Here is a 71,487-nt window from a genome sequence, read left to right as displayed (position 1 = left end):
TTTTGGGTAGTAAGATGGCTGAGTACTGTTAAGTCACATGACACCAAGCCTGATGGCTTATTCAATTCCCAGAATCCACACAGAGAAGGAGAGAATCAACTCCCACAGCTGTCCCCTGATCTCCACGTACATACTGTCGCAGGCAGGTAATACACACACAACAACATTTAAAAGTAATAAAAAAAATTAAAGAAGAAAATGATTTTTAAATTTCATAAGAAAATAGCTATCAAATATGAGAAAGAAATATTAACGTTATAAGAATGAGATTTTTTTTAGTCAAGAGGGATACAGAAAATGCTTTTAGAATTAAAAAAAGATTTTTAGATGACAATTTTGTCCTTTTTTTGAAAGATTTATTTATTTTATTTATATGAGTACATTGTAGCTGTTTTCAGACACACCAGAAGAGGGCGTCAGATCTTACTATAGATGGTTGCGAGCCACCACGTGGTTGCTGGGAATTGAACTCAGGAACTTTGGAAGAGCAGTCAGTGCTCTGAACTGCTGGGCCATCTCTAGGCAATTTTGTCCTAAAGATTGTTTCAAAATGGAAATAAAAAGGCGTGGGCACAAAACTAGAAAACACAGCCATGTTATAGACAATCTAAGGAAATTACAAAAGAAATCTATGAAAGATAAACGGTAAGAAGGACCGAACGCGCATCATTGTCCTCACTGTAATCAAAGCTTACTGCGTGGTGGAGCTTGTCTTGAAATCCTTTCCTGAAGAGAGATGTCAGCTCTGGTTTCATCTGCGTCACTGTCACCAGGGGATTAAATGAACCCCTCAGGCCACAGTGGGAGCTGTGTCTTCTTGCTAGCTGCCACTGCCCCTTGCATCAAGAAACAAAAACTGTTCTCTGGTGGCCTTCACCTCAAGGACAGTGCATGGGTGGAAGAAGGAACGATGTCACAGCTGTGTCTGGTCACATCCTGTCTCAGTTTGTTTGCCACTGCCAGAGATTTTTGGCTCCCACGAAGCTGCTGACGGGGTAACATTACTTCCTGGCTCTGAAGACCTTTCCTCAACCCACTTCTCTTCTGAAAAAGCCTTGAGAAATTTCAGATAACAATACAGAGCCAGCTGCACACGCAATCTGAGTCCTCACTCCTGCATTAAATTCTGCCGCGAGTGCTTCCCATACAGGGTGAAGGATGGAGAGAGTTAGGGGATTACTGGGAAATGAGAGTTTCAATAGAGCAGGACAAAGGCTGGGGGAGGGGGAGGGAGGGGTCAAGAGCTCCCTGTGGCCTGGGTTAGAGAGACCTCTGGTCTCCAAGGGCCAGACCAGGTAAAACACCCACCAATGCCCTGCTAAACTTGAATTTTAGATAAGCAACCATTTTGTTAGGACAAGCATGTCTTAGATATTGTATTCAAATATGTATAGTGAAAATTATTTTTTTTCTTTAACTGAACTTTAAATTTTAACTGCTAGACACCCTACTTGTTTTTTGTTTTTATTTTTATTCTTTGCTTTGTTTTTGTTTGCACTGCAGAATTCCTAGCACCCTTATACCTCAGTGAGGACCAAGCCCACATGGAGACACAGGGTATAGCGCGTGGCCGCCTGTGTTTGCAGGGTGCTGCGTGAGGCTCTCATTCTTGGAAGCTTTCCATGGTATTCTTGGGAGATCCAGTTGCTGTGTTTTGTTAAAAAAGAAAGAAAGAAAGAAAGAAAGAAAGAAAGAAAGAAAGAAAGAAAGAAAGAAAGAAAGAAAGAGAGAGAGAGAAAGAAGGAAAGAAAGAGAGAGAGAGAGAAAGGAAGGAAGGAAGGAAGGAAGGAAGGAAGGAAGGAAGGAAGAAAGGAAGAAAGAAAGACCAGGAATATGTTCGGTGGAGGCGCAGTATGTGGTGTGGGGGAAGGGGGCCTTTGCGGGGCCCACACTGGGGCATCCGGTCCCCGAGGTACCAGCTGTAGGACAGATACAGTATGGAATAGAGTTTATTTAGGGCATGGGAAGGAGAGTTGAGGAAGGAGTAGAGACAGAAAAAGTGTGTGTGTGTGTGTGTGTGTGTGAGAGAGAGAGAGAGAGAGAGAGAGAGAGAGAAGGAGGAGGAGGAGGAGGAGGAGGAGGAGGAGGAGGAGGAGGAGGAGGAGGAGGAGGAGGAGGAGGAGGAGGAGAGGCCGGCCATGAATACCTGGGGAGGAGGGGGATGGGGAGAGAAGGGACAGAGAAGAGGGTAAAAGAGTTAGAAAGTAGAAAGTAAGAGGGTAAGGAGGGGGCACACAGCCCCTTTTATAGTGAGTCAGGCATACCTGGCTGTTGCCAAGTAACTGTGGGGCGAGGCCTAGGGGGAATGCTAACACACATGCCAATTATTTCCAAGTTTTGCTTCTCAGGGGGCTCATGACCTTCAGAAGAGAGGACTCCTGGGCTTCAGGTGCTTCAGAACGCAACAGGGCAGCAGTGTGGCTGGTACAAGGCGGACTGGAGCCGGGCAGGAAGGATGGCCAGGACAGCTGTTCTGACCACTGCAGCCCCTAGAGGTGACCGGAAACTGCAGCCAGGGCTCTGGAGGAGGCGGGTTGATCTACCTTCCTCTAGCATGTAAGGAGGACAGGTTCTGGAGCGATGGAACTAATCCTCTTCTGTTCCTGGGTTTAAGAAGCGAGCAAGGCAATAAGGGATGGAAAAACTGAAAACACTGAAAAATAAAAACCAGTCTGATTTCCCCTAGATTGTTGTTGTGTCCAAGGGCTGCACGGAAAAGCATAGCTACCAATTACATGGAGGCCCAACAGGGAGGGTATTTATCATCATAGGAAATCCTTCTACTACTGTGATGCTTGGGGGGCTCAGATGGGTAGACAGGGGCCTTTCCCTTAACTTGGAATCGGCAGGCTCCACCAAGAATTGCTTTACTCCACCCAGCCCCGGGCCAAAATCCAGGCAAGCAGGCTATGTTAGTGGTGGACCCTGGTATAGCCTGCATTTAAGGGCTGTCTACCCGACTTTCCTGCAGCCTGCAACCTCCATTCTCCAGCGAGCATTTTGCGCACGGCACGACTGTGTCTTGGCCTCTGTATTTCGGTGCTTTGCTTCAAACAGGACCAAGAACCTGGATCCTAAACATGCCAGCGGATGCCAGGGTCTTGACCCATCTGACAACTGACTCCCATCCATTTGTGTCCGTGCATGTGGCTCAGAGTCATCTTGAAAGAGTGTGGCACTCAGAGATGGAGATGCTGGGTCTCCACTAATATGAAATATGTCATGGAGACATTGAGCTGTTGCATCCTATTATACAGGAGGACCAGGCCGTACAACGTCAAGACCCTCTTTAGAGTGGGCAGACAGTGCATGCCCACATCATGCTGAGCCCCTCAGCAAACTGGCTTATTGGGTGACCCTCCAAGGGGGCTGTGCTAACTTATTCGTGACAGGGCAGCGTGACCATGGAAACAGCTTGGAGTGGAGCTGTGAGCCCGTGTGGTCCAGGTTACATCCATTTCTGATGTTTGGCATCCGGGTACACAAAACTGTTTCGGTGCTTGGAGAAAATGTGCCAACGTCAGGGCTCCCACGGGCAGTCAAGCCAGACATATTCCATCCCCCGGTGGCTTTTCTGGGGGTAGCGGGCACACAGAGTGGCCGGTGTCCTGACACTTCTCCCATCTATGAGAGACACAAGTGCTGCCTCTTGAGGAACAACGTGCACAGCGTCTGCCAGGGAAATGTTTGTCTCCTCCTTTTTTGGTTTGAAACCCATTAAAATATTTTTATGTCGTTTTTCGAGATGCCAGGAGAGTTCTGGGAAGTTCTTTGTAGTGTACATTTCAAAGGGAATGCCCCCAGAATGCTCATCCTGCATGGAAGTCTAGAATTGAGAAGCACCTGCCGCCCCTCATGTAAAGCTGTTCTCAGACAGCCTCGCGGGCCATTATAGGTGCGGAGAATGCAGGTGTAATGAGGTTTGCCCCTTTCTCTTCTGAGGCATGTTGGGCGGGTCTCACGTCGTCACTAAAGAGGGAATGTTGAAGTGGTCGTGCTGCACTCTGAAGCAGTGTGTGGGACAGTGAGGAGGCTCTCTGTTAACTAACCCTTGGCTCATCCCACGCATACACAAACATACACTGACTCTCCCTCCCCCTTCTGCTCCTCTCATGCCTCCTCCCTCTCTCCCACATCATTGGGTGGTGGTGTTGCTAGGGGTTTATCCAGGCGGATGGTTAGTACTTCTGCACCCCATCCAGCCTGGTAATAGTCAGGTAGACCTGGCTTGCTATACAAGAGGCTGTTTGGCCTCTCTGTCTCTGTCTCTTTCTCTCTCTCTGTCCTTCTCTGTCCCCTCTCTTTCTCTGCCTCTACACCCCTTCCCATGCCCCCAAATAAACTCTATTTTATACTTGACTGGTTGTGTGTCTGGTCCCTCAGGAGGAGTGATAGATACCTCAACACCGGCCCACTAAAGTACCACACCATACCTGGCTGTACAAAACATACCCTTGGCTTAAAAAAAAAAACACAACGACAAAGGTCAATAACCAAGCTTTCTCCTGTCGTCCCGCTCAATCTCCACAGTGGGTCCCTGGAGGCGATAAAGCAGGAAGGAACGTCTGGAGACAGACAGCCTCCATGAATTACAACAACCACCGCTGTATCATGCTGCCCTTCTGCATACAGCAAGCCCACTGGGTGCCAGGCACACCATCCTTTTCACGAAGACCTTCCAAGAGTCTCTCACTCTTGTCGCACAGCAGTCCCCCAGAGATCCGGTCTAACCCTTTCAAGGGCAGAGCTTGTCTAGAAGTTGTGTCCAGAGGCACAAGGCTGTGGGTACAGAGTGGACATTGGGCAGGTGCCTCCACACTCGAATGCCCAGGAAGGCAGATCTGGCCTACACCTCTCTGCACCCCCTTCCTTCAGTGTCTTCATCCAGGCTTGAGTAAATTTCTCATAGTGACACATGGCGCCTGGCTGCAGTAATGCTGGCCTCCCGCCCTGAGCTTGGGCCAGCTTCGGGGTTTCCTTAGGCTCATATTTAGGCCACTTACAGCACCAAAAAACATCCCCTAGGGACCCTACTGGCAGTCAAGGACTCCAACATGCAGGCTTTTAAAATAAGATTTCTCTCTCTCTCTCTCTCTCTCTCTCTCTCTCTCTCTGTGTGTGTGTGTGTGTGTGTGTGTGTGTCTCGCATGTGTAGATTGCAAAGATCAGAAGAGCGCATCAGCATCCCCAGAGCTGAAATGACAGGCGACGGAGAGCCATCTGATGCTAGTGCTGGGACCTGAACTTAAGGTCCTCTAGGAGAAGGAAACAAACACTATGAACCGCTGGTCCATCTTTCCAGCTTCCCAACACGTAGCCTTGTGACAGTGACACTTCAAACTCCCCTTTTGTGCCTCTTTATCTTAGGTTTTGTGGAAGCATTTGTGTGATTCAGGAGGCAGCTTCTGTTCTTGGCACCAACCTCATCTATGGGAACTCTTTTATCTCCAGGCCACAGCCCCCTGAGTCCAGGAAGTACAAGATGACAGTCGTAAGCATAATGCATTTCTGATGGAGGAGCAGCATGGAGGGGTCCAGTACAAAGAAATGCTTGTAATTAGGTCAATTGGTCATGAGCGCATAGCTGGGGGCACGATGGGCCTGAGGAGAGCCTTATACTTGAAGGTCATTTGGACAACAGACCAGGCTGCTTGCCCAGTTACATCAACCTAGTTCATACCAGACTCAATAGGTCCAGAGCTTTTCTTCTATAGCCTCAAACTTAGTTTTAATCCTACTGCACTGGCTGGTTTTGTGTGTCAACTTGACACAGGCTAGAGTTATCACAGAGAAAGGAGCTTCAGTTGGGGAAGTGCCTCCATGAGATCCAGCTGTGGGGCATTTTCTCAATTATTGATCAAGCAGGGAGGGCCCCTTGTGGGTGGTGCCATCCCTGGGCTGGTGGTCTTGGGTTCTATAAGAGAGCAGGCTGAGCAAGCCAGGGGAAGCAAGCCAGTAAGAAACATCCCTCCATGGCCTCTGCATCAGCTCCTGCTTCCTGACCTGCTTGAGTTCCAGTCCTGACTTCCTTTGGTGATGAACAGCTGTGTGGAAGTGTAAGTGAATAAACCCTTTCCTCCCCAACTTGCTTCGTGGTCATGATGTTTGTGCAGGAATAAAAACCCTGACTAAGACAAATTGGCACCAGCATAGTGGGGGTATTTCTGAGACAACCTGACCATGTTTTGGGGAGGACTGTGGAAGGACTTTGGAATTTTGGGTTAGATGTCTCATTCAGTGTTGAGACCTCTGTGTGATGTTCTGTAGGAGCTTGGAAGATAATGTTGAGAACAGTGCAGAAGATGGAGGCCTGGCTTGTGAAAATTAAGAGGGAAGATTAAAGACTTTTATCACCGTCATGTTTTGATTGTGAAGTTTCTGTGGTTTTGGTTTGCTGGGGCTGAAGAATCAGCTGTGATTAACAAGATACCAGAACCACTAAAGCAAACCTTTGTGTTACTGGGACTATTGATGCTGGTTAGCTGGAGCTAAGAAATTAGTTGTGATTAAGAAGAGACCAGCATCACGGAAGTGAAATCTTCTGGGAAGTGTTTTCTGAGAGCACAGAGGCTGTGTTCCAGAGATAGCCAAGGTTGTACCTTGTGCTGTGGCTGGACTTGGTACTGTGCAAGAGTCACCCAGGTGGTATTGGTTTTGAAGGCATGAAGGGGTCATAAAGAGCAGCTGAAGCTTGGCACAGTGAGAAGTCATGGAAGGTCATTGGTGAAGGTGCAGCCTCAGTTGCAATTGATGGCCCAGAACTGAAGGGGTCATGCATAGGAGTTGAGGCTTGGCACCATGAAAAGAGCCTATGAGAGGCTGTTGATGAAGCCTAGTTACAGCAGAAGACAGCAGTGTTTTGGAGACGCCAGTACCATGTGATGACCGCCAAGAACAGCAGCAGCAGTGGAGTACAGGCAGCTGGAGCCTAGAAGACAAGGTGTGTGCTACAAAGGGCAGAGCTGAAGAAGTGATCCAAGCCCTTGGAGGAGCCCAGAAGATTGTGAGTTGGATCCCAGACATCGAACCATTGGAGTGTGAGTTTTGCTTTTGATTGTGACTGTGCCCTGATATTTTTCCCTCTTAAAGGAAGAAAGTATTTTAGTGGAGCCCACAGTTAAGAGACTTTGAATTTTTAAAAGACTTTGAATTTTAAAAGATAGTAGATAACATTATTTAGATCTTGGGGATGAATAAGAAAGCGAGGGTTGAGGCTTAATAGCGATATGTTTGTGTGCCAAGTTGACAAGGGGTCAATTGTATTGGCGGGTTTTGTTTGTCAACTTGACACAGGGTGGAGTTATCACAGAGAAAGGAGCTTCAGTTGGGGAAGTGCCTCCATAAGATCCAGCTGTGGGGCATTTTCTCAATTAGTGATCAAGGGGGGAGGGCCCCTTGTGGGTGGTGCCATCCCTGGGCTGGTGGTCTTGGGTTCTATAAGAGAGCAGGCTGAGCAAGCCAGGGGAAGCAAGCCAGTAAGAAACATCCCTCCATGGCCTCTGCATCAGCTCCTGCTTCCTGACCTGCTTGAGTTCCAGTCCTGACTTCCTTTGGTGATGAACAGCTGTGTGGAAGTGTAAACTGAATAAACCCTTTCCTCCCCAGCTTGCTTCGTGGTCATGATGTTTGTGCAGGAATAGAAACCCTGACTAAGACATCTACCCTGCCTTCAACTAAGCCATGGTAAAGAATGGGGGACACAGGTGTGTGCAAAGTCTTTAGTGTCGTGTCAGGTACTGCCCCTGGAGTACTTCCTACTTGTCAGGGTGTCTTGGAAATAAGAATTGGAGTTTCTCCCAAACATTTCCTTTCTCTGGGATCCATTAAAGGAGGGGAGGAAGATGGCCAAGACTTACGGTTAGGGCTACATACAGAGTTCTCACGTGATGATTGTTCTGGGGGCCATGTTCTCTGTATTTACCCCCCTGCTTTCCTCTGACTAGCAGCCAGGTCGCTCCTTACAGTAAACAAACCTCGGAGTCTGAATCCGAGGGTTTGGGTCAGGCTGAGGGGCTTGACAGTCAGTGGCGGTCAGAACTGGCCATGCTCAGCAGGACAGAACATGTACCTGTCAACCTGTAGCCAGCCACATCTCTAGGTAGAAGCCCCAGAACTGATGCTCAGTTGACAGTGGTGTCCGAGACCACAGGCGCCTGTGCCTGCACCCTAGGCTGGCCCACTGTTGAGAGAGTCTCTATTTCTAAACCTTTATAGCATCGCCCTTGTGAACAACTACACGCAAACATTCATTTACGTCTTCAAGGTTCTGTCAGAATCAATTTAGAGAGGTGGGACTTCTGGGAAAATTCTGCGTGTATGTCTGATTTCCATGGATGCAGACAAAGTTTCTTCCTCTGAAAAGGGTTGAAGTGCTGGAGAGAGTCACCTTGCATCTGTGCTGCACAAACTCAGCCTCTGTGGGGCCGTGCGTGGACACTAGACTTTTCGCATGTGCTGAGCATTTTTGTATTTTTTCCATGAAGTGTTGAGATCCTTTCCTTTTTGCCACTAGGTAGAAATATTTTTAACATGTGGAATAGTATTTATTATTAGTGTAGCTTCTCGTATTATATTTAGACCACTATGATTCTGGGCAACAAACACTTCCGCCATGTTCTTTCCCAGCCCACTCCGTGCTCCCTACCCCCCACCGTACCCGTAGGATTTAAACCTGTGATCTTCCTAGAATTGATTCTGATTGAGTTCAGGCAAGCTTTGTCATATTTTTAGAAAATTATCAGCTCAACACCATGGCAAGGAAAATCCTGTGGTGCTTTAAATACCTTCCTCACATAATTTGAAAATTCTTTATTTTCCAGTTACTCGTTTGCTACTAAAATAGTGTTTTAAATAGCACATCAGAGAAAGTTAATATCTGATAGGAGAAAAAAATAATAGAGGAATTAATTCTGTTTATAGGGTTGTCATATTTATTTTTGCATATTTCTTTTCAGACACTTAGATTTAATCTGGCTGCTTAAGAAAAAAAAAAAAGAAAAGAACAATAATCCCTTACCAGGGGTTGCACTAGATATGTCAAAGGATGCTGCAAAAAAAAAAAAAAAATGACTAAGTTGCCATGTGTCCTAATTCCTTGTGTCCCTTAGAAATAAGTCTGGCCTGGGAGGGGGGGGGGTCTCTGAAACTTCTTCTTATAGTCTTAGTCTTTCTCTCTCTCTCTCTCTCTCTCTCTCTCTCTCTCTCTCTCTCTCTCTCTCTCTCCTTTTTTTTTTCTTTTGGTTTTTTTCGAGACAGGGTTTCTCTGTGTAGCCCTGTCTGTCCTAGAACTCACTCTGTAGACCAGGCTGGCCTCGAACTCGGAGATCTGCCTGCCTCTGCTTCCCAAGTGCTGGGATTAAAGGCGTGAGCCACCACCGCCCAGCAGTCTTATCTTTTTAAGGTCAATGAATGTTCCATTTTGGAGCCAGAAAACTCCTGACTTTTCTAATTTTACACCTGGCTAATTCTCTCATGTTTTTTTTTTTTTTTTTAAACAGTTGCCTCCTTGGAATTATCCAGATATATAGTAAAATCATCTTCAAAGAGCTGTCACTTTTCTCAGTTTCCATCTTTGCCCTTTCTTCATTTGTGACTTGTTTTGTTCCCCTAATGAGAGCATATACCAGGATCCCATAGTACACCCTCCTCCCCCTCCCCCCCTCTTCTTCCCCCCCTTCCTCCCCCCTCCTCCTCCCCCTCCTCTTCCTCCCCTTCCTCCTCCCCCTCCTCCTCCCCCTTCTCCTCCCTCTCCTCCTCCCCCCTCCTCCTCCTCTCCTCCTCCCCTCCTCCTCCCCCCTCCCCCCTCCTCCTCCTCCCCCTCTTCCTCCCCCTCCCCCTCCTCCTCCCCTCCTCCTCCCCCCCTCCTCCCCCTCCCTCCCCCTCGTCCTTTTCCTCACCTCCTCCTCCCCCCTCCTCCTCTCCCTCCCCCTTGTCCTTTTCCTTACCTCCTCCTCCCCCCTCCTCCTCTCCCTCCTCCTCCCCCTCTTCCTCCCCCTTCTCCTTCCCCTTCTCCTCCCCCTCCTCTTCCCCCTCCTCCTCCCCATCCTCCTCCCTCTCCCTCCCCCTCCTCCTTTTCCTCTCCTCCTCCTCCCCCCCTCCTCCTTCCCCTTCCTCTTTCCCCCCTCTCCTCCTCCTCCGCTTAACAGAGTGATTGGGTAGACTCTGATTTCATCTTGTCTGTCAGTGTCTAACTCTGAATGATTGTACTGTTGTTCTTGCTTGTTCAATTAAATAGTGATTCTACCTGTAGGTTGTCTGACTCTCAACTGTGAGATGCAGTTTGCCAAGGCCTTTTGCAGGATTTTACACGGCTATTGAGACAAGGGCTTTTAGAAGGTGTTTGTTTGTTTGATTGTTTGTTTGTTTAACTAATCTCGGGTAGAATTGCCATGCTAGCTCTGTAAGGAAACTTGAGGCTTTTTGTCTATGTCAAGGAATACCAGGAGTGGATAACATAAAAACTGAGATTTCTCATTCCTTATACTGACGATCTGACAGTGAGTATTGTTTATTAGTTTGTTTGTTTGAAAATACAGGGTATCGTGTGACCCAGGCTGGCTTCAACCTTAGTATATAGTCAAGAATGATCTTTCATGTATCCTCCCCCTCTGCCTTGGAGATGGGCCTTTTGTGAGCACCTACAGAAGGTGTAAGTGGTGTGAGGCACTTTGTCTCAGTCTAGTTGTGATAATGTGTAAACTAGGAGGTGGCAGAAATTCCAAGTTTGACTTCTCACATTCATTTGGTGCCCGACACATTTGTTTCTTTCTTTCTTTTTTTTTTTTTTTTGGAAGTTATTTAAAGATCATATTTTAATTTTATTTAAATGATGCTATTTAGGTTCAACAGTTGCTATGATAAGGGACTTGACTGAATACGCACAGTCTTTGAGGAGGGTGATTGACATATTACAAAATAAGGTTCTTACAGGCTTAGCTAGGCACTGAATAGCCATCTGGCCATGGAAGGAGTACTGAGGACGTGAAGGGTGGTTTAAGGTCAGAACAGGTCCTTTGGCCTTGGAGGACTCCGGTAGGAGAGAGGGCAGGCCCCTGATAACCTGGGGACAGACAAGCTGATAATATGGTCTGTGAGGCCCAGGTCCTGAATGAGGTCTGGGCACTTTCTAATGCCGAGAAGAAGTTTTTAAAACAGATTTATCAAGATTCTGGAAGTTGTGATCAATGGATACTTAGAGATGCTGTCTCCCTGGGGATGTTTGGAAGACACTGGACAAAGAGGCTCCAGAGACCCCAAGCAGAACTGGAACCAGTCTGTGGTCCCAGTTATGTGGGAAGCTGGGTGATTAGACTGCAGCTGTCTAGCCTTTCCTTCTGATGGGGACGCCAACACGTTTTGCCCATTGAGATGAAACACCCAAGTGGTCCCCATGGTCCTAGCTCCCTTTTCAAATGGTGTCCCTTTACTTAAATGTACCCTACATGCTGGGCAGTTTGCTATCAGACTCTGCACTGGCAGAAGAAAATAGACTTGAGACTTTGTGACCCTTGATCCCCAAATTTCTAGTAAGAAAGAACAGAGCCCTTTCTGCCCCTGACCTTGCGCTAAGGTGATGGGTCCTATGTTGGGATTTCTGAGCACGAACGGGGCAGCTTGTTATTATAAGGTGTGCTTCCACTTTCCTCACCCTTGACAGAGGCCTGGAACTCCTAGGACCATAGCAGAGCCCCCTCCACCACTCAAACAAAGTAAGAGATGTTTCCCAGGACTGACTGTTGTTAATAGCAGCTTGTTTGTCCCCCTCATGCCAGATCCAACAGGGCGGGGTGGGGTGGGGGAGACAGATGTCCTATCATGAGGCAGAGCTGGGATGGAGGGCTGAGGCTCCACAGAAACAGGCCAGTGCTGGAGCCAGGCCCAGTGAGCCCTGGGAAAGAGAGGCAGACCCCTGCTTTCAGATTCATCAGCCCCACCCCCAGCTGTGCTGGAGTGGGGACGGGGACAGTGGGTGGGGTAGTGGGTGGGGTGCTAGGGAGAACAAACAGGAATGCCTAGGGAAGAAGCTCACCCTGGAACCCCCTCCCCCCCAGGCTGTTCCCCTCTGCACGGCCTCTCAGCTCACATGTCCCTCCAGTTTGTCCCCCTTCCCCTCCTCCTCCCCCAGCCCCATTCCAGAGCACAGATAAAAGTGGAACCTGAGTAGCAAATGTTTGTGGTGTTGTGCCAATCAAGGGTCCCATCACCAAGGTAACGGGCACACTTCACAGCTCTGTGAACAGATGGTCAGTGAGCAAGAGCAGCATATGTTCCCGTGAGCCCTGACACGGGCACAGATGGAGGGTGGGCAGGAGGTGGGCCTGGGACATAACCTGACATTTCCTTGTCTCCCTTCTCATTGGGGGGCATTGTCAGAGGGCACTGACTGAAATTAGCGTTCTGGGGCTGCTGTATGGCTACCAGCACCCCGGTGCAGCTTTGGCCTTGCTTAACCAGAGGCCACATCAGGAGCCACCCAGCCTCATTTAGCAGCTGTTGCTTTGCCTGTCTGTATTTTCAGTTTCCAGTTTATGTGGCTGTTTACAGCAGAAATCGCACTTTCCTTTGTGGATAGAATCAAGGGAGAGTTGAAGCTGTCCTGAGAAGTGGCAGGAACTTAAAAGTTGGAAATCGTTCTCCTGAGTGTTGAGTACCTGCTGGTAGGACTCAGAGGCCTCAGCTTCTGGTGGCTCAGGTATTTTCTGCATTCGATGGACCTTCCCAATGGCCAAATGAGATGTTAAATGTTTCCCTCCACCATCTTGAAAATGGAATTTGTTCAAGGGGTCTTGGTAAAGAATCAATACTACAGGTACCAGTGTACAGATATTTCATACTGGCTGTGCTGTCGCGCCCACAAGGAAACATTTCTAGGTTCTCACAGCCACCAGGTAGCCAGATCCAAGGCCCAGGCCTCATAGACCCTGGGCCAATGGCCTCTATGTATCCATCAGGGTTGGTGAAGGATTGGATGTGGGGCTCAGCAGTCACTAGAGGTGAACTCTTTCTTCTTCGGCTCATTACTGCAGGGTCTGCTAGTTCTTGACCTAACGAAGCTCAGTGGGCAGTGTCCCTATGACTTCACTCTGTTCCTGGTCTCTTCTCTCAGGTTTATTCTAACAGTGACTGGATTCATGAATTTCTTGCTCATTGGAAACCAATACCCACATGACTCGTTCTCTAGTGACCCTGGTATATTAGTTGGGTTACTATTGCCGTGACGAAACACCACGACCAAAAGCGGCTTGGGGACGAAAGGGTTGATTTAGCTTACTGATCCTGAGCCATACAGTCCACTGAGGGAAGTAGAATGAAAGCCACGTGGGTACCTGGAAGCAGGAGCTGCAGAGGCTGGGGAGTAGTGCTTTCTCCTGGTTGGGTCTTCTGGCTTGCTCAGTCTGCTTTCTTATAGAACCCAGGACCACCAGCCTGGCCATGGCTCTGCCCACACCAATCACTAATTACAGACTTGCCCACAGTCTTATCTTATAGAGGTATTTTCATTGGAGATTCCCTCCTCTCAGATAATTCAAACTTGTGTTAAGTTGACATAAAAAAACAAAACAACAACAACAACAACAACAAAAAAAACCAAACTGGCCAGGCCCCTAAGGGCAACATCCACCTTCTCTGTCCAGTGCAGGAATGCCAACAATAGATTGCTGCTTGAGAAGGGCCCTACAACCTGTTAATATGCCTTCAGATTTCTGCTTCTCTAACACATGGTAGGAAAAACCTGCACGGAGATGTTATCAGGAGGTAGACAGAAGAACATTCAATATAGTGCTTTCCATGCAGATCGTGTGGAAAAGGGGTCAGAAGGACAAACTTAATTTAGTTACGTGGCAGGGACAAACTTTCTGTGTCAGTTGAGATACATGAACCTCTCTTAACCTACCCTGCACCCCCCAATCCCACCCAATACTAAAATAACACAATTTAGAGCCTTCTGTAAGCCAGGCAAGCACTCTGCCACTGACCCCGCTTTCTCCTTTTTGAGAAATGGTTTCACTAAGTTCCCCAGGCTGGTCTTGAACTTCCACCAGAGCCCAGGCAGATGGTGAATCTGTAATCCTGCTTCAGTCCGCCAGGCTTCCCAATACATACAGGCTCAATTTCCGACAGCCACGTGACTGCTCGAAACTGTCTTTTAGGGCTGGAGAGACAGCTCAGCGGTGAAGAGCACCGACTGCTCTTCTGAAGGTGCTGAGTTCAAGTCCCAGCAACCGCATAGTGGCTCACAACCATCTATAATGGGAGCTGATGCTCCCTTCTGCCTGTGTCTGAAGACAGCTACAATGTACTCACATACATAAAATAAATAAATCTTAAAAAACAAAACAAAAACAAAACAACAACAAAACCTGTCCCCTCGTCTAGTCTCTGGGCATCAGGCGTGCAAGTGGTACAGGCGTACAGACAAGTAAAACACAAAAATATATTCATCCTTACCAAAAAAGGACCCACTTTACTGGACATGGCATTGCACACCTGTAATCCCATTAGGAGGCGGAGGAAAGAACACAGAGTTTGTTTGGACGCGGCCAAGGATTACAAAGATAAGCAAAAATTCATATTTTTGTATCCTCACAAAATGGCCCGTCATTCTCTTTTCACTTCCTCCAATATTTTTAGAGTGATGTTTTGATTTCTTTATCATTTCCTCTTATGTGTATTCTGCAGATCATTTACCTGGCTTCTGTAAAAATTACATTTATCATCCCGAAGTCATACCGACAAGGTCTGAACGTGCCGTAAGGTATTTCTTCAGATAGCATGTGGCCAGTTACATTTCAAAGCCAGTTTGTCTTTCAAAGTATATAGGAAAAGCAGAGTTGTAAATTTAGCTTAACTGCCCATGTAATCACCGTTACTGGGGGTCTGCTTCTTCATTTGGTTTTGTTAGGAGGGGCTTTTTTTTTTTTCTTGCATTTCTTCCTTTAAAGATTTTTAAGCTGTTTACCCTTTGTGTGTGCGTGTGTGTGTGTGTATCTGAAGACAGCTCATCCTTGCTTGAGCTGACCTCTCCTTCCGCCCATGGTGTAGGCATCTGACTTAGGTTCACAGGCTTGCACGGGCTGACTTTCCCTGCTGAGTCATGTCACTGGCTCTTTTCGCATTTCCTGCAAGGCTAGTATAATGATAAGTGAATCTCTTTAGCTTATGTTTATTGGGAATACCTTAACGTTGTGCTTATTTTAGGAAGACAGGTTTGCCTGATTTAAAAAAAAAATCTCGGTTAACAAGTTTCCTTTTGCAATGACTTAAAAAAAAAAGTTATTTATGTGAATGTGCCTGCTTGTCTGTCTGTGCGCCATGCCCATGAAAGCATCGGACCCCTTGGTACTGGAGTCACAGGCAGTTATGAAATGCCTCATGTGGGTGTCGACTACTGTGGTACCTTCCAGTTTCTCTTTTGCATTTTGAATATATAAATGTGTCGTCTATTTCCCATGCCTTCTTAAAAATAATAAAAAAAAAAAGCAGTGATAATCTTGGGAGTCCCTTGCGTCTGATAACTTACTTCTCACTTGCTATGTTTGAGTTTCTGTGTTGCTGGCCCTCTCTCTAGACGTGTCCTGTTTTCTTGGGCACACATTTTGTGGGGAGCGCTGAGAGCTCTGTGCTCCTTCTCCACGTGTGTTCTAAGTTTTACAACGACCTTACAGCACAGCGGCGGAGCCTCTGGTGGTTTGAATGAGATGTCCCCGTTTGGTGGTGGTGTCTGGGAGGCTCAGGAGGTGTGCCCTTGCTGAGGCTGGGCTTTGAGAGCTTAAAGCCTTGCCCTGCTCTGCCCGAGTTTGCTCTGCCCGAGCTCACAGTCAAGTGTGCAAACTTCTTGCTTCCATCCCAGCTACCCTGTCTCCACTCTGCTGTCAGCCTCACCCCTCTGAGCCAGAAGCCGGAATGGACTCTTCGATAAGTCTCCGTGGTTATGGTGTTTTATCACAGCAACTGAAAAGTAATGATACAGGGCTCTGTGGGCTTCTTACGTTGTTTCCTGTTACACCTTACATTCTAAGGTGTAATAACTTCCAAATTCACTCTTTGTCTACTCAAATCTACTCCAGATGCTTCTGGGGAATTTCTCATTTCTGTTACTATACTTCATTTTGATGCACACACACACATATACACACTATATATACATACATACATATATATGCATATATGTGTATATATATATACATATATATATATATGGTCTTTATTCATACTTTTAAAAAAGATTTATTTCATGTATGTGAGTATACTGTAGCTGTCTTCAGACACACTAGAAGAGGGCATTGAATCCCATTACAGATGGCTGTGAGCCACCATGTGGTTTCTGGGAATTGAACTCAGGACCTTTGGAAAAGCAGTCAGTGCTCTTAACCTCTGAGCCATCTCTCCAGCCCCCATACTTTTTTGTTTGTTTGTTTGTTTTTCAAGACAGGATTTCTCTGTGTAGCTCTGGCTGTCCTGGAACTCCCTCTGTAGACCAGGCTGGCCTCCAACTCAGAAATCCACCTGCCTCTGCCTCCCAAGTGCTGGGATTAAAGGTGTGCACCACCACTGCCTGGTCCCCATACATTTCTTAATAGATGTTATTCATGCCTCCTTTGGAGTTGTAAGCATGTTGGAGGAAGTCTTGTCCAATGACTGAGGTGTTGATTTCTTCTGGGATAGTTTATCTTTTGAATACACTACGTTTTCCTGATTCTTTGGATGTATGACTTTGTTGATGGGAATTAAAAATGTCGAGTGTTATGGAATCACACCTCTGAGAATCAGTCTTGATTCTTGGGGTTTGATTTTTGAAAGACTAAAATGTATCTTGGTGCTGCGAGTCAACATGAATGAAAAACCTGGGGTCTTTTATATCCCTTTCTTCCCCCCACAATGAGTTTCCTCCTTTTTCTGACCTTGTGTGGCTGACTTCTAAATGTGCTGTTACACTAGGCTGCTTTAGAATGTTATGATCCTTCAAAGACTGGCTCCCTGAACGGGAAAAACATATTTTTATCTTACGTGCATGGGTATTCTTCCTGTGTGCCACATGTATGCTGTGAGAAGTTCTTATTGGCTACTTTGTGGGTGCCAGCAACAAACCTGGGTCTCTGGGAGAGCAGCCAGTGCTCTTAACTATTGAGACATCTCTCCAACCCCTAATTAATCTTTATCTACTGGTTTTTTACACCTTGTGGAAATTACTCAAGTTAGGGGAGCTGACACATGATGGCCAGCCTCTGTGCCTGCTTCTCAGGAAACCAAAATAGCAGTTGCCACACAGCACCCCACTATTTGGAGGGCCAGGGTGTTCTGTTTGGCCCTGGCGGTCTGAACCAGAGAAATGGCTGAGTAACAGGTAAATAGAAATTATCCACAATGTTCCAATCAAGCAACCCCGACAGCCAGCTTCAACATTTTTGCAAGTATGACTGCTATTCAACTGGAGTTGAGGACACCCAGAGCAGCCTGGTTTACCTTCTGTGACATCACTGACACTGTGAGTTTTATTTATTAATCGTGTGCATCCGTGTTTTGCCTGCATGGCTGTTTATATGTGTGTGTGTGTATGTGTGTGTATGTGTGTATGTGTGTTTGTCAGATCCCCCAGAACTGGAGTTAGAGACAGTTGTGATCTGCCATGTGGATGTGCTGGGAATTGAACCCAGGTCCTTTGGAAGAGCAGCCAGTGCTTTTAACCACTGAGCCATCTCTCCAGCCCTGCAATGAATTTTAAATGCAATAGCTTCAATACTATAAAATAAATCTGAAAGTGATTTCCTTGATAATATTTTAGAATGTCGAGATAACTGCTATGGGCAAACGACTTGCTTTTATCTTTTTGCTGTTTGTTATGTTTTTCTAGGCAGAAAATGTGATTTTTGTAAATTAGCTTTTTATTATTTTGTCTGAGGTTTACTTTGGGGCCTAATTCATAGTTAGATCCTATGAACTATCCACATCTATTCAAAAAGAATATAAACCGAGAGGCATTTATGTTGTTTCTATTAGAACACACTTATTTATAAACCTGTTCAAATGAATGTCACTGTTTCTGTTGTACTTGGCCGGTTCATTCCTGGAATGAATGTGTTATGTTCATCTTGCATTTTACTTGTGCTTTGGAACTAATTCCAGCAGAGAATCTAAGTAGCTTTTCTTTTCACCCCTTTTCTAGTTCATATTACATTTATATATTTTTTTATTTTTTTGGTTTTTCAAAACAGGGTTTCTCTGTGTAGCCCTGGCTGTCCTGGAACTCACTCTGTAGATTAGTCTGGCCTTGAACTCAGAAATCCACCTGCCTCTGCCTCCCAAGTGCTGGGATTAAAGGCATGTGCCACCACTGCCCCGCTACATTTATATTTCTAAAAACATTGGCAGATAATAAAAAAATATTGTTTTCTAAGCAAGATAAGAGAACTCGTCTTTCTTCTCACCTCATGCAGAGGCGCCGTCGCTTCCCTTGCCACGGTCAGCTCTGCTGGTTTATCTGCTCTTACAGCTCAGAACTGCTTAGTGGTACCCGTCACTGATTTCTTCACCCGATGCCAAGTCATACAGTCCCTGCATCCCACGGGAGGATGCTCGTTCAACCTGAGCACACCCATTTCCTCTTAGAAAGGATAGATGAGTTAAATTTTTGATTCTTGAAAACGTATTGATTTTTTTATCCCTTACTTTAGGAACACTGATTATAGGATTCTGGACTCAACATCACTTTCCTGTAAAGAAAAAGAAAGATATGGTATGACTCCCGAGAAAGGCAACAGAAGGCTCGACATAAAAGGCAGATATGACGCAGGGGGCTGTTTGGGCCACAGAATAGGACCTTGTCTAAAAAAAAAAAAAAGAAAAGTGAAGCGAGTCTAAAATGTATTTTTATTTTATTTTATTTTATATGTGGAAATTCTATCACAAGACTTGACCGGAAAACGTCAGCAATGCTGTCACTGGAAAGGCTCTACATGTGATAAACACTCCATCAACACAGTGGTTTATTTAAACTTGTGACTGACGTACGCATTTTATTGACAAGTCGGGATGCAGCTTCTGTGACGGAAAACAACTTTCATAGAAATGTACTTTCAATCTAAGAGATCAGAATCTTGATTAAAAGTTACACAAGTAAACAGCCAAGGGACAGAACTTCTAAAGGCAGCAATGTTTGAAAGACGCAGAAAGGAAGAAGACAGCATTCGAGGGAAGGACCGGAAAAGCCAGTTCCAAATCTAGGCAGCAAAGTCATGGCAGCTACAGGATCTGCGATGCACTGTGCTGACGTCCTTCAGGAACTGAACACATAGCATGCTCCAAGGCGGGAAATAGATCTATACCTTTCTGGCAAACCCAAGAGCTCCACACAGCACGGTCGAGCCGGTGGTCGGGAAACTGTCAGTGTTAAGATGAAAAGGGACGTTTTAGGAGCTTATTAAAATCTTAGACAGGAGCACTGAAAGGACACGTCTTCCAGTGACCAGACTGCTTGCATCCCCCGAGGGAACTAAGTGTCCCCAGAATGCGCAGGGCCGTAAGGGGCCTGGACAGGCTCAGCTCCTCTGGATCCCCAGGGGAGTCAGGGAAGAACCTCAAGGAGGAGCTTACCTTAAGCTTACCCCACCGCTTCTTTAAAAATCTTTTTTTAAAAAAAAAACTTTTATTTCATCTCTACAGGTGTTTCGCCTGTGTGCCTGTCTGGACATCACTTGTGTGTTGGTTCTCAGAGAGGCCGGTGGAGGCTTTCGATCCCCTGGAACTGTGGTTACAGACAGTTGTGAGCCACCGTGTGTGGCGGATGTGGGTGACGGGCATCTGGAAGAGCAGCCACTGTTCTGAACTGCTGAGCCATCTTTCCTCTAAGCAGAACCAACTCTCCCACAAGAAAGCGATTTAGTTGTTTTTTTTTTTTCTATCCAAATACTTTGTGGATCAAGAAAAAAAATAGATGATACTTACTTCTGTTAGATTCTCTGATGAAGTAATTTCTGACAGACTGTATAGCTATTAGATATCATGGTTGGTGGTCTGAGAATGGCCCCAGGAGCTAAAGCTTGCTCTCCAGCTGGTGGAAAAGATTAGGAGTGGTCTTCCTGGAGAGGGCGTGGCTTTGGGGGTGTGTCGCTGGGGAGTGGGCTTTGAAGTTTCAAAACCAGGAGCCATTCCCAGTTGGCTGGCCCTCGCCTGGCCCTCACCGTTTACCCCAACATGATGGTCATAGGAGCCATTCCCAGTTGGCTGGCCCTCGCCTGGCCCTCACTGTGTACCCCAACATGATAGTCATAGGAGCCATTCCCAGTTGGCTGGCCCTCACCGTGTACCCCAACATGATGGTCATAGGCTCTATGACCCTCTGGAACTCGCAGACCCAAATTAAATGCTTTCTTTAGTAAATGCTTTGGCCATGGTACCTTTTCACGATAACTGAAAAATAAGAAGACATCATGATTTCAAAGACTGATGATTTGAGGAAATGTTTTCACTATTTAATAGTAAGAAAATGTTTGGAAGGAGCCTCCTGCTAAGGTCAGGAGAGCATTCTCAATGTCAGCATCACGTGTTCTGGGTCACGGAGCCAGGGGCAACCGCTGAGACAAAGCAATGGGCTCTTTTTATAGTATGTGTAGGAGAAACCTCTGAAAGGCAATTTCTCCTTCCTTCAAAGTGTGGTCCCAGCTGCTATCCTTGCTGATGAGACTGGGTGATGTCACTCTGATCACCTCGGAAGGAGGGCGGAGTCTGGGCACTCATGCTTTTTCTGCACTCTTCTGGAAGAAGCAAACATATCTTGGGTTAGGTTGGTGGGTCCCAGTCGGGAAGCTGGCCCGTTAAGCACTTGGCCCTCAGGTGTAAAGACAGGGCATCGGCTGGTCCCCCGAGAGGCCGGGGAGTTCTTTACCTGTACAACACCTAGTATCTTCTCCAGTGGTCATGTTCATGCTGTCTGCCCCCTGTACCAAACAGAGATGAGCACCAAAGTAAGAATGTCTCCCAACACCAACTCACAGCGGCAGCAGGGCTCTGAGCATGCATAAAGATGGATGGCTGAGCTATGCTGGAAGGCACAGCATTTTTCAGTTGTGGCCACCTGTCATCAAATTTTGCTCTATAATTATTCCATTAAAGTGGAAGCAATTAATTAGGAGGCAGCGCTATTAGTAGAAGGAAACTGTCAAAATTGTTTCTCTTGGTGCCATTTCTGACCATCTGCAGGACATCTAGATGTTTATTACCGCTAATGACTTTGGAAATGGAAATTCATATGCAGATGGCTCTAGGAGGACTTCCTGCCAAGCACAGAAAAAGCCACGTGTGGCTTTTCCAGGGCCGAGCACACAAGTGCCCCAAGCCCACAGTGTAGCTGGCCACTTCCTGCCTCTGACAGACACTGGTGTTGGGAAGGGGCTTAGAGCAGAACTAGCCTTGAAGGAAACGGTTTCCACATCTTAAAAGCAACACTGTTCAGGTGGGCATGGTGGTAGTCAGGGCTTGGAGGCAGGTGGATTTCTGAGTTCCAGCCAGAATAATGCCACAGAGTGACATCCTGTCATGACACCGCCACCAGGCGTCTCTGTAAGTCTTGCTCTTGGCTGTCTCTGGTATATGGAAGTGATGGTTTTAACATGCACTGCCTAATGACCCCTAAAGTGTGAGGGTGACAACCCAAACAGGTGTCCAGATGAATACAACCTTCAGCACCCCTGTCACCGTGGCTCCCACCCTGTGGTTTCCTAGCATGCAGGGCCCTCTTGGGTCACCATGAGAAGAGGCGGAGTGAAGAATCTCATGAAGTTTACAGCTCTTAATGGAATGTAACACATTTCCCCTTGCCAGCTGGGCTGAATAACAGCCAGGGACGGGTCAAAGCTTCAACCCTCGCACCCATTTGTTCTCAGGGGGACTGGGGTGGCCCTAGACTGGGATGTTGACTACCTGTGGGGTGCACCCCCATCCCATCTGCCAGGCCGCAGTCCCTGCAGTGACCCTGACAGCCCGCATCACACGGTTGTTATTGCATGTTGTGAACGTGTGTCAACTATGTCCACCGCCATTTCAATCATAAGTATTTCGAGCCTCTCCTTTCCTCACATGGAAAGTTTTGTCTACTTTTTCTGATCTTGAAATCGTGACACCTTTCTACTTTATATGTTGTAGAAATAAAAAAAGTATTAAAGACAGGAAAACTGCACTAGGAAAATGTGCTGGCCCAAAACGTAAGCCTGGTCATTTGGCTGAAAAAGTAGATTGCTTCATCTTTAAAACAGCAGTGAAAAAGCTGCAGTCAAGGACCACTTGCACAGAAGAGCACACAGGCGAAGCCTGCCACACGGCGGCGGCCGGCCGGTGGCCTGGGGACTCGCTTCCGCACGAGCACCGGTGAGCTCTGTCCTTGCTCACACACTGGCCCGAACTGCTGCTAGACTCGCCTCTAGCCACTGAGCCATCAGTCCAGCACAAGGCCACTCAGACTGGCCTTTTTGTCTCAGGTCACTAGACCTTTCCCTAGCCCCACCTTCACAATCGAGACTGTGATTGTGTGTCTATTGTCACCCACCCCGATAAAGTCAAGACTGTGTGTGTCTATTGTCAGCCACCCCGATAAAGTTGAGACGTCCTTCAAAGTCCCAAGTCTCAGACCAGGGCCCAGTGTCTGTGTAGTTTTTTGGCTTTGACTAATGAGGCCAGTGGCATGTTTCAAATGGGCTTCTCTGGTCCTGAAGACCAGAGAACAATGTGTTGAGTTTAGTGTGGCTGAGTAGGTGGGGGACGTCAGCCAGCTCCCGGAAATTCCCAGCCACTGAATCAGTCAGTTGTGCAATGAAGTTTGTGCTACAGTTCACTCAATCACTGGACAGGGTTAACTGTCCAGGGCCTGTGTGCCCGTCCCCCAGGGCCTGCACATCTATAACCGTGATGATGACCTCACGCTGTTCTTTTCTGGGTTAGATGAACTGCTTCTATTGGTTTGATTATCTGGCCTTTTCTTTATATGTGTAAACATAGGCTTTAAGACATGTCTGTCAGAGGTGAGATATCAAATCCTTGGTGGTTATGGGTGTGATTTAGAATTATAACACTGGGGCATCTGAGGGGAAGTGTGACATCACTCACTGAGGCAAGGAGTAAGACCGTTGTATTTACTGCCCTATGGAACGGAAGAATCATACAAGACGCATGTGTCCAACATGCGTGCAAAGTGAACCAAATGCAGAGTGCACACAATCAGTCTGTTTCACTAAGCTGGTGAGTGCCAGCGTGCCAAAAAGGCTGTGGCCCAGAGCGCAGACAAAGGGCCAGGAAGTAGCCTCACAGTCCAAGACTCAGGGACGACCAAGTCCTGAAGGTGCAAATGATCCAGGCCAGGCCACAGCTGAGACCACTGATGTGTGTGCGAGCGCTGCAGACCAGCCAGGTTGAAAACTAGGAAATCAGGAGATGCGTGGCATGCACACCAAGAACTGGAACAGCAGTGGCTACCGCCCTGCTTCTTCACTGCTCCCAACCCCCCTTGGTAGTGGCTGCTTTTACAGTCACAAATGGAGCGGGACCCTGGAAGGCACCCATAGTTTGGACAGGATTGCCTCCGAGGAGCTGGCGGTTCTGGGGACAACTGAAGACCAGCCTGGCAGCTCACCCACGGAGTTCTGACTTCTGACCTGTGGTTTCCTGCTCAGGGACAGGCCCAGCAGGAGGTTACCACTATCCTATCACCCCAGGCTTACTGTCCTAAGACCTGCCTCCACTCTCCCTGTGGTAAAGGCTGCTAGCCTCACAGCACTAGCCACAGGGACGTCATCACATAGGGACCATGCATCCTGGTGCCATGAAGACTGCAGGGGACAGACAGAGGCCATGACGTCTCTGGGCAACTGGAAATACTGAGTGATGTGGGATCCAGGGAAGACAGAGACCCAGGACTCAGAAAGCATCTCTCCTAGGGAGCAGTTGTATTATTTATCTATGGTGACATGCTCAATGCTCTCTAGAGAATGTGAAGAGATTCCTTATGACCAATAATTCAAAGGAGGATTGATTCCCCCTAGTGTATCTGAAACATATATCCCTATAACTTCTGCCACAGTGAGAATAATCAAATTTTTGTGGCACCTTTCCTGGGCATCCAGTCTGGGACCGGACTCCGTGGGTACAGACAGTTCTTTGTAGGAGTGGTGTGCTTTATGAGACAGTGGTCACTGTCCTAAGAGCTGCAGATAAAGTGACCAAGACTCGGGCTTCCCAGCGGAGACTGGCATGGGCCTGGCTCTGTGGCACCTGCACAAATAGCACCTTTCTCAATCACTGACCAAGAATCTAAGAATCATAGCCCTAAAGAGCTACAGGTACACAGGCTTTCTGAAGCCAGAGTCTGCCTGACAGAGAGCAAGGAGACAAGACAGTGACAGAGACAGTCATCAGACACAGTCTGAGTTTGGAGTTTTGAGAACACTGGTGGTACTCTCCTGCAGCTGCTGAGGACGCCAGCCTGCTTGGAGAGTTACAGCCTCTTACTGCCCGTGAGTGGACAGTTGTCACCTGGCCTAGCTCTGAGGTACTGGAGACAGGAATGGGACAATGGCAAGCCAGAGAGGACACAGGAAAGCATCTTCTTCCTCAGCATATGAGGCAATCTGGGCTGCGGCTGGCAGGGCAGGGGAGGGCTGGCTGGGGAAACTGACGTCTGCAGGGGAGAACCATCATTAGAGATCGGCTGCCTCGAAGAGGGGCCATCAGCCTTCCCCTCAGCACAAGGGCATTAGCTTGACTTTCAGCCTGATGCCTTGTGTCAGAATTCAGGCTGACCCCAAAACTGTCAGGGTGGGGCATGCAGATGGCCAGGCCTAGGCCTAGGCCCTACCTAACTCGAGTGGCTAAAGCAGCGCCATCGAACAAAATCATTATTGCTTGTCTCTATCCCATTAAACAAAGAATTAGGCATGCCAACGTACTGATTTGGTTTTTTCGAGACAGGGTTTCTCTGTGTAGCCCTGGCTGTCCTGGAACTCACTCTGTAGACCAGGCTGGCCTCCAACTCAGAAATCTGCCTGCCTCTGCGTCCCAGAGTGCTGGGATTACAGGCGTGCGCCACCACCGCCCGGCTTGATTTGTTTTCTAATTGTAATTGTTTTGACACACAGGAAAGGGTCTTCAGCACAAACACAGCATGAAGGGACACAGTACCTGTGAGCAGGTGATGACCGACGTGGTGGCCTCTTACCTGAACCCTGGTTTCTCCATGACTGCCCGGAATGGCCGCGTGTGGAGCCTGTCCTGTAGGAGCCATGGCCCTGTCTCCCTTGCCTCCCTGTGGGAAGAATGGCAACACATCAGCGCGTGGCTGTGTGCTTGTCTCACGCTGACTGGTGCAGGACATGACGGCAAGCCAGGGAGCACTCAGTGCGCTCACGCTGCAGAGCAGACCTGGAGGACTTGGAAGGTTGAAGAAGAGACGCGGCCGCCAATCTGTCCTGGGAGCGGAATGGCAGCCTATGGCAGTACTGAGAACTAGTGCACCATGTGCCTGTCGGGGCTTTGTTCTTTACCCAGACTCCTCCCCAGAGGCAACAACTGTCAAAGCCAGTTCCTCCAGCAGGGAGACTCACAGTTGCTTTAGGTAACTCAACAGTACGGATGCTTCTCCCTGGAGCATATTCCTGGGATTTGGTGAGCTCTTCTACGCTTCCCACAAACGTACGAACACGTTCCTTTTACACTCTGACGTCTCCCTTGGATCACTAATTTCCACTATTTATGCATGACCTGGCACGTAAGGTACGTTTATTTCGTGTGCCCCACAGGAGGAGGATGGGTTCCTGCCACAAGTTCCAATCACAGACTCTGGGGTGTGTCTGGTCAGCGTGGCATCTGGCCAGGAACCCCAAGTGCAACACATGTACAATACGACCTTCAGAGACTAAACCCCTCTTACGTTTGGAAGCAACGTGGCCAGAACCAGTAAGGACCCACACACCCACACCACTAAATTTACCCAGTAGTGAGTGACCCAGAAGGTCACAGCGCAGCAGACTGATGGCTGAAATGCCCCAAGGATGCCAGCACTTTCCTGCCTGGGGCCTAGGACAATCCACGGGCTGTAGTCTCCTGATCCCATTTCTTCTGCTGTCAGAGTGGTTGCTATGCTGAGAGCACGTCTCTGATAAGGGCACTTCAAGGATTCTATGCTCAACTCCTTGCCTTCCCTACTGTTGTAATTCACCCAAATCTATACCCAGTCCTCCCCAGACCTTACCCACTGAGCTAGGCCTCCTGACGGGCTGTCCTCGGTCAAAATTTCCCCATTCTCTTTTCAAGTATGTCTACCTAGGCCCCAGCACAGTACACGGCAGGAAGAGGGAGCGCCCAGGCCTCGCCCACCTGAGTAATGAGAGTTCCAGTGTGCTCTGCCCACGATGCGTCGGTTCTCCTTGGAGCAGGCCTTGCAGACCACTGCCTTCAGGTTGTGGAACTTGGTGAGCCACGATCTCTGCCAACGGATCAGATGGAAATGCTTTGTGAAAGGGCTGGATTGAACACAGCAGGGTGTGGGCGGCAGGTGCAGGATGCAACCTGCTAGTGGTTGCTATCCCCTTATCAACCAGTGTAGGGTCACACTCTGCACCAGGCGAAGGCGAAGATGGAGCACCTGCCCATTACCATGCTCTGAAGAGGGTCACAGATGACTGCTCACCTCCTGAGTCCCCTGGAAATGGCAGCCAATACCTATGATGTCTGCTTCTGTCTTGTGTAGGTTAAACAGTCGTGGCTAAAAATCTGACAATCTAAAAATCTACTCTCCTCACAATCTATGAACAGCGAGTGGAGGTGCTGGGGTCAGAGACCAGCAGCAGACAGCATTAGCTGCTCTGATAGCTTCTTGAATTACTACTGAAACTTAATCCTAGATAATTCTTTAGGTGGGCTTGGTGAGAGATGGGGTGCTCAAGGAGGAACTGTGTATTTTGAGGTACACAGTCAAGGATAACCGGAGCTGTGCTCTGGGGCTGCATCTCCTTCCGCCGCCGCCAGAGCCAGGTCCAGCTCTGAGAAAGGGCTGCCCGCTTGCTCTGCTCCTCTAAGTTCTAAACACCCACAAACCCTGCAACCTTGGTGAGAAACGGTGACGGCGGCGACACGTTGCCAAATGTTTTCCCTTTGGTGTGAAAACTTGGGAGTGTTTTATCTAACAGATCAGCATGTTCCCTCGCAATCACACCGCCTTCTCATCCCTGTGGGGAAGAAAACATTCCAAATGCGCTTGGCGGGAGGCCTCATTTGGAAATCTTCCAGGAATCGCGAAGCAATTCTACGGAGAAGGTTGAGTCAGCAGTCAGGGTCCCCAGGACATGGGCAGCCTCTGGTGGCAGCAGAGTCTCCCCCAACTAGTCTGCTGTCTTAGGGAACCCCTTGACAGACGGTGCAAGCCCTTCTCTCAGCTCCTCCTCCCCACAGAAGCCACTAGCTAGGTGAACACCAACGGATGCTGCTGAACTCGACAACCTCGTGTGTGGAGGAGAGCAGTGACAGAAATGTATGCGCGGTCCTCACAGCCGTGTGAGGTGATGTGGGCGACGATGGAGAACATGCCCGCTTTCCTAAAGCTTCCTAAAGCGAGGTGGGCGGACTTCCCAGGCACACTACAGTGACTGACTTCACACAGACTCATTCCGAGGTACAAGAACCAGAACTCACGTTTTGTTCCAGAAGAACTTCCACTGCATACCCCTTTTCAGACTGCAGGTACTTCTGATGGAAAAGCTTGCCATCGAAGACGTTCCAGGGCATAAACTCGCTTGTGGTCCAGGGGAAGCCACAGGCGCTGTTGACTAGTACCAGTGTGGTGAGGCCGCGGACGAGGAGGGAGCCCAGCTGCACAGCTCTGGAGTTAATGTAGTCCAGCTGTGGAGACACACGTGCACAGACAGCTCAAAACAGAGAGCTCGAGGCGGAAGTTAAACGTGAGCCGCAGAAAGGTAACTCGCCCTGTCAGTCTCTAGAATAGATGCTCACCAAGCCCTGAACAGGATGCTGGGCCTCCCGAGCTTTTCTGAATGAAAGAGGCCTGACAAGCGAGCTACGCCGGAGAAGGATGACAGGAGCCCCCTCCACTCCCAGGAACACACCTTTGCTCACCATCCACCCAGGAGGGCAGCAGGCGCGCACATGGGCTCTCTCCTTACACAGATCCACAAGTCATCCTGGCTGTGGTAGAGTGAATGGGGCCGGCTCCCATGGACTCATAGGTTTGCATGCTTGATCCTCAGGTGGTGGAACTGTTTGAGAAGGGCTAGGAGGTGTGGCCTTGATGGAGGAGGAGGTGTGTTGTTGGGCGTGGGCTCTGAAGTTTCAACAGCCCACACCATGCCCAGTCTCCCCCGGCCCCTGCCTGCCTGCCTGCACCGTTCCCAGTCTCCCCCGGCCCTGCCTGCCTGCCTTGGCCTTGTGGATCATACAATCTCTCAGCCACTGCTCACCATGATGACCAAGGACACAACTGTCTTGTCTCAGCGATAGAAAAGTAACTGACACACTGCTGTAGGAAAATCTGGGCTACGGCGAGATGTGGCCACTAGGAAAAACTTACAAGATCATGTATTCTTAGGGCACTTCCCTCCCTGTGTTTTCCAGGAGAACCTATATTTTTAAAATCATACTTAATTTCATTTTAACTGAATACCATTAAGAATAAGATGCCACATGGTATAATCTCAAAAGGTGCCCCGGTTTTTACAAATTAAGAATGTCTTGCCTTAGCTCTGGAGAGATGGTTCAGTAGTTAAGTGGCTGCTCTTCCAGAGGACCTGGGTTTGACTCCCAGCACCTACCTGGCAACTGTCTACAACCTCAGCTACAGAGGATCCAATGCCCTCTTCTGGCTTCTGCAGGTAGAGTACGGAGGTGTGCACAGTGCACAGACATACATGCAGGCAAAAGACTCACGTACATAAAATTAAAATACGTAAATAAAAATCTCAAAAATGAGAATCTCTTGCCAACATGAAATACCTTTCTTTGTTAAATCCATCTGCACATTCAACTATTTTTGTTGTTGTTCTTGATGGAGAGAGGCCACCCGCTATGCTGCATAAGGTTCCAAAGGCCACAGGAAGCTACATGCACGCATTCCCTGTGGATCTGGGAGGCTGACCGTGCTGCGGGTGTCAACACTGCAAACGTCCAAGAAACCCCCTAGAAAGGGGAGCACCAGTGACCAGGCCACTCTGGGCATCTGCCCTGCTCACACTGACCGATCAATGTTACCGTGAATACCATTACGTATCTAAGAGTTAATAAAACTGAAAGAAGTTGATCCGTGTGTTAACCGTTTTATGCACAAGGCCCCACTTAGATGAATTTGACAGTTATTTTAAAAACCATCAAAAGTACAGTGGTGCAAGACTGTCGTTTCAGAATGAAGGAGGCTGAGGCAGGGTGACAGTCACAGGTTCAGGACTCCCCTGGTAGGCTTGCATGGTGAGTTCCACGCCAGTAGGGGATACAGTGTGAGACCCTGTCTCGCTAAATAAAAAAGTTGTTTATCATGAACCTGGATCACTGCAGATTGAACCTTTAGTCTTAAGGGGTAAGTAAGCTTGAGCTGTATACACTGTTTATAGAGGTCTGAGTCAGAGAAGCACACTCCTTAGACAGAGCCACCAGGGAACACTGTGGGCTCCGGTGGTGCTCTCACTAATTCAAAACTTCTATGCATGGTCTGCAGAGTCTACTCCTAGCAGAACTGAATTTAATGAGCTATTCTCAAAGCCCACTGACACAACCCTGTTTTCCTTTCATTTACTCTGAGTAAAGTGAACTGACACCCACAGGCATGAGGTCTTTTTTCTTTCACTTGTTTTTATGAAGGCTGCATTCTTTGGGGGAGGTGGGTGGGGCTCTCCACGTAGCCCTGGCTTTTCTGGAGCGTGCTATGCAGATCCTGCCTCCGTCCCGGGATCTGGGACTAAAGGCATGCACCACCACACTTAGCAAAAGTGCAAGTCTGGACCTATTGATCATACATATGTTTGATTTGTACCTAGGCAATTCGATTTAGTAAAACAGTTATGAATGGTACTGCTCTCATAACGCATTTCCATGTACTCACTGGTAATATATGGACATTAATTGAATTCTGTATGTGGGCCTGTCATCATGTTTTGTTTGGGCTTTGCGATTCCCTCAAGACTTTCCTTTTAGAGGACTTCTGGGTAAGGTGGCAGAACAGAAGCCACATTGGACACAGTCACTGATTACAGTTTGGGAACTAAAGGGAATATGAATATTTTATCACTCCATCTGCTACTTTTCCAAGCCTGAAATAGATTTGATCAACACCTCAACCAGCCTCTCTGCCATGGGACCCCCGGGATACTATGAATGAATCTGCGGCTGCCACTCAAACAGCTACCCCTTCCTCCCAAAGCAGCGCTTCCTGCGAGCAGACTGGGCGGAAAAACTCCTACCAGGAAACCTACCAAACAAGCGGTGGTAAAAATGTCACACAAGGGGTTCCCAGTGGCTGCTCCCAGGTACACTGTCAACAGTCCAAATGAGGAAACACAGAACTTCTGAGGGAGCTAAACACTAACTCCCAGGGCCTTGGGTGCAGCTCCCTGCCCTGTGGGAGGGCAGGAACCTCAGCTCTCCACAGCCTACAAAACAGTCAAGAACACTCCACCCACAGGGGAGCTGCAAGCCCACAGCAGAGGAAGTGGGGCCATTTGAAAGCAGAAGGGAACACAACCTAGACCAGGACCAAGGAGACAAGTGGCAGAGCAGCCAAGGAGAAGAGGTCAACACTCAGGCTCTGGTCACATGTTCTTTTATGTCCGCCCAGCTCTCCTTCCCCACAGCAGCCGTTCCTCATCTACACAGCACGGGAAGGCACTGTAACAGGCCGACACTGTCCCCTACACAGCACGGGAAGGCACTGTAACAGGCCGACACTGTCCCCTACACAGCACGGGAAGGCACTGTAACAGGCCGACACTGTCCCCTACACAGCACGGGAAGGCACTGTAACAGGCCGACACTGTCCCCTACACAGCACGGGAAGGCACTGTAACAGGCCGACACTGTCCCCTACACAGCACGGGAAGGCACTGTAACAGGCCGACACTGTCCCCTACACAGCACGGGAAGGCACTGTAACAGGCCGACACTGTCCCCTACACAGCACGGGAAGGCACTGTAACAGGCCGACACTGTCCCCTACACAGCACGGGAAGGCACTGTAACAGGCCAACTCTGTCCCCTACATAGCACGGGAAGGCACTGTAACAGGCCAACTCTGTCCCCTACACAGCACGGGAAGGCACTAACAGGCCGACACAGTCCCCTACACAGCACGGGAAGGCACTGTAACAGGGCGACGCTGTCCCCTACACAGCACGGGAAGGCACTGTAACAGGCCAACTCTGTCCCCTACACAGCACGGGAAGGCACTAACAGGCCGACACTGTTCCCTACATAGCACGGGAAGGCACTGTAACAGGGCGACGCTGTCCCCTACACAGCACGGGAAGGCACTGTAACAGGCCAACTCTGTCCCCTACACAGCACGGGAAGGCACTGTAACAGGCCGACGCTGTATCCTACACAGCACGGGAAGGCACTGTAACAGGGCGACGCTGTCCCCTACACAGCACGGGAAGGCACTATAACAGGGCGACGCTGTCCCCTACACAGCACGGGAAGGCACTGTAACAGGCCGACACTGTCCCCTACACAGCACGGGAAGGCACTAACAGGCCGACGCTGTCCCCTACACAGCACAGGAAGGCACTGTAACAGGGCGACGCTGTCCCCTACACAGCACGGGAAGGCACTGTAACAGGCCAACTCTGTCCCCTACACAGCACGGGAAGGCACTGTAACAGGGCGACGCTGTATCCTACACAGCACGGGAAGGCACTGTAACAGGCCGACACTGTCCCCTACACAGCACGGGAAGGCACTGTAACAGGGCGACGCTGTATCCTACACAGCACGGGAAGGCACTGTAACAGGGCGACGCTGTCCCCTACTCTCCATATTATACACTCTCACACTCTTCTTTCTTAACTTTTTCTTTTCTTTTAAATCTTCTTTTCTCTTTTCTGATATTCTACTTGGTAATGCATCTCCGAAAGCCCGGGGGCTGACTCGGTTTACAACTACTGAGTATATATCTTTACTTGCTTTTAGTCTACGATTAATACCCCCCCCCAATCCACCCCATCTCCCCCTCTGCCTTAACTGTCACCAGGCCTATACATGTCCTCTCCTCTGCTTTCCATCTGACGGCTTAAGCTCACTGCTAGGTTCACAGCGACTGCTCAGCTTCTTTCTGTTTTCACCCCAGCATTATTAGTGTTCACGTTAACCGCCAGGGGTCCATTTCCTTTCTACTAACCCCTACTCTTCAAGTGTGTTCTGTAGTCACCTGTGACTCCATTACTGGAGTGGTTTAACTACGGGAACTACAGACAGTTCCCAGCCTATAGGAGCAGAGTGTAGGGACAATAGTCTAAGAGATGACAACATAACTGACTACCTCTTCTTTTGTCTCTTCCAAATACTGCAAACGTGACCACTTAGAGAAAACAGGCAAGCTGAATGCAAAGAACATGACCAACACATCTCTACCCTGTAGTCTAACCACAGAAGGGCAAATCCCAGGGCAAAGCCACAGGTAATATGAAAAACTGAGGAAACTCATCTCTAGAAATCACCAACTGCATACTAATGACTGATAACTACTGCTATTTAGATGAAACTCTGGATGCATGATTGAAGAGAATGATTATAAATATGGCACACATTATGAGGAGGACTCCAATATTTTCTGAGAACACAAAAAGGCAACAGAAAGGACTAAGACACCAATCCACAGCATGAACGGAGAGTAAGAGAGAAATACTAAAGGAAACCTAAACCAGAACGGAGATGGAATGAAAAACACAACAGGAAGTCAAAGTCTGGAGGGATGTCTCAGCAGGAGAATGGATCACAAGGACACAGAATACCAAGGTCTCAACTCTGCCCCTTGGTGTGGACCCAGAATCCCCCTAGATTTCTCCCAGTGCCCCCCTTTCAATCTTCTTCTAGCCTGTCTCTACTCCTTTGTGACCCCCTGTACTGCACTAATCTGGGACCCAGGAGGCAACCGTGACTATCCTAACTGCCCTCCTCTCCAGAGCTCCTTCAGCCCTGCAGAAGTAAGTCTGCCTGCGGGGACCTCTCCTCTCCCCACTGTAGACCCCACCTCTCTCCTTCCTCCACTCCTCTGTGCCACTCCCTGACCTCTACAAGCACTCTCTACTAGAGACCCCACAGCCACCACACTTAGGATCCGACGTGTGCAACAGCAACCAAAGAACCTTGATGGATGCTCTACAAACTCTGACAGACAATGGATGCCAGCCAGACTGCTATACCCAGTAAACTATCAATCACAATCGACAGAGAAAGAAAAACAGTCTATGATAAAACCAAATTTAAGCAATTTCTATTGACCTGTCTAGGCCTATACAAGACACTAGAAGGAAGGCTTCAGGACCTTCTGTGCTTAACTCAAAAAGTTAAGGTCAGAAAAGTGGACATAAAGAATAAATAATCCCAGGACAGCAAGTCAAAACAAGGGCAAACCCACCTACACCATAACAAACTATCAGGAATCAATCAACACTGCTCATTGGTAATCCTCAGTATTAATGTTAATTCCCCAATAAAAAGACACAGACTAACAGACTAGATTAGGAAACAGGATCCGTCTTTCTGCCGCACCCATAAAATACCCTCACCATCAAGGGTAGACATTACCTTAGGGTAGATTCTAAATGTCTCTGTGTTTATATTTTCACGGGGGCTGTGTCAATTATTTGCCGTGGATTGTGTGTTCTCTTTAAAGCACCAGCAGCAGACATGTCCTACACCCTGAGTTACATCTGTGAGGAGAAGACCAGGGAGCACTGACTTAATTCAGAGGCGGTGCAGCTATGACCAGGCAGAGAGCCTGGGACTCTGAGGAAACTCTTAAGCTCTCCTGCATATCCTTAGGTCAAGTAGTGCAGATCCTGTATCGCAGGAGCAGGACTGTCCTTTATACACTTCATCAAGAGCTGATTTTTTTTTTTCTGAATTATAAGGAATTGCTTTTATTTGTAAAAATATTCTAAGTCATGTGTATTCCTTGGTTTTATATGTAGTTGATTTACCTATATATCATATATATGTATGTATGTATGTATGTATGTATGTATGTATGTATGTATGTATGTTAGGGATTGGTTCTACTGTTTTTGTCTTAATTCAGCTCCCAGACAATGAGGGTCCCTATGCCCAGCTGGCTTTGACTGGTAATAAAGAATTGCCGTACAGCCTACATCATGCCTGGGAAGCAGAGATGAGAGCTAAGAGCCCGCTGACATGTAAGAACCTGGGAAAGTGGCCCAGGGCAGCTCCCCCAATGGCAGAGATGAAATACAGATTTTAAAAGGTGTTAACTAAGGAATACTGGAGGAAGTGTGCTGGGGGAGGTTTGGAATTGCCTAGCCTTTGAGCTAGTCAAGGCATATCAAAATTAAGCTGCTGTTGCTGCTGTGTGTGTGTGTGTGTGTTTCATTTGTGAATCCAGACAAAAAAACTCTGGCAGGTGGCTAGAAGCATGATCACCCACCAGGAGAGAGCTCAAAGCAGTCACCACTACACATATAAAAATGAACGTTCCTCAGTATCTACAAAGGATTTGTTCTAAGACACCCAAAGTCCATAGACAAGACGCGTCCCTCATACAAAATGACTAGGAATGTGAGGATGATGTGGCCATATCTGTCTCCCCTCTGATTACCAAGAGATGATTTGGTTGAGCTGGCTGGCTAGCTGGGTATCCCCTTCCTCCTTCACCTGCCATGTGCATCTCTCCTGAGGCAGTACTCCATCTTAGAGGACAACTTACCCAGCATGCCCCCTGCTAGAATACCCAGTATTTGCTCATGCCCTGAGTACATGCTCTTGCTTCAAGTCACCTCTAGATCAGTTACACCCATTGTAATAGAAATATTACCTAAATAGTTGTTACGCTGTGTTACCAGGGGAACAATGAGCAGGAAGAAAGTCTGCACATGTCCAGCACACATGTAGGTTTTTTTTTTTTTTTTTTTTTTGGTTTTTCGAGACTGGGTTTCTCTGTGTAGCCCTGGCTGTCCTGGAACTCACTCTGTACACCAGGCTGGCCTCGAACTCAGAAATCCGCCTGCCTCTGCCTCCCAAGTGCTGGGATTACAGGCGTGTGCCACCATGCCTGGCACACATGTAGTTTTTTAAAAAATTATTTTCAATCCCTGGTTAGTTGGAGGAACCTATGGCTACAGAGATAAATTTAGCATAAAAATATGTACATAGATATTTATACATGTAGCACAATTCTGGATTTTTTTTTAAAATGCACATATAAACATATAGTTTTCAAGCAATTCTGAACTAATGTATGCCCAACATAAGTAGCTTTAAGTGGCAAACCTAAAGTCACTCTACTGCACATGGCCTCTGGAGCTCCACTTTCTTCAACAGAACCACAAAGCACTGCATGCTGGGTGAGGATACAGGAAGGACAGCCTGGCTTCACCCTGCTGTGAACCAGTGGATGTGAGGGTGAGCTGGACCAGAAAAGGCACTGTTTCTCTGACACCAATGGGACTGACAAAAACTTCTCAAACTGTGAGTCGATCAGGCCAGGAGCTGGATATAACAGCTGGGTATAACAGTTGTCTGAGTTGTAAAGAACAGCCATCTTGGAATCATTGACAGAGGATGACAATCTTTTATGGAGACACCCTCACCAAACATGCCTGCCTTGCACGTCCTATGGAGTACCAACTGTGACAGCAGAAAGGCTAGAAAGAACACTGACTATGTGATCACAGCAAGGTTGTGGTGATTGACTGTGACTATACCTGTAAGTGCATAAGCTGGGAGGTTGATTTTCCTTGGAGGCACAAGGCTTGAGCAATAAATGCATGCAGATCTTCCAGGGAAAGAGTGTCCACCTGAAAAGCAGAGGAAGGGGCCAGCGTGAGCCAACTGAAAGCAACACTTTTTATAAGCGTGGGTCTCAGTCGCCAAATATGGGGGTATGTTTACACACACACACACACACACACACACACACACACACACACACACAGGAAAATGTACACGTGTACACATATCTGCATGGTGAGTGAACCAGTGGTGTGGGAAGATGGGGAGAGCACATCCTCTGCTCTCATCACCCGCAACTCTAGGCCACATAGTTTACAGATGAGGCAAACCCTTCTGTATAAAATGTACAAAAGAGATGGCTAGGAGGCTGAGGTGGGCTACCCGTGGATGGAGGAACATCCAACTTTGACAATCCTGGATGTAACCTTCATCCTTGGATCCCAGCAATATAACTCCGGGCCCTCCCACTCTGATCAAAAAGTCAAAAGTGTGGGGAAAAAATACAAATGGAAACAGAGGGATTAATTCGGTTTTTAAAATAAGTTATATGATGAGGAGATCCAAAGACATTGGTGTCTCCGCCCACTCCTGAGGCTGACACTGCCTGCGCCTAGCCACAGTGATAGTCTTCAGTGCCAACTCTACTGGACTTTGGATCACCCTGGAAACAGACTTGTGGGTGTGTAGGAGAGAGCTTCAGAAAGGCTTGACTTGGAGAGAAGACCCAGGCTGGATGTGGGGGTCACCACACCATCCCACTGGGGGGAGGGGAAGAGGGGAGGATAGCATGGGGGGGGAAGAGGGGAGGATAGCATGGGGGGGGGAAGAGGGGAGGATAGCATGGGGAGGGGAAGAGGGGAAGATAGCATGGGGGGGGGGCTGGCCTAATAAAAGAATGAGCTCAGCACCTGTGTTCGTTTTCCTTCACGTCCTGATTATGGAAGCAATGTGATCTGCTGTCTCTGACGTCCCTGCTGCCCTGCCTTCCCCACCATAATGAACTACACAGCCTCAAACTGTGCAAACCAGAATAAACCCTTCCTCACTTGGGACTGCATCTGTCAGGTGTCTGACCAAAGCGATGAGAAAGGCACCTAACCCAAGTGTCCAGTTGGCTGTCTAGTGCTGTGACCAGAAGCAGGGTGCGGTGGCGGAGGGCATTCTGCTTAAATTTCTACATCATGGGGCATCATCAAAGGAGGCCAAGACGTACGGCGGCAGACATGAAGTGGAAGCCACGGAGGGTGCTGCTTACTAGCTTGCTTCCTATGGTTTGTTCTGCCTGCTTTCTCATAGCATCCAAGATCACCAACCCAGGGGTGGTGGCATCAGCAATGGTGAGCTAGACCCCCCCCCCCCCACATCAATCAAAAAGATGCACCATGGGCTTCCCCACACGCCAACTGGGATGGGTGCGCTCTCTCGATCAAGGATCCTTCTTCCGAAACGACACAGCTTCTGATGACAGTGACTGACTGCACTGGTAATCAACTAGAAGCAATATGCTAACCACCCACGCAATTCTCCTCTCAGGCAAGAGCTCTTCTGAGAGGGAGGGGTACACGGTGGCAGCAGAAGCCAGGGGTGGGGGTGGGGGTGGGGGTGGGGGTGGGGAAGAAACATAACAGCCACAACCCATTGGTAAAATTTAACCAAGAGCACCAGGAAAATAAGATGCTTGCATGTCTCCTTCAGATAAAACGGTCCCCATAAACCAGAAAGAATAACTGTCTTTATACCGCCCTCACCCTGGGAATCCCCTGGAAAGATACTGTACAGTGCTTGACCCAGGTACAAGCCATCAGTCAAGTGCAGTCACTGGTTACCCGCCACTCTCCTGTTCCGTGTTTATTTCAAAGGATGCGCCATTATTAGACAATCCTGCAGATGTGGGATTTGTGACAAGGCCAAGCACACATGGATTATAAAATCCATGAAACGCCATATTGCTTAGACTGAGGTCGACTGGTACGCAGTTTTACCCACAATTAAGTCAAGTTTGGAGCCTGATCTTAAGACGCCAGCCTAGGGGAAAAGCTCTCATGGGTCTTTTCTCACAGTTAATTAAGCATGTTTTTTTTTTAAAAGATTTATTTATTTATTTATTTATAAATAAATAAGTAAGTACACTCAAGCTGTCTTCAGACACACCAGAAGAGGGCATCTGATCTCATTATAGATCATGGTTGTGAGCCACCATGTGGTTGCTGGGATTTGAACTTGGGACCATTGGAAGAGCAGTCAGTGTTCTTAACCACTGAGCCATCTCTTCAGCCCTAAGAATGGTTGTTAATTCGATGGGATTTACAATCCACCGTGGAAACAGACATCTGGACGTATCTGTTGGGGAGTTTCTAGACTGGGTTAGCTGAAATGGAGGTGGAGCCATTTTGTGGGTAAAAGTCCCAGGCTGAATAAAAACAAGAAAGGAGGCATAGCAGCAGCATTTATTATTTTGCCTGTGAGTATAATCGACTGCCCTAAGCCCCTACCACCGTGGTGTCCTGTCCCGACATGACAGACTGTCCCCTCAAACTGTGAGCCAAAGTAACTTCTGTCCTGATGTTGCTTTGGCCGAGGATTTTATTGTGCCAATAATCAAAGTAACGAGTATAATGTATGTGCAAGATTTTCTCAAATCAGACGCATCCACGTGGCCGCCACTCACGACCAACCATATCTCCAATTCCAGGGAATCTAATCCCCTCTTCTGACCTCCACGGGCACCAGACACGTAGGCAGGGCCCGCAAACACAGAATGGGTAGAACAAAACGTTCATATACATAACATGAAATATTTTTTAAAAGGCAATTTAAGCTCAATGACATGAAAGTATGATATCTTGTAGTTTATTCTTCTAGGTTTGCCACAGTATTCCGAGAGAAAAGTCAACACTGTGACCAGATACGTAGAGCACTTACTTGTCGACACACTAATCTCCTGTTGTGAGAAGTCCTGACTTGTCATCTCCATGAGCACCGTGAAGGATTCATTGTGTTCTGTGGAAAGAGGCCTGGCCATGGAAACACTCGGCACTCCAGGAAGGTGAGGCCGGAGACAAGGGGCTATCTATGTTTACATACTGAACCATGAGCTCAGCGTTTACCTGGACAAAGAGGTAGACCAGGAGGCAGCACAGGGCTCTCAACGGGCTTTCGACTGCTTGCAGCTCTTCTCTTGCGGAGGAGAGGTTGAAGCAGGCTAGCAACGTGTCCAGGCGCAGGGCCTGCGCTGCTGGCTCATGGCTCAGCCACAAGACTTCCAAGCTAGGCGTTCCCCCTTTAAAAAAGAAATCCATACAGCACGGTCAGAATACACTTCTGGAAGTACAGTGAAGAATGAGTCATCTCTTCCCTATTTGATTTACTTGGGCACTCAAGGGTTAACAGACCCAGAGCGCACGTATGATGAGTGCTGCTTCTCGGCTTCTGACAGAGGGCTAATATCCAATATATACAAAGAACTCAAGAAGTTAGACTCCAGAGAACCAAATAACCCTATTAAAAATGGGGTACAGAGCTAAACAAAGAATTTTCACCTGAGGAATATTGAATGGGTGAGAAGCTCCTGAAGAAAAATGTTCAACATCAGAGAAATGCAAATCAAAACAACACTGAGATTTTACCTCACACCAGTAAGAATGGCTAAGATCAAAAACTCACAAGACAGGAGGTGTTGTGGAGGATGTGGAGAAAGAGGAACACTCCTCCACTGCTGGTGGGATTGCAAACTGGTACAACCACTATGGAAATCAGTTTGGCGGTTCCTCAGAAAACTGGGCACATCACTTCCAGAGGACCCTGCTATACCACTCCTGGGCATATACCCAGAGGATTCCCCAGCAGGTAATAAGGATACATGCTCCACTATGTTCATAGCAGCCCTATTTATAATAGCCAGAAGCTGGAAAGAACCCAGATGCCCCTCATCAGAGGAATGGATACAGAAAATGTGGTATTATACACAATGGAGTACTATTCAGCCATTAGAAACAATGAATTCATGAAATTCTTAGACAAATGGATGGAACTGGAGAATATCATCATCCTGAGCGAGGTAACCCAATCTCAAAAGATCACACATGGTACGCACTCACTGTTAAGTGGATATTAGCCCAGAAGCTTGGAATACCCAAAACACAATTCACAGATCAAATGATGCCCAAAAAGGAGGAAGAACAAAGTATGAATACTCTGGTTCTTTGTAGAAAGGGGAACAAAATACCCACAGAAGGAGATACAGTGACAAAGTGTGGAGCAGAGTCTGAGGGAAAGACCATCCAGAGACTGCCCCACCTAGGGACCCATCCAGTATTCAGTTACAAAACCCAGACACTATTATCGATGCCCACAAGTGCTTGCTGACTGGAGCTGGATATAGCTGTCACCTGGGAGGCTCTCCTAGAGCATGAGAAATACAGAGGGGGACACTCTCAGGCAGCCATTGAACTGAGCACAGGGTCCCCAATGGGGGAGCTAGAGAAAGGGCCCAAGGAGCTGAAGGGGTTTGCAGCACCATAGAAGGAACAACAATATGAGTCACCCAGTACTCCCAGAGCTCCCAGGGACAAAGCCATCAACCAAAGAGTACTCATGGAGTTACCCATGGCTGCAGGCACATAGGCAGCAGAGGATGGTCTTGTTAGACACCAAAGGGAAAAGAGGCCCCTGGTCCTGGAAAGACTTGATACCTAGTGTAGAGGAATACCAGGACAGGGGATTGGGGAAGGGGAGATGGCTTATGGGATTTTGGGGGGAGTGGGGAGACCAGGAAAGGAGACAACATTTGAAATGTAAATAAAGATTATATATAATAAGAAAAAAGAAAAGAAAAAAAGAAAAGAAAACAGGCCTCAAGGCCAGCACAGATCCACCCACTCAGGACCCGGCTGATAACTAGTTTGTGGAGGAAAATGGGGTTTTCACCTGTGTTCGTGCTTTGTACCACACTGAGGAATGTTTTTCAGAAAAGACAACCGTCCCTTCAAGGGTCTAGTAACAGGATAGTATGCTCTGGGGAAAGGCCATCCAGCCACCCCTTCAGTTAGTTAGAGCTAGCTCCTCTTAGATGGGTGGTTTCCAAACTTTTATGTACAGAAGACTCAGTCGTGGAGATTCTGGGATGCACTTTCCGGGATGCATATATAACCCTGATCTGAGAGGTCTATGTACCAGTGGCTATAGCCTGAGGTGCATGGATCCAAAACCAACGAACAAAAATGCCTAAAAGGTAATTTTTAGTGTTCCATTTCTATATTATGCAGGTCCACTGAAACAATTACTAAAATTTTGAAAACGATGCCCTTTTCTGTTAACTTGACGATGACAAACTGTCTTGAATACGGGTGACAAACAGGGGCAACTCTACACAAACATGAAGGTGCCAGTTGAAGAACTGCGGCAGCGCCTCTTTGGGCAGCTGTGGCTCTCTGCTGGGCACTGATTGAAAGCCTGTGCCAAAAGTCCAGAGCAACTGGGGTGAGATATCTCACAAGCTCACCATGAAAACAAACCACAGAACCAAATGGCATCGGAGGCCAGGGGCTCAAAGAAAACTGCTTCTTACCTCTTCCCTCCTCAGAAGCAGAATGACACAGTAAGGCACTTGCTGTCCTGAAAAGGCTAAAAGTATTTCATTTTACCAGATGCGTTTTGTTATTAATTTTGGGAAGAAGGCCATTTTCTCTGAGAGAAAGAAAATGCGTTATGCAACTGTCCTCTGAGACACTGGTACCTAAGACACCCTACGCCAAGGTGAGGATTGGGTGTCTGCGAGCCTGTTAGAAACTGCTCCCAGTGAGTGTGTGTGTGGGGGGGGTTTGCTGCCTGTGAGCCTGTCAACCAAGAACTGTTTTCTGTTTTAAATGGTTGGAAGGGAATCAAAAGAGAACTGCTATTTCCCGACAAATATAAAAATATAAAATCCCGACGTGAGTTCAATGTTTGTCTAGTCTAACTGGAAACTTGCTCTACTCCCTTGTGCTCACGGCTGTGCCTTCTTCCAGTTTGATTACATAGTTATAAATAATGGCGAGCCCCGGGGCCCACAAAGCTGCGCACACTGACTGTGAGACGTTAGAAACGGAAGGCTTACTAACAGCCTCTGACATCAGGGAAATGATAAATTCCTACTATCATAGTTATTTCAAATATTAAAGTATTTAAAAGAGTCTTTTAAATTATAAAAGTCAGAGGTTACAAATTCCTAAAAAACAAGCAAACAAACAAGCACTCCCCCCCAACACACAAAGCAGACTATTTCTACTCTTAGACTTCATTTGTTCAGGGACTCAAGTCCAGGAGACATCTCTATATATGGCGGTGAAGGCGTAAAGCGTCCATCAAAAGCGCGTGTCCTGGGGTTACTTGGGGGTGCAGCCCTGACCTAGCATCTAGAGGGTCTGGGTTTGATCCTCAGCACTAAAACAAAAACAAGTCAACTCTTTTTTTTTTTCATTTTCTTGTCACAGAAGTTTCTGATCACAAGGTACTGATGCTTCTAATCACTGGTACATTTATACTGAGCAGATCAGTAAAATGAGGCTGCCCGCTGCCAGGGAGGAGCTTGCGGTGAAATGCTTATCTCTCAGAAGCAGTGGTGCACGCTTTTAACCTCGGCACTTCGGACATAGCAGAGGCAGGTGGATCTGTGTGGGTTCAAGGCCAGGGTGGACAGTACGGACAGCCCAAGACAGCCAGGGCTATAGAGAGACCCTGTCTCAAAAAAGAAAAAAAGACCACACGAGCAAACTCAAGTTTAAGAAAGCAAAGATTAAGAAGGGCTGGTGTTGAGTCTTCTAGCGGACAGGTGCCTGGCATGCAGAAGCCCCCGGGTAAAAGAAATAGAAATAGAAATTACTTCAGGTTGAGTGGAAAAAAAGGGAACTGAGGAAGGGGCTCTGAGGTGGCTTCAAGAGGAAAGGCAGGCATGTTTGGCCTGGGCGGGGTGGAGGAATACACGTCCGGGACTGCAGGCAGGCGGGCGGGTAGGCGGGCGGGCAGGTGGGCAGGCGGGCGGGCGGGCAGGCAGGCGGGCAGGAATGAGCGCGTGCAAAGGCCTTGTCCCTCACGCTTGCCTGGTATCCTGCTTCTATCTAGTGCATCTGAAATAGTCACAGTGGATATAAAAGGTCTCAGTGCAGCCCTATCTCGTAATACACATCTGCGACATTGACTTGACAGTGTCCCTCTGTTTTTATACGTGGTCCACACCGATTTGTTGAGGAATCTGCAGAGACAGATAACCTTCCCCGTGCTCGCACGTGCTCGGGACACAGAAATCTTTCCTGACCTACTCTGGACAGGAGGAACTGAAACAAGAAAGTGGGAGCAAAATGGGTTAAAAACAGAACCTTTTTCACAAAATGCAAGGCTTTCTATGACAGACTTCTCAGACTAAGCCAGGGTAAGTCAGAGGCCCGATGCAGTGGAAAAGCACTGTTTACTAAGTGCTAAACGACACTAACAGTTGTTCTAGAGGCAGTTAGCTATATCAGCGTATTCAATCAGCTTCCCCAAGCTTCTGAAATAAAGACTTATGATTCAAAAACCACCATGGAGAAGAAATTGTCTGCACTTCAGGTTGTTCCGGAGACAGGCCTGGCTATTCCCAGACTCAACCTCAGGATATGAAGACCATAAAGGACGTGGGGGAGAGGCTGGGGAGGCAGCCCATGGGGGAACCTTGCAGACCTTAAGCTGGAGAACAAAACTAAATCCCTTCCTGTGTTACCCAAAGCCGTCTTTCACAAGGTATTGCCAAGAGAATGCTGTGCACACACATGCGAGCACATAAACACAAGGGCCCAGAGGGGAATGGCTGTCGGTGTGCTCTGCACACAGCAGGCCCACGCCTTCGCCCACTTGGCCTTAACAAATGCCACACACTGCGCTGGTTACAGCAGCAAAGCAGTGTTTCAAGACCCAAGCTGGAAGCCTTAGAGCAAGGAACTGAGGGCCTGTTTCCTGGTGCAGACAGAGTGTCCCCATGAGAGAAAGAACAAGAAAATTTCCTGCGGTGTCTTTTTACACTTGATCTTAGCCAAAAGGCCGAGAAGCAATGCGGTGTCTTTTTATAAAGGCACAATCCCACCTAATCACCCACTCAGTCCCCAAAGGCTCCCTGCCTGTCTTGAACCAGCCAGTGCCTGGCTCTGCTTCCGGTACCTAAGTTTAGAGAACATATTTAAAACACAGAAAACAGGAGCGTGCTTCCTTTTCTGTCTCCTTGTTGGCCACCATTTAATTCCTTCTCTTTCCTTCCTTCCTTCCTTCCTTCCTTCCTTCCTCCCTCCCTCCCTCCCTTCTTTCCTCCCTCCCTCCCTTCCATCTGCTCCCTTTCAGAACCCCCTCTTGATTTTTTTCTCTTTCCTTCTTGAGACCGTGTCTCATTATGCACCCCAAGCTGGCCTTGAACTGGGATTCTTCCTCCCCTCGGGGTTCCGAGCTCACAGGCATGCCCATCACATCCAACTCTCCCTCCTCATTTTTAAGGAATCTCTCTTTCCCTTTTTCCCTGTAGTCCTCTACCTCCCTGTACTTTGTTGAAAACACCTGATTTCCTTTTTATTGCTACTTGTCGGGGAAAGAAAATGAGAAAGGCCTTTAGAGAACTATAGGAATGACCCCTCGAGGTATAGTCTCGGGGGTGGGAGGTGGGAGGGGTGGGGGGGAGGCCTTTAAAAGGAGAAAGGACAAGTATAGCACCGCCAGGCAGCCAGTGAAGACTACCTTTGAAGAAAAGGAAAAACTGGTATCTGACATGGAGACAAAAGACGCTCTAGGCTACGACAAAGCATCTTCAAGTCTTTCCTGATGATGATGATGGGTAAAGGATGGCTGATCACAGACCAGGATCTGTCTGTGTCACATGCTGTGAGGAGAATGCCTTCAAAGGCCTATCTCAGGTACCCACCTTCCCCACTTGAGGTCCCACCTCCTAAGTTCCCAATAATACTGTCAAATTATGACTCTGTCACTAGCCTGAGCCACTGATTATGCCAGTGCCTTCATGATCCTGTCACAGAAAGTCTCAGGGAGTTGTGGGGATGGCTGAGTAGGTGAAATAGCTACGTAAGCAGGAGAGCAGGGGTGCAATCCTCCAGAACCCACACACACAAAGCCAGAAGCAACAGACAGCAGAGCCAGGGCACAGAGATGGGGCAGTGTCTCTATGGTTCACTGGTCAGTACGGAGAGGGGCAGTCTCTACGGCTCACTGGTCAGCAAGTCTAGTCACGTTAGTGACTTCGAAATTCAGTGAGAAGCTGTCTTTAGAAAATGGAATCAACGTGGATGTAAGAAGACCCTCAGTGCTGATCTCTACCGACCCCCATCCCTACCTATGGAGTCTTTCAGGGCACAGGAAGTAAAATGAACATCAGCCACGGGTGTGGTGGTTTGAGCATGCTTGGCCCATGGGGAGTGACACTATCAGGAGGCCTTGTTGAAGAAGGTGTGCCACTGTGGGAGTGGGCTTCGTGGTCACTCTATGCTCCCATGCTCAAGCTCCCCCAGTATGGAAGAGGGCCTCCTCCTGGCTGCCTTTAGAGGCAGTCTCCTGCTGTTGCCTTTGGATCAAGACGTAGAACTCTTGGCTCCGCCAGCACCATGTCTCCCTGGATGCTGCTGTGCTTTCCGCCATGGTGATCCTGGGTTTAACCTCTGAAAGTGTAAGCCGGCCCCAATTAAACATTCTCTTTTGTAAGGAGTTGCCCTGGTCATGGTTTCTCTTCACAGCAATAAAACTCTAACTAAAACAGCACGTAATTCTGCAAACAGAAAGCCATATAATGTATTCTTTCTTGAGATGGCATTCTACAGTGAATAGCTTATGGTTCTACATACCTTGGACGGTCATCTGCAGAGGCCTAACTAGGTCCGGGTGCTTCAGGGCGTTACCAGGGTACACAAACCACTCCTTGACCACTGGGCCGGTGCTGGCTTCGTCTGTGTAAAGACAACAGGTCAGTAAGTGCATGAGGGACACTTAGTCCCTGGACACCATTGGCCTTGTGACTCTTCCTCTTACTGCAGGGATGACCATGATCACATCAACAATAGCTACTGCATTTCCCAGGTCACGCTGCTTTGTGAAGGGGTAAACCACAAAACAGAAGACCCAGAGCCAGCAGAAATTTTACAGAAATTACTCACCAAACACACACAAGAACTTTCATTTCTAAAAGTCTAATGTAAGTTTTGTAAGTGGCTTCAAGTACTGAATTTAAGACCAGAAGGAGTGGATCGGAGAGATGGGTTGGTGGTTAAAAGGACTTGTTCTTACAGAGGACCTGGGTTCAAGTCCCAGCACGCACACGACCAACTCTCAAACACCCAAAACTCCATTTTTCAGGGGATCTGACACCCTCTTCTGACCTCTACAGGCCACACACATGGTGCACAGATATACATGCAAGCAAAACATTCACATATAAAATTTAAAAACTTTTTTTAAAGACCCGAAGGGCCGGTCATAATCCGGCAGCGGTTCTTACTAAATGTTTTCACAACATGGCAAAGGAGAGAGGGGAGGAAAGGGGGAAGACAGGGCAGGATGTGTTCACAGGGCCCTGGGAACAGACATTCACAGCATGCATCCAACCTTCCTGACTTCCTACACTGAATAGACCAAGGCTGCCTGTACCTCATGGAGTAACCTCAGTTTAGGGACGGACTCTCCTCAGTGACACCCTCCTACCTCTCTCCTAGCTATGCATTTACACTTTGAAAACTCTCTCCTATTTAGCCTGTATTTATTTTGCCTAGGACTACTTAAATATGTAAGTCTGTTTATATTTTTGGTTTCTTGCCTAAAACTCGGTGTGTGGAACACTTTTGCACATTTCCAAGTGCTGCTTGGCCTCTTTATGAGGGGACGGAGCAGAGACACGGGTTTCAGCTACCTGGGAAGGGGCTGGCATTAGGCAGGCGCAGAGAGCAACGTTGATTCTAAACCGTTACTGCTGCGGTGCTCCAGTCTGTTAACAATCCCGGGTGGTTCGTTTGCAGGGCCAGGACTTACCCTGGTTTTCTTGTTCAGACAGGGTCTCTTTGTGGTGCTGGCTGTCCTGAAGCTTGCTATGCAGACTGAGTTGGCCTCAAACTCACAGATAGCCATGTTTTGTGGCATTGATCTTTAATGGTGTTCTCAAGTAGATGTTATAGACAAACGGAACCTGTCGTCTGCTTGTCCTAAGAGGATCCACTCTCCTTCGTTTCTCAGAATCCAATTCCAAACAGAGTCATTGCTCAGACAGACCAACTGACCTCACCTTTCCAGTCCCCGAGTAAGAGTGAGTAAACTCGCTGCCGGACTGGGCGGTAGACGAAGGCTTGGCTCGGCAGGGCTTGGTCCAGCTCATCCTCCAGGGTGTTACTACACTCTATCTCTCCACTGCTCATGATGTTGTACACTAGGTAGCTTTCGGAGTGGACGTGGTGCATCCTGGCGACCTGTTCAAGGATTCAAATGCAACAGATTTCTCCTTGAAAATAAGTTTGGAGTTTTAGAACGAAACACTTGGTTTGAAATACCCAAACAGGGAAATGTAGCTCAAACCCATGCCACCAAATGGCATTTATGTTTTGTTTTGGGGGCTCCTGAGTTCAGACCTTCGCTCCTGCCACTCTCCCCTGTGTCCTCCGACCTAGCAATGTTTTACTTACCTGTGCAGTACCTTATTATTCTGTCTGCTGGAGAGCTCAGGTCTCCAATAACCATGTGCTCACCACCTTCCTTACTTTAGGGCTGTTAGTTACAAAGGGCTCCTGACTGAGTTTCCAGCTCCACAGCCTCCTAACCTCCCACTTCACAGCCCTCACCTCGATCGTGACCTACCTTCTCTGCAAACCTATCCCTCCTTCCCGACTTATACGCACCTATGCAGACCTGTAATTTTACAGATTCATTGCTGAGATCTGCGTTTTAATCACCATATCCGTTGCTTTCTTTATGACACACGCTTTATTTAAAAAGGCACTAGATCACACAGAGGTTTAAATGAGCTGATACACAGAAAGTACTTAAAATGTCTGACTTCCTATACTACCAATAAACAGCAATGATTAATCAGTTACCTGTTCTTCTCACTAGACACATGACCTAATAATGCCTGCTTAGCTGCTAGAATTTCTTTAAACCAAGGCAAACCCTACAGATTGTAATTACAATGTTTCTCCCTTCCCACTCTCAAAACCCTCCCATTCAACCCTCCCAACTCTTGTGAGTATAAGGCCTGTTCTTTCATTAGCTGCCACTAATATACATGCATATCCCTAAATACAGCCTGTTGAGACCACACTTACGTGTGCGTGTGTGCAGGGAGACCATTTGGCACTGAGCGACCAATTGGTGTGCCTCTCCCTGGAAAAGGAGAAGTCAGCCCAGCTGGTGGTGGTACACACTTAATCTCAATACTAGGAAAGTGGAGGCAGGCAAATCTCCGTGAGTTCGAGGCCAGCCTGGTCTATGGAGCAAGTTCCAGGACAGCCAGGGCTACATAGAGAGGCCCTGTCTCAAAAAACCAACAAACGAATGAAATAGAGAAACACTTTTAATACAATCTCCAACATAAATGTTTATGGATTTCATGGTGTTTTTGTTTTGTTGTTGTTGTTTTTACAGCAAAATTACTTCTAATTAAAAAAATAACTTATTTAATTTTATTTCTTGTGCACAGGTGGGAGGGTGTCGGATCCCCCCACCCCCCTTACAGAGAGCTGTGAGCTGCCACGGGTGGTGGGAATTGAACCCAAGTCCTCTTGAAGAGTAGACAGTGCTTTTGACCACTGAGCCATCGCTCCAGCCCCACTTCTAATTTTTAATTCCCTCTTTCACTTCTGACTTCTTTGTTGTTTGATTGTTTTTACTGTTGGGAGCTTTTTTGTTTTTTGTTTTCTTTTTTGAGACAGGGTCTCTCTACATATCCCTGGCTGTCTTTGCACTCACTATGTAGACAAGCGGCTGGTCTTGAAGTCACAAAGATCCTAGGATTAAAATAATGGGCTGCTATTCCCAGGCCACTTCTTACTCTTTGTTTTGTATTTTAGTTTGTAGTCTTACAAATTTGCCTAGAAAATAACAACAAGCTATATAATTGTACTTTTCCAATAAAATTTAATTTTGGCAACTATATACACCTTGAGATATAACATTCCCTTCTGAAGGTTGAGTGTTTGCAGTTAAGTTATGCACTTCGAGTTCTTGATTCAGTCGTATGAACAGCACCTGAGTGCTCCCTGCTCCCCCTGCCCTTTAGCTGCACTCCGCCCACTCTCATGACCACTACATAATGTGCTGTTTCATCTGATTTCTCGATTGAGAGAGATGTGGCTCTGTGCATGTGCCTGCCACTGGTGCGTGCCAAGTCAGAAGTTGTATTTGGTCACGTATGGTTAATCTGATCACATATGGTTAGATCATGCAAGCTGGAATTCCAGCTGCCTGGCTTGCAAGCCTTAGGGTGGGCGTGGGAGCACGGGCACCGTAATTCAGTCCATCAGTAAACATAATCCAGCGCACGGCACCTGCTTTTGCTTGTGAGTTCCTGACCTCTCTTCCTTTGCTGCCCCTTCGCAGACCCCAGCGGTCCACCTACACCTTTGCAGTAGCAGCTGTCCACAATCACTAGAATAGTCACCAAAATCTCCCAACTGTCAAACTCAGATGGCCCAAGCCCTATTTAAAGTTATAATAATAATAATAAAACCTTTAACGTTTTATACTCTGACATAAGCATTTTCCATGCTTTCACGTGCTATGCCCCTACGACCCATGCCCATAAATCTCTCATGTCCGTATGTCTATTTGATTTAAATGGCCCACCAAAATTAGCCAGGTCATCTGTGTGAGCATGGGTTTAGAGCTAGCCATTGGAGTCTGTCTGGAGGGCTCCACAGCAGCATCCCTACTGCTTGACCTCTATAGTACCTATGGCCTCTAGTACTTATGCTCCATAGGACCTACTCTCTCTAGTACCTACATGCTCTAGTACTTACATTCTACAGTACCTACTCTCTCTAGTACTTACACTCAATAGTAGCTATTCTCTACAGTACCTTCTCTCTCTAGTACCTACTCTCTCTAGTATCTACAGTCTATAGTACCTATGGCTTCTAGTACTTATGCTCCATAGGACCTACACTCTCTAGTATCTACTCTCTATAGTACCTACTCTCTATAGTACCTATGCTCTATAGTACCTACTCTCTATAGTACTCTATACCTATGCTCTATAGTACCTACTCCCTATAGTACTCTCTATAGTACCTACTCTCTATAATACTCTCTATACTACCTACTCTCTATAGTACCTGTGCTCTCTAGTACTTACATTCTATAGTACCTACTCTCTATAGTACCCATGCCTTCTAGTATCTATTCTCTATAATACCTATGCTCTATAGTACCTACTCTCTATAATACCTGGGCTCACTAGTACTTATGCTCTCTAGTACCTATACTTTCTAGTACTTATGCTCTACAGTACCTACTCTCTATAGTACCTACACTCTATAGTACCTACTCTCTAATACCTATGATCTATAATATCTACGCTCTATAGTACCTACTCTCTATAATACCTATGATCTATAATATCTACACTCTATAGTGCCTACTCTCTATAATACCTATGATCTATAATATCTACGCTCTATAGTACTTATACTCTATAATACCTATGATCTATAATATCTACGCTCTATAGTACTTATACTCTATAATACCTATGATCTATAATATCTACGCTCTATAGTACTTACACTCTATAATACCTATGATCTATAATATCTACGCTCTATAGTACTTACACTCTATAATACCTATGATCTATAATATCTACGCTCTATAGTACTTATACTCTATAATACCTATGATCTATAATATCTACGCTCTATAGTACTTACACTCTATAATACCTATGATCTATAATATCTATGCTCTATAGTACTTATACTCTATAATACCTATGATCTATAATATCTACGCTCTATAGTACCTACTCTCTAATACCTATGATCTATAATATCTACGCTCTATAGTACCTACTCTCTATAATACCTATGATCTATAATATCTACACTCTATAGTACCTACTCTCTATAATACCTATGATCTATAATATCTACACTCTGTAGTACCTACTTTCTATAATACCTATGATCTATAATATCTACACTCTATAGTACCTACTCTCTATAATACCTATGATCTATAATATCTACACTCTGTAGTACTTATACTCTATAGTACCTGTGCTCTCTAGTACTTACGCTCTCTAGTACCTACACGCACTAGTACCTATACTCTCTAGTACAGTACTTACGCTCTATAATACTTACTCTCTATAGTACCTGGACTCTATAGTACCTGTGCTCTCTAGTACAGTACTTACGCTCTATATACTTATTCTCTATAGTACCTGGACTCTATAGTACCTATACTCTCTAGTACAGTACTTACGCTCTATAGTACTTATTCTCTATAGTACCTGGAGTCTATAGTACCTATACTCTCTAGTACAGTACTTACGCTCTATAGTACTTATTCTCTATAGTACCTGGAGTCTATAGTACCTATACTCTCTAGTACAGTACTTACGCTCTATAGTACTTATTCTCTATAGTACCTGGAGTCTATAGTACCTGTGCTCTCTAGTACAGTACTTACACTCTATAGCACTTACTCTCTATAGTACCTGGACTCTATAGTACTTACACTCTTATCACTTTTCTCCTCTTAGAACGGCTTTCTCCTCATTCTCCTTGTCGTCTCTTAGTTGAATATTTAAGATTCCATCCTACATATTGTAAGACACATAAAAATAGAATGGCTTCTAATTGTTTCTTTCCTCCAGGGACTAGAACTTCAGGCTCACATTGTGTACACATGTCAAAGGTGCTACATTCCATGCCTCTGTAGTGAGATTCAGTTAGTCATTTCCTGAAAACGTCCCTTCTCCTCCCTTAGCTGCTGCTGCTACTGATTCAGGTGTTTCAGGAGGAATTCTACAACCAAATGCAAACCTATTTACTGTTAATTTCACTTCTAAGATATTCGTAGTGACACACACCTGCAAGTCCAGTGCTTGGGAGGCTTAGGCAGAAACATCGAGAATTCTGAAGCGGCTAATACCCAACATTCTTTCCCATATTTCTTTTTCTGCATTGAGAAACATAAATTCAAATCCTGACATCAGATCTTTGTTCTTTTCTTGGTGCCAGGGATTGAATCTAGGGCCCCGCTGAGCCATATGTTCTATGGCTGAGCTCCCCCCCATCCGATATCAGAACTTTAGATCGTGCTATTTGATCATGAAAACGATCCAATCTGCTGCTCTCCTGTGTGCCCCTCACCCCCTCAGCATTATGCATAGCTACTGCTAAGCATCTACTGGCAGGAGTTCTTGCAACTATTTTAAAACTAGGGTGGGAAACCCCCACACCAAAACACACAACGCAGCTGCTCCTCTGCCTGCCATTTCCTGATTCTAGCTCATTTATCCAAGTTTGTCTGTGAGTTCAAAGTCAGCCTGTTCTACATAGTGAGTTCTAGGACAGCCAGGGATACACAGTGAGACAGATTCCTACATCTGTATTGTGAATGGTGGTGACACAACATACTACTAACGTGTTTGGGGGTAGAATCATGGTTGGCTCAGAGCTTGCAAGCTTTGGCCATTCCTGTGGATGTCCACCTTATCTGTATGACTGCGATCACGGGACTGGGGACGCCGCTCAAGGGTTAAGCCTATGATTAGCACGAGTGAAGCCATGATGGCAGAGTTAGATATGACTAGAAAAGTACCTATTTCACAGGGCTGTTATAAGAGTCTACTGAGGAAAGATAAAGCCTGCGTCTAGTGTGGAGTCACACTGTTCGATGCTTATGTAATGTTAACTTACAATCAGCCCAAGCTCCTAGCATTTATGGCTTTTGGAGTGTAGCTGCGTCATATTGTTTCCAGGTTTCCCTCTCCTTGGTCCCTAGGCCCCTGCCTGGATAGTTTAGCAGTATGCCTCACAGTGACACTAATTTTAAATCACTGCATCTGTAGGGTTCCTACAACCCCACATCTGACTTATTCAAAGCAAATGTTGTCCTTCTGAGGGCCTGACTCCAATGGGGGAAGCCTTCTCTTTATACTTTAACCCACAACAGTCTCTCCTTAGAATCCTACAGCTCTTTCCCACCCTATCCACAGACAGTATCAGATGTATTTATATGGTTTCATATATCTCCCTAACTAGACTCAAGAGGTTTCTCATTTGTAATCCTCCTACAGTCCTCTGCAGATAATAACATTCTCACGATTGAACCTGTTACAGGAACACTTTCAATCACGGCATTGCGGACGGAGGTGGGGGAGGCACATCCACTTGCCTTTAAGATGTCAGACTCTGAAACCATGGTTGCTTGCTTTATTTCGGGTTCCGTATCCATGGCGTCTTCTTGTTTGACTTCGGGCTGTGTACACATGAGGGCTTCTAGATTAAATTCGGTGTCTATTTCGGAAGGTAAGCTTGGTTTGCTCTCTGGGTTTGTACACAGGGAAACTTCTGGCTTGGAGTCGGGATCTGTGCACATGGGAACGTCTTGTTTGGAGTCGGGATCCGAGCACATGGAAGCCTCCTGGGTGGGCTCAGGATCCGTACACATGGGAACCTCTGGCATGGACTCGGGATTAGTACACACAGCAACCTCTTGCTTGAATTCAGAATCTACACACATAGGGACTTCTTGCTTGGATTCGGGGTTTAAGCTCACCATTTGCTTGTCTGTTATTATGCCTTTGGGTTTTTGAACTAACCACGGGGATTTCTGCCCCGGCAGAAGATATGATGTCACTCCTTTATAAAAAAGAGCTTTGTTGGGCCCCAAGGGCAGCATCTCCTCTAACTTCTTCTCACCTTGATACAAATGAAGAACTTTGGAGATATAGTCTGAGACGGCTAAGATAATATTTCCCTTTTTGCCTGCATTCTCTTTCACAGACGCATAGGATGACAAGCACTTGTACCGGAAGCTTTCAAACATGCCCTCGGGAGTGATGTCATTGCCGAGCAGACAGGCCAGCAGGGGCAGGTCTGCCACATGGAGGCCCAGGCTCTCACAGAGCTTCTCTCGACAGAGCATGACAGTCTGGAGGCTCTCCAGGCAGAGATCGCCAATGGAGAAGTAGGGGCAGGTGTCATAAATTAAGTAGTCGGTGTCTTCCCCAAGGATCCCAAGACAGTTGTGCTGGAGGCCGTAAGAAGCCACCTCGTAGTCCGCCTCCTGTAACGAACAGAAAGTCTCCTGGCCCAACGTCTTCAGGGCAAACCGTGTAAATATGGCCAGACCAGAGGGAATGAAGAACATGTTTCTGCCGGGCTGGTCTCTCTTTGACTTGATGTAGTGGAAAATCTTGGATATCTCCCTGTTGTTTTTAAGTCTACGCTTCACCCATTCATCTCGCTTACCCGGCTCCACCATGCCGTCAAAGAAGAATATCAGCTTGATGCCGGCAGAGGTGAAGGCTGTAATGAAATCTCTCAAAGCAGAATAGTACTCTCTCCACTGGCCGCCGCAGATCCAAGAGTCCGGTGTGTACCAGTATCGGAGACAGCACATGGCGTCCACCACGATGGTGGGCGTGCAGCCAGGGTACTTGCTCCGGTGTTGTTCTGCCAGCTCGCGCATGTTGACGACTGTGCATATATGTGGGCACGTGCTTCCCACAAACCCCTGCAAACCTCTTACACCCATAATTGGGTTTTATGAATCTGCAAAATAAAACAAGATAAATCCACGATTAGTAACGATGGCATTATTTCTAGGCACTCATCAAAGCAAACAAAGACAATATTTAATGTCCTAAAACCAAACAAACGTGTGTCGCCAAGCTACATGGCATCCTGACTAGGGGTGTTTTCAGTGGAAACACAGAAGACATTTTATGAAGCATATATTAATTTCTATAGTGGGGCTTTCACAAAGACAACATATGGGACAGTAATCTTTCAAAATGTTACTTACTAGCCAAGGTATCGCTCAGTTACATACAAAGTGGTAAAGCTTTTTATTTTATTTATTTCTTGGGGGGAGGAAGCGGGTGGAAATATGTGTACATTCCATGGCGTGTGTGTGTGTGTGTGTGTGTGTGTGTGTGTGTGTGTGTAGGCCAGAGGACGATTCAGGTGCACTGGTTCTCTCCTCTACCACGTGGGTCCCAGGAATAGGACTCGAGCCATCAGGCCTGGTGGTGGCCATTTGCACCCACTAAGCCATCCATCGGCCTGAGTTAAGTTTTTAGCCGGGTAATTATCTCCCACCTAGGACTTAAGTAGAAGTTATTTTTAAAATCAAAAATATAGATCAAAATGTGGGTAACCTTCAAAATACTCATTTGTTTGTTTGTTTGTTTGACGGAGTCTTACCATGTAACTCTGGTTATAGACCAGGCTAGCCTTGAACTTATAGAGACCCACCTGCTGCTTTCTGGTGAGTGGTGGGATTAAAGGAGTGTTCCATCACACCTAGCTTGAATTATTTTTGATAACTAAGAGTAGCCAGACACCCTCCCTGCCCCCACAGGAAAAGATAAAAAGAGCACACTGACTCGATGCACAAAAGATCCTAGTTCATGGTCAGCAACTCTGCCATGATAAAAGTGAACTAGTGATTGCCATAAATAATAGTAATAGTAGTAGTAGTAGTAGTAGTAGTAGTAGTAATAAAAAGTTACTGCTTTGTAGAAAAGAGGCCGACATGATTTCCCTTCAGATGGGAGCTGTATCAAAGTTATAGCTGGGAAGGCAGCTGTAAGCAGCCGTAGGATGGGGCGATGGATTAGGAGAGCGAGCCTTCCGGTACAAACAAGAGATTCGTTAATAGGAAGAGCATGACGGGGGTGACTAAAGCAAAGAACCAGATTGTTCAGTTCCCAGAATAGTCAAGAGAACTAGAGCACCAAACCATAGACTGCCGGCATGATGAGGTCTAACAGGAAGACAGAATTCTTTCTGATTATAAGAAACAAAGAAACAACTGACTGCGATTTTGTGTTCGTGCACACATGCAGGGGTGGGGTGTGGGGTGTGGGGGTGTGGAGGGGGTGTTAATTCCACCGTGTGACCTAGCCTGCTTGCTGGGAGTCACAGGCATGAAGGCATCGAATAAAAGTATAATTATTATTCAAGGTTTTTTGGGATTTGGCGTGAGATGTGAGCTCCTTTCTATGTGACACAGGCATGTATGTGTCAGGTCTGGGATACTCCTGTGACTATGCTGACAGATAAGAGTTAACACAAATTTAAAACTTATCAAACTAGGTAAATGTGTCAAGCACATTCAACAAAGGAGTTAAAGAGAGACTGCATTAAGAATGTACTATACTAAGTAGCTGCAACATTTGAGATAGTGACGCTATAGAAAACTGAAATATAGATACAAAAATGGTTTAAGAGTCTGTCTTAGTCAGGGTTTCTATTCCTGCACAAAATATCATGACCAAGAGGCAAGTTGGGGAGGAAAGGGTTTATTCAGTTTACACTTCCACATTGTTGTTGATCACCAAAAGAAGTCAGGACTGGAACTCAAGCAGGTCAGGAAGCAGGAGCCGATGCAGAGGCCATGGAGGGATGTTCCTTACTGGTTTGCTTACCCTGGCTTGCTCAGCCTGATCTCTTATAGAACCCCAAACTACCAGCCCAGGGATGGCACCACCTACAAGGGGCCCTCCCACCCTTGATCACTAATTGAGAAAATGCCCCACAGCTGGATCTCATGGAGGCACTTCCTCAACCGAAGCTCCTTTCTCTGTGATAACTCCAGCCTGTGTCAAGTTGACACACAAAAACAGCCAGTGCAGAGTCAGAATTCAGAATGTGGGAAAATATCATTGTAAATTCTTTATTTAGTAAGATGTGCTTACCTAAATCCTTCTATATAAATAAAAGACATTGTTCAGGCAGACAGTGCCCATCAATAGTAAAAATAATTCCAGAAGAAATGTTGCATATTAATGGTCTATTTTTCCTATGTTTTTTTTAAATATGGCATCAACCCACTAAGTCCTTTGATAAAATATTAACGACAACAAATCCTCAATATACCAATAGCAACACAAAATAATGCCTCTTGAAGACCCAGGGCACAGAGACTATCTCGTCTTTACGGTGTACTCACCAGTCAGGAGCTCGCATGTGCGGACATACAGACACACACAGACACATACATACACACAAACACTAACCTGTGAAACAAACTTTCTGATGTGTAGTGAAAGCTTTAAGCCCCATCGTACAACGAAGAAGCTGTAAAAACTCCAGACTTAATAAAAAAAAAGGCACCCTCACAGGACTAGCGTTTTAAGAATTTACTGGGTACTAATAGATACTAGCTGCTACTGGTAGAATTTGAAGTTGTCATCAGCAATTTGGGCATCAAAAGTTAGGTGGACACAAATATTACACATTTTATGTTAAAGTTTAAAAGAAGCCTTGCTCATATGATTATTAAACATGCTAAACACAAAGATTATGATATGAGGATCTATTATCAAATTGTAATGACAATATTTGGGCTACTGCAGTAGCCCTGGTGACATGAAGGGATTGATCAGTTGGTTGGATTCCTGGGTCTGGATCCCACATTCAGTCACCCATGTTCCTATAGAACTTCAATAAACATACTGGTTTGCTAAGCTAGACTTTGTTGGAAACTTTTTTTGTTTTTTTGTCTGTTGTCAGTGGTCTATCTGAGGTGAACAGGCATTTCTTTACAGTTCCTGAGGAAGCAGCTATCACACAGCACACAATTAGTACATTCAAAAAAAAAAAAAAAATCCCAGAAGACAGAAAGCTGAGGATATTAAGTTATTATTGCTTTTCTTTATTGCTAAAAGCATGTAAGGAAGTTCTTTGTTCCCTAAAGGAGTTATTACGAGATGACTGGGAAAAAAACAATATACGGATAAATTAGGAATTTTAAAAGCTAGATAATAGGCTAAGTCTTAATAGGCACATAAGCAGTAGATAGACCCTGAGCAAGGATACTCTCCAAATAGCTCACTCCTACTAGACAGACGGCCTACTGCTCGAAATGCAGCCTGAGATGCTCTGAGAATCCCTAACAGAAGGGTGGGATTTTCTACCTTGAAATGTCTCCCATAGGCTAGGACCAATGCCTATTTTGGAAAAATAAGTGAGTAAAACCAGGGGCAGATAGATGTATTAAGTGAGATCAAGAACCTACTCATAGTTTACAGACTCCCATTATAGTCAGAGACAGCGACAGAGAGAAATAATGCCAAACAACAAAATTAAAACTATTTATCCTTGGTATTAAGTTCTGAGGCAACAATTGATAGCGTTATGTGGAATATATCCTTCTTTCAAGGTGGAGTCAACACAGAAATTAAATGAAATTAGTTTAGTATCTGCAACACAGAAGTTATAATGTTTTACCCAATGTCCAAGCCTTTCCTTCAAATACCAATCACACCTTAAAGATGGTGGAAATGGGGAGGGAAAAACTGGGACAAGAACACTTGCAAAGCTGCAAGATAAGGAAAATAGCAATTGTAAAGGGCCTACAATATCCAACCGGCGATACTTCTCTTTTCAAAGAATACCAATTATAAACAGAGGGGTATTGTGTTCTCAGTACACTGAAATCTGCCCATGGAAGCAATAGGACCGCAAAGCCAAAGCTTGAATTCATGAAGTTGTCATTATCAGCTCTACCAATATACCCAGACTCCAGTTCTGAGATAATAGTCGCATCTCTGAATGTGGAAAACAAATGACTTCAAATGCTATCCACTTAAGTCTTTTCGGGCCAAAGGTGTCACCGATATAAACGTCTGGAAGACTGGCAGAACAGATTTTGTTGTTGTTGTTGTTGTTGTTTTAAACTGGGAGGTGCTATTGTCAAAGTGTATTGTCAAGATGTATAGCAAGAGAAATAACACATCTGTTGCTGGTGCCTTTCAAAAACAGGTAAGGAAAAAGCAGCCAGCGCTCGTACACTACCCTAATGTCAGTCAAGGTCAGAAACTATCCTCTAATGATGGGAGATTGGGAAAATGATGAAAGACAGCTTGAAGACAGTGGTCGTGGGTAACAGCAAGTCCGAGATGGAAAGGTCTGAGAGTATATGTAGATAAACTGGATGCTCCCCTCCCCAGAGGAACTCGACACAGCCGAGGCCCAGCACCCTTGCCTCTCCATCACTGCAGGCCCCACGTTCTCCCTACCCCAGGTTTCCAGGTACCAGTTCTTCCCTCCCCAGCCGCTACCAGAATCTGAGACTCTACCTCGCTAGTCCTCAGTGTCCTGCAGCTGGGATCAGGAAGAGTCTCCACCCCGCTCCACCTGCAGGAGGACTGCTGCCTCTCCCTCTCCACCAGGGAGGAAAAGTCAGGGTGCAGAGCAGCCAGGATGTGGCGGGGCGTGGCCACGGCGAGGATAGCGGACCTGATGCTGGAAGGAGCCCGGGGAAGGGAGAGGCGCAGCAGAGATCGAGGGCTGATCGCCCAGCCTGGCCTACCCCAAAGCTCAGCAGTGACTGCAGATGCGTCAACCAGCTTTCAGACGCGCAGTCTACGGCGTGCTCACTTCCGCTTCCGTTGTTGCACTTCCGCCCGGAGAAGTGCCCGGTTACACAAAGTGAAGCTTGTTCTTACGTAACTGGAAGCAAAGAACGGAGTCGAAAGGGGTCTAGTACGCAAGCGCTAGAGCAGGAGGCGAAGTGGGTGGTGCTCAGGCCCCGGAAAGAAGGAAGCTTCAACCCGTTGCCCAGCAACTGTGGAATAGCCTAGGAAGCCTGCCCGCCCCTGGATAGCGAGACCGGGGAAAGTGGGTTTGTCCCATAGGCTGAGTCTACTGGCAGTGGCAGCAGGCACGAGCACTGGTTGTCCTGCTCTGGCAGTGCATGCAGACAGGCTGCAGCGGATACTGACTGGAAACCCTTTTAACGCAATAGACCGCAGCTTGCATCCACCCCCGCCGAGTATTGGGAAGCTGCGAGGAGTACCGGTAATGAAAGGCGGCACTGCTTGGACCCGGAGCATCAAGGGCTGAGAGTCCAAATGCAGAGTTGTCACAGCCATGGCAATGATACTGTTGGGTGTTGGTTAATTGTAGTGGTTCTACTGACTAAAACAAAGTCTCTGTGGCATCCACAGCTGACATGAAGTCTTCTCTGGACATTGGTAACTAAAATAGAGCAGCCATCATTGCAGTTGCCCTGATAACAGGTTGACCCTCCAGGGTCAGTTACTTGATTTATAGTTCTTGCTTGCTTGACAAGTCCCCAGTCTCTAGGAAAGGTGAGACTAAACTTGGAATTGGCATCGCCCTCATAGTCCTTCATTTCTTCAGGAGTGGCAGCAGTATCATTCAGTCTTACAAGGTCTCTGTCTGTCTTGGGATAGTTTCTCAGGATTTTACTTTTCTGTTGCTTTGTTATAACATCATGACTGTAGTCAGCCACCATCCCAGTGAGGATATGTAGTGACTGCATCAGCTGAGGGTTCTCATCTCCACATGCAGGAAGCAAGAGTGAGAAATGGGGATGGTTTCAAAGTTTTAAAACGCCAAAAACCTACCCTCTTCCCGGGGACATAGTCCACTAACAAGCCACCAAATCTACCCAAACTGTCACCAACCGAGGACCAAGTATTCAAACATCTGAGCCTATTAGGGACATCTCATGCAAACCACAACACTCAGTTTCTCTCTCAGGCAACGGATGCTGGAACTGATGACAGCTGACAGTCTAGAAACCAAACTATTCAACATGTCTTGGTTGGACTTTTTTTTTTTTTGTCAACTTGACACAAGCTAAAGTGATCTGGAAAGAGAAACTTCAACTGAGAAAACACTTCTATCAGATTCCCTGTAGGAAACTCTGTAGGATGTGTTCTTTTGTTTTTGCTTTTGTTTTTGTTTTTTCGAGACAGGGTTTCTCTGTGTAGCCCCGGCTGTCCTGGAACTCACTCTGTAGACCAGGCTGGCCTCGAACTCAGAAATCTGCCTGCCTCTGCCTCCCAAGTGCTGGGATTACAGGTGTGCACCACCACCGCCGGGCAGGATGTGTTCTTGATCTATGGTTCTGTGTTGAAGGGCCCAGTCTACTGGGGGCAGCAGTGCCACCCCTGGGCAAAGGGTCCTGGGTTGTATAAGAAAGCAGGCTGAACAAACCACTGGAAGCAAGGCAGCAGTATTCCTCCATGGCTTCTGATTCAGTTCCTGCCCCCAGGTTCCTGCGTGGCTTCCCTCAATGGACTGTGACCCAGGATATATAAGCCAGATAAACCCTTTCCTCCCCAAGTTGCTGTTGGTTATGGTGTTTTATCACAATCATAGAAACCCTGGTGAAAGGCTCATGGGATATTGCCGTGACAGCCCTGACTGTGTTTAGGGAATGGTCATGGAAGGACTGTGGAACTTTGGACTGGAAGAGCTCTATTGAATGTCCAGAGCTAGGCTATTGTGGGAACTTAGAACATAATGCTGAGATCAGAGCAGATGATGTGATTCTGGCTTGTGAATTTTCAGAGGGAGGTTTAAATGTCTCTTTAAGATTCTGCCAGGGCCATTCCATATTTTTAATTAAGAACTAGGTGCATAGAATTGGCTCAGTGGTTAAGAGCACTTCTTGCTATTGAAGGGGACCTAAGTTTGATCCCCAATACACACAGGAAATACCACAATCTATAATTCCAGTCCCAAGGGATCTGATGCCTTCTTCTGATTTTCTAGGGAATCAGACAGGCAGTCACATATGCACACACATCCTAAAACACTCATTCACATAAAATAAAATAATAAAAGAATCTGTGGTTCTGTTCAGCAGAAACCAAAGAGGCAATGCTTAACAAGAGACCAAAACCATCCATTTGCCTAAGAATTTCATGAATTCATTGTTTCTAATGGCTGAATAGTACTCCATTGTGTAGATATACCACATTTTTTTGCATCTACTCTTCTGTTGAGGGATACCTGGGTTCTTTCCAGCATCTGGCAATTATAAATAGGGCTGCTATGAACATAGTAGAGCATGTATCCTTATTACATGGTGGGGAATCCTCTGGGTATATGCCCAGGAGTGGTATAGCAGGATCTTCTGGAAGTGAGGTGCCCAGTTTTCGGAGGAACCGCCAGACTGCTTTCTAGAGTGGTTGTACCAATTTGCAACCCCACCAGCAGTGGAGGAGTGTTCCTCTTTCTCCACATCCCTGAATTCATGAAATTCTTAGGCAAATGGATGGAGCTGGAGAACATCATACAAAGTGAGGTAACCCAGACTCAAAAGGTGAATCATGGTATGCACTCACTAATAAGTGGATATTAACCTAGAAAACTGGAATACCCAAAACATAATCCACACATCAAACGAGGTACAAGAAGAACGGAGGAGTGGCCCCTGGTTCTGGAAAGACTCAGTGAAGCAGTATAGAGCAAAATCAGAACAGGGAAGTGGGAAGGGTTGGGTGGGAAAACAGGGGGAGGGAAGGGGACTGATGGGACTTTTGGGGAGTGGGGGGTCCAGAAAAGGGGAAATCATTTGAAATGTAAATAAATATATCAATAAATTAAAAAAATACATGCTGACCAAATGAAAAACAAAACAAAACAAAACAAACAAACAAACAAACAAACAAAAAAAACAAGAGACCAAAACCATTAAAGTGAAACTTGCTTTGCTGAGACAATAAATACTGGCCGGCTGGTGCTGAAGGATCCTCTGTGATTAAGAATTGACCAGCATAATTGAAGCAAGACCTAGGCTGTGTTATATACTGGTGTCATCCCGTAGAAGCGGTGTCTAGCTGAGGCCAAGTACCTTGTCCTGGCAGCTGAATTTGGTGATATATAAGAGTCTTCCAGATGGTACTGTTTTTGAAGGTATGAAAAGAGTGGTATGAAGGTATGAAGGAATGGTGGGGAACAGCTAAGACTTGCGCTGTGAGAAGCCAGGAGGCGTGCACAGGTAAAGTTGCAGCCCAGTTCCAGCAGGAACCCAAGCATTTTGGGAATGACAGTACCATAGATATGGCCATCAAGGACAGCAGCTGCTGAGTAATGTCGCTAGTCTGAGCATGTGGAATGTACTATGTGTGCTGTGGACAGCAGAGCTAGAAGAGCCCAGATGATCATGATTCCCACACATCTGTCACTGAGCTCTATATAGTTGGACTCGACTTTGTGTTGATTTGAATGCAACTGTGCCCTGATTTTTCGCTCTTGGAAATTGAAAATACTTAACTAGTTTTGATTTTACAGGAGCCCACAGTTGAGAGACTTTGGACTTTTAAAGAGACACTGTGTTTTTAAAAGGAACTTTGACTCTTTAAGGTGTTGAAAAAATATAAAGCTGTGGAACTTTTAAAGTTATTCATGTTTTTATATTGTGATATTGATATTAACGTGAGATCTTGGGGATAAGCAAAAAAGGGTAGGACTATGGTTTAATAGTAATATATTTGTATATCAGATTGACAAGAGATCAGTTATCCTGATTGGCTTTGTTTGTTTGTTTGTTTGCTAACTTAACACCAGCTAGAGTTATCTGGGAAGAGAAACCTCAATTAAGAAAATATTTTCATCAGATTGCTTGTAGACAAGTCTATAGGGCAGTTTCTTGATTAATGATTCATGTACAGGAGCCACCCCTAGGTAGGGAGTCCTGACTTGTACAAGAAAACAGATTAAACATGTCATGGGGGGAAAAATCCAGCTCCTCCACAGCTTCTGAATTTCTGCCTGCAGGTTCTGGCTTTTAGTTTCTATCCCATTTTTTTTTCAAATATAGGAATGATATGAGAGCTATACCCAAGATGTGCCAATACATAGCTTGTGCTGACCTGGGCCTGTAAGCTTGTAGCCTCTGCACAACCTCTGTACCGAATCTTCCATTTTGACAGATTCAATCTGGCTTTTCTCTGCTCCTCCCTGAATTGCTCTGCTTGGTTTTATACTAACTCGGGCAATATATTCCAATCTTCCAGCTCCTCATTCTCTGGCTCATTCTGTCTTCATCTGTGTTTAGCTTGTTCTCCTTGCCTCTGTTTTTGTAAAGTTGTCCTGGTAAAACTGCCACACACACAACCACTCTCCTCTCTCTGATTTTAGGTAGCCTCTCTTTCCTGTGCTGTACCCTCGTGTGACTTGGGCATATCATATCTTTGACTCATTATCAAATCTTTCTCTGATGTCTCACTTTGTCTGCCCCTCAATCAGACGTCACTTTTGAACATGGCTGCTTCCTTCATTGTTAGAGGTTAAAGCTTTGCATTCCAACCAGATTGTATAGACCTAGAAGGTCTTTGGATGTGATCCCTTATGAAAGCATCTATGTTATAGGGTTAAAATTCCTCTACAGTGGTGTATCACCTGAGAGTCATAAGGTGAAATAAACCTTTTCCTCCCCAAGTTGTTTCTGGTCATGGTGCCTTATTACAACAATAGAAACCCTAAATAAGACACAGCACTCGACAGGGAAAAACACTAAAGTGTACTTTAAACAAAGATTTCACATGTGGTTGACACTTTTCTTCAGTGAACGTTTCCTTAATTATTAGCCTCCATCATGCAATAAGTTTAAGAAAGATTGATTTCTGATCTATCTAAATGGGGTCATGTATGCTCAGGATGATCTCAGACTTATCTTACAAGCTCTGTGCTCTGAGTTCTTCCCCCTCCTTTGGTTTTTTCCAGACAGGATTTCTTTGTGTATCCCTGGCTGTCCTGGAACTCACTCTGTAGCCCAGGCTGGCCTCAAACTCCAAAATCCACCTGTCTCTGCCTCCCGAGTGCTGGGATTAAAGATGTATGTCACTAACTACCTCCTGGCAAGGGGAAATCTTGAAAACTAAAATGATAAATACATGTATTAGTGATAAATAAACTAATGTGTAAATAAATTAATGATAAGTAGGATGGCATCTCTAAGATGAAGGGAGACAAAGAGAGTGAAGAACAAGATACAAGATTAAAACGTGTGGTCTGGTATCCAAAAATGGAAAAGAGAGAATTTTCAATGAAGAGAATAAAAACACCAAAGGAATCATTCAAGGAAACCTTTCATAGTTGGAAGACTTGTTTTCATGTTGATAATGGCAATCAGTGCTCCAAAGCACTGATCTATATAAGATCTATATAAGCTACATCTTCACAAGACTTCTAAACACCAGAAATAAATAATTGACTTGCTGGGTATGTTGGCACATGACTTTAATCCTAGATCATGGAGGCAGAGACAGGTGAATCTTTTTGAGTTTAAGGATGTCTCATCTATGTCATGATAACTCTGTCTAAACGAGCAAACCAACCAACCAACCAAAACCTCTAGAAGGAGAAACAAAAAGTTCCAATTTAAGAGACTGGGAGTCAGATGGACAAAGAAACTCTACATGAGCTCCTAGGACATTGGATGCAGTGGAGCATTAGCCTTAAAATTCTAGAGAAAATAATGCCGATATATTGAATCCAGCTGAAAACCAAATGAATCGGACAAAGGAATATTTAATGAAGTCCTCAGAATGCACAGTTCATTAAAGCACTAAAGGAGAGTCTTCAGAATTCGGTGGCAAGTAATAGCTGCAAATGGGAAGCAATAAGCAAATAAACCAGATATGCATTGAATCCAATAAAGACAAACAATAAAAAAAATCATGGCTAAATGTGGTTATGTGTTATTACGTATCTCGTTACAGATGGTTGTGAGCCACCATGTAGTTGCTGGGATTTGAACTCAGAACCTGTAGAAGAACAGCCAGTGCTCTTAACCTCTGAGCCATCTCTCCAGCTCTTAGACACGAATTCTAACCACACAGTTATAAGGTAAATACTAAATAGTAATTTAGTAGGAAAGGATATACAACTATACAATCCCGTATATAGAATATGATAGTAAATTCTAAGGTAGCTGTGAGGTTAGAGTAAGAAGAGCTGTTGGACAGACAAACTTTGGATGGAGCTTGGGGATAGGAACTCCACAGGAGAACCAACAGAGTCAACTAACCTGGACCCTTGAGGCTCTCAGAGACTGAAGCACCCACCAAAGAGCAGGCAGGGGCTGGACCTGGGATACGCGTTCTTCTGGTTGGGCTGCCTTGTCTGACCTCAGTGGGAGAGGATACGCCCAGCCTTGCAGAGAGTTGATGTGACAGGGTCGGGGGGGTATCTAGGGGGCCTCCAGTCTCTCAGAGGAGAAGACGGGGGTTGGGGGAGGATGGAAAAATGGGATGAGAGACTGGCAGGGGGGCAGCAATTGGGATGGAAAGTGAATACATAATTTTTTTTAAAAGAGAGAAAGAAAGAAAAAAGACAGGGTGTTGGGAGCAGAGCTGTATGCTGTGAGCAAGGGCTACTTTTGTTACAAATCAAGAAATACTTGAACTTTTAATCTATTGATTTGGTAACAGAAAAACATTTAAATGTTTTAAAGCGATTAAATAAGCAGCAGTAATAGCAGCAGGTAGCACAATCTTACTCAAACTCCAACCTGTCTAAAGCTTACAAAAATTATTACACACAGCCGGGCATGATGGTGAACGCCTTTAATCCTGATACTCAGGTGGGGGAGACAGTTGGATCTCTGAGTTCAAGACCAGTCTTATCTGCAGAGCAAGTTCCAGAACAGCTAGGGCTACATAGAGAAACCCTGTCTCTCCCCACCCCCGACACACACACACAAAGAAAAAGAAAGAAAAATCAAAACACCAAAATTGATCACATCCTCTACCGTGGGGGAGGCACCAGTAAGAGACTACCAAGTTTCTTTCCTGAGAGACTAGAAGAAAATTGTATGTAGAAGTTGGTAGCCACTAAAGCTACACTATGCATTAACTGCGGTCCATAGAGAAATCAGTTCTAAATTGACTGGAATGCTTCCCTCATGCTGCCTAACTTCATAGAGTCAGAGGTGGGATGCAGGTTGTGGTAGAGAAGACTTCAAAGCTTTCATGTAGCACTGAATCCTGTATGGTACAGAATTGTCAGCCATCTGGTAATGACCACTTTCTGACTGGATTTGAAGCCTGCTTCACAGGAGGACAAGTTTTTGTTTGTTTGTTTGTTTGTTTTGTTTTTTGTTTTTTTGTCTGATATTATAACCTCAGTCAAAAGCCCATGGCTGGGGAGGACAGAAGCCCTCTGACTGGCAAAGCTTCTTTTTGCACTGGGCAGCAAACCATGGAGAGATACATAAGTAGTCAAGATGCTGAGGATAAGAGATGAGAACTCAGCCAGCCCCTGATGGATGGGACATGGACATCAACACCACAATCATCGAGACTCGGGGAACTTGGAGGAAGAAGAGGCAGAAAGAATGTAAGAGCTGTAGACAGCTGTGAAATATTGTTACCCGGACATGACAGGGCTATCACAATCACGAACTCAAAATAACGGTGCTTACCCACGCAAGACCCAAGCAAGCCAAATTTCTAGCATGCAGCTAGCATGGAGCTGCTGCCCGTGAACAGTTGCTGGCAAAGGGAACTTTGGAGGATGCGGCCACTGGTCGGTGTCCTGTTCAATGTTCAATTTTCTTATCAACCATTTCCCATGTCCCCTCCAAAATATCCCTTTCAACTTCATGTTTTCTGTTTTTGTTTTGACTACCCATGGAGTCCAGTCAGCACTGCCCAAATGTGTATGGATGTGGGGACATCTGCTTGAGCCTGGGAAACCTACCAGTGACCACATCTCGCCAAAAGGTAATTGTACTGGCTGGTTTTGTGTGTCAACCTGACACAAACTGGAGTTATCACAGACAAATGACCCTCCCCTAAAGAAATGCCTCCAGGAGACCCAGCTGTAAGGCATTTTCTCAATTAGTGATCCTGGGGTAGAGCCCAGCCCATTGTAGGTGGTGTCATCCCTGGGCTGGTAGTCCTAGGTTCTATACAAAAGCAAGCTGAGCAAGCCAGGGGAAGCAAGTCAGTAAGTAATATTCCTCCTTGGCTTCTGCATCAGCTCCTGCTTCCTGACCTGCTTGAGTTCCAGTCCTGACTTCCTTTGGCGATGAACAGCAGTGTGGAAGTGTAAGCTGAATAAACCCTTTCCTCTCCAACTTGCTTCTTGATCATGATGTTTTGTGCAGGACTACAAACTCTGACTGAAACAGTAACCATTATAATGAATGAAGAAATTCATCTACACAGACAGTGAAGACAGTGTTGAACTGAATGTCTTTGAATGTGGCAATCATATGGGCCTGTCTTAGTCAGGGTTTCTATTCCTGCACAAAACATCATGACCAAGAAGCAAGTTGGGGCGGAAAGAGTTTATTCCGCTTATACTTCCACACTGCTGTTCATCGCCAAAGGAAGTCAGGACTGGAACTCAAGCAGGTCAGGAAGCAGGAGCTGATGCAGAGGCCATGAAGGGATGTTTCTTACTGGCTTGCTTCCCCTGGCTTGCTCAGCTTGCTCTCTTATAGAACCCAGGACTACCAGCCCAGAGATGGCTCCACCCACAAGGGGCCCTCCCCACTTGATCATTAATTGAGAAAATGTCCCACAGCTGGATCTCATGGAGGTACTTCCCCAACTGAAGCTCCTTTCTCTGTGATAACTCCAGCCTGTGTCAAGTTGACACACAAAACCAGCCAGTACAGGGCCCAACATTTTATTTGGTGTGGCTCATCTGAAGACAGGAAAGAAGAGAGACACAGCTACGAAAACACGGTGCACATTGTTATATGACTGTTTTATTGTTGGTAAAAGGTATCATCTAGGAAGAAACTGCCCCTCTTTTTCTGATAGTCCATGTTGTGTGAGAAATTCCCCAGGATGTAGGCGCTCATCACACAGGGCAGATGGAAGATACACTCAGACCACCCCTCCCTCCTAATGGAATAAAACAAAGTCTCTTCATATATTAGATATAGAACTAGGATTTTTTTGTTACTCGAATCAAAAGCATCCATTTGAGCTTCCACCCATGAAGGCATGATTCCAACAGAACTGTCCCTCCCACTTTAAACAGCCGCAGAGCTTGACAAAATCTGAAATTACCGTATTCAGACATCAAAAGTGAATGAGCCAAGACTAAAGGCAGTCCCAGTAGCTGTCTAGAGCAACAGAGAAAATTAGTGAACAAAAGATTGGTTCTCTGAGATAAAAAGAGAGACACAGATGAACCCTACTAACAATGCCAGACTGTATGACTACAGACATCACTGTAGTAAAGAGAATAAAGACTTTTAACAACTTAAAGATTTGTGCGTGTGCGTGTGCATGTGTATGTGTGTGTGTGTGTGTTGCTTACATGTATGCATATGCATCATGTGGTGACTGGTGCCTGCAGAGGCCAGAAGAGGGAGTCAGGTTCCTTGAAAGTGGACTTCAGGGCAATTGTGAGCTGCCAGGTAAATACTGGGAATCTAACTCCTGTCCTCTGAAAGAGCAGCAAGTGCTTCTAACAGTTCTCTCTCCAGCCCCAACTCTTTGAACAATTGTAGACAAAATTTCTTGAGCCATCCTACTGACCAAATTAAAGATAGAGCGTGGTATCCCTATGCGGATTCGAGAAACGGAGCAAAGCATTTCCTCAGAAAACAGTACTGAACAGTGATGGCTTCCCGGCAAATTCTGCCGTGCTGTTAAGGAAGTGTGCTAATCTTGCACGGACCCTTTCAGGAAATGGAAACACACACACACACACACACACACACACACACACACACACACACCAGCCTTTTAGAACTCATTTTATAGTTATTATAGAAGCGGAGAGCATGTCTACTTTTAGATACACTCTGTGCCTTGAGAGCAGAGAATGGACAGTCTTCCGCTTCCTGCCATGGCTGACCCCATCCCTGCCCCTGGTCACCCTGATTTCCCATTGACCTGGTGAGCAGCCCTGGGACTCTGTCCATCCCTGAAGAATGAGTGGTCACCAGCTAACAAGTGATGAGTGGCCCTGAGGACCTTTGTAACTGCAGAATAATGATATTCCTAGTCAGAAACCATCCCCATGTTCTCACTGGCCACACTAGCCTTCATTCTGGTGGTGGGCATGCTCCCACGTTCACTTCTCATTTTCCTGAAAGAAAAATCTCACACTTTGAAAACAAACATGGATGGGGACTCAGGGCTGTCCTTCCGTGCCTTGATGGGCGTGGAAGAATGAAAAGAGAAAGACAGAAAATCTTAAATGCAACACTAGGAAGTATGTTTTACATTTTAGGATGGAGAAATGGGCTGACTGAGGTGAAAAAGTGCGGCTTGTACCCTTTCTTCCCTCCCTAGTCCCTGGCTGCTTTTTGGGTCTCTTTCTCCCCAGCAGATTTACTGGAGTAGAGCTTTGCAAATCTGGTCTCCTAGCAGCAGAATGTGGCTGAAGACCCATTCACAAGACAATGGACAGAAAGGAAAGAAAGGGTTTGGCTTGTTTAAACTGCTTCTGTCTTCATTCACAGCCTGATGTCCCTGTGCATTGTGACATCTACAATGGCACTAAAAGATTCATTGTGGCCCAAAACAAATCAAAATGGAATAAGTGATGCTAAGATTAAAGAGTTCTGCAACAAAAAAATGTTTTTTTTTCTTTTTTGTTTTAGACATCTCAGATTTATGTTACCTTTGGGCTGTAATAGCCTATTGAGCAGTACTTTTAATAACCACTAGAGTTTAATAAACACGAAGATAAATGGGAACTCGATGTATATTTTTTAAAGGTGTTCCCACAGGCAGGGTGAGTGCGCCGAGTTGCTTCGGAAGCCTGTTTAATAATTATCGTTCTTTGTTTGCACAACATTTGGGAAGCCACACTCCACACTTAGTATTCAGTTTCCTTCTGATAAACACACCAGAGCTACGCTCACGTGGCAAACAGTTTTCAACGCTGCGCGTTCCACTCACCCCCTGCCGGAACCAACATTAGAAGTTGCAGTTCCCCGGCCCAATACAGCAAGGCAACAGGTGGAAGGTTGAATAACTTCACACGTTTTTTTTTTTTTTCTTTTTTTTTTTTTTCCAGCGGAGGGGGTGGGCGGGAGGGGAGGCTTTTGGGAGCCGATTTAAGGATTAGATCAGATGTTATTGCTAGTGAAAAATTAAACAGCCCGGTGCTCTGGGGAGTACAGATTAATATATTTAGTGACTCTCTGCGCACAAAAGCCGCTCATTGTGCCACGTCTGAATGCCTCTGAATAGGACAGAGCATATGTGGCCTGTCACTGCAGGTGCCCACATCTGTTCTCCAGGACAGATGCTCATAGAAAAGGGTGGGGAGGGGGGGAGGCCAGCGAAGCCTGGAGCACTCAAAGCTTCCATGGTGCCTAGGCTGCTCTGGGGCTCCTTGGGAGTGGCCTTTGGGTGCTGCTGTGTCCAACAGGGACTTCCTTGGGGGAGGCCGTGAAGCACACGTGCTCACACAGCAAGCATAGCTCAGCCCCTAGTTAAGTCTGAGAGCGCCAGGCTTTTGAGGTTATTGTTTAAGAAACTCTTAGGAGCCTAATCTTTAAACTCTCCCGACCAAGGCCAGAGCCTGGCCAATTAAACCCTGGGGAGGAGAAAGGACGGGAGGGGAACGAGTAGGGGTAGGGTGG

General features: G+C 46.4%; 1 protein-coding gene and 1 long non-coding RNA gene across 8 annotated transcripts in view; both read right to left on the bottom strand.

Moving 5' to 3' along the window:
- The window catches only part of LOC127674041 (uncharacterized), an 8,354-nt gene extending 7,414 nt beyond the window's left edge, over positions 1-940 (bottom strand). For both annotated transcript variants that reach the window (XR_007975273.1, XR_007975274.1), the window contains exon 1: positions 696-940. This is a non-coding gene — a long non-coding RNA (uncharacterized LOC127674041). The remainder of the gene's footprint in view (positions 1-695) is intronic.
- Positions 941-18,856: 17,916 nt separating this feature from the next.
- Positions 18,857-59,550, bottom strand: Fam120b (family with sequence similarity 120B). 6 transcript variants are annotated; one of them, XM_052169312.1, is made up of 12 exons: positions 59,240-59,548; positions 53,323-54,704; positions 47,213-47,393; positions 45,786-45,887; positions 39,048-39,220; positions 35,913-36,005; positions 27,670-27,876; positions 26,356-26,464; positions 25,199-25,285; positions 20,882-20,933; positions 20,297-20,750; positions 18,857-20,231 (listed from the first exon to the last, which is right to left on the bottom strand). In XM_052169312.1, exons 2-10 carry the CDS (start codon positions 54,685-54,687, stop codon positions 20,893-20,895), a joined length of 2,358 nt encoding a protein of 785 aa, XP_052025272.1. In that variant the 5' UTR covers positions 54,688-54,704; positions 59,240-59,548; the 3' UTR covers positions 18,857-20,231; positions 20,297-20,750; positions 20,882-20,892. The 6 variants fall into 6 exon arrangements, with proteins under 6 accessions (XP_052025272.1, XP_052025278.1, XP_052025275.1 ...); XM_052169318.1 differs by lacking the exons at positions 53,323-54,704; positions 59,240-59,548 and adding an exon at positions 52,013-52,098; XM_052169315.1 differs by lacking the exons at positions 18,857-20,231; positions 20,297-20,750; positions 20,882-20,933; positions 25,199-25,285; positions 26,356-26,464 and adding an exon at positions 28,101-28,278 and having other exon boundaries at positions 27,781-27,876; positions 59,240-59,549.
- Between the last annotated feature and the right edge of the window lie 11,937 nt (positions 59,551-71,487).

Source organism: Apodemus sylvaticus, chromosome 23 (genome assembly GCF_947179515.1).
Source record: "Apodemus sylvaticus chromosome 23, mApoSyl1.1, whole genome shotgun sequence".
Classification (NCBI taxonomy): Eukaryota; Metazoa; Chordata; class Mammalia; order Rodentia; family Muridae; genus Apodemus; species Apodemus sylvaticus.
Note: the sequence above shows the minus strand (reverse complement) of the source record. Positions and strands in the feature narration are given on the sequence as shown.

What these genes read in the sequence shown, in the direction of transcription:
- Fam120b (XM_052169312.1), bottom strand. Translation starts at nt 54,687, where the DNA reads ATGGGTGTAAGAGGTTTGCAGGGGTTTGTGGGAAGCACGTGCCCACAT. An exon ending in CTTACTCGGGGACTGGAAAG is followed by an intron (nt 45,888 to 47,212) that starts GTGAGGTCAGTT and finishes GTCTTTACACAG; the next exon opens with ACGAAGCCAGCACCGGCCCA. An exon ending in AAGTTCTTCTGGAACAAAAC is followed by an intron (nt 26,465 to 27,669) that starts GTGAGTTCTGGT and finishes ATCCGTTGGCAG; the next exon opens with AGATCGTGGCTCACCAAGTT.